This window comes from Papaver somniferum, unplaced genomic scaffold, assembly GCF_003573695.1.
Source record: "Papaver somniferum cultivar HN1 unplaced genomic scaffold, ASM357369v1 unplaced-scaffold_125, whole genome shotgun sequence".
Lineage (NCBI taxonomy): Eukaryota > Viridiplantae > Streptophyta > Magnoliopsida > Ranunculales > Papaveraceae > Papaver > Papaver somniferum.
This window is the reverse complement of record NW_020621603.1, coordinates 18,247,732-18,319,820: the sequence shown is the minus strand read 5'-3', so window position 1 is coordinate 18,319,820 and position 72,089 is coordinate 18,247,732. Positions and strand designations below refer to the sequence as shown.

Here is a 72,089-nt window from a genome sequence, read left to right as displayed (position 1 = left end):
AAGGCGTTATATTGAAAAAAAAAAAAAACAAATTAAATTTGAATGATTATTTTCTATTTTAATTTACAAATTATTAAGCTTCCACTTTTCATCCCCTCTTAAAGAGTGAGTTGAAGTGAGTTTGAAATTGAGTATATACAGATGGGAAAAATTATAGTCGTTGGATGAGGAACGACGATGAGACCAGCGAGCGATAGCTTGACTATCGTTGGCGCTTGAATGACCAATGAGCGATATTCTGATCATCTAGCGATGGACACTCTATCGCTCGCTAGAAAATCTGTCGTCTATGCCTATGGCAGGTATGTTTGGCATTTTGGCATACCCATAGTGGGTGTTAAAGTGACAAAATCAAATATTTGACACGTGCATAGGAATAGGCCTAAGAAGACATATCTTTTTGCCAACTACTAAAAATTGAAGATTTCCCAACCTCCACCGCCAATTTGTCAGCCAAAAAATTGCCAGTTCTCAAAAACGTTTACATACATCTAAAATTTTTATAGCATCATTTGTTATTGGACGACGACCAAAGGGAGGAGTCCTTAGTGATGAAAAAATGGTGAGTTTGTCCGTCACAATGTTTGTGCAAAGAAATTGAAATTGGCTTTTTTGGAAACGGTCCGCGAGTTATAACTACAGAGGTGTCACCATCCTTCCACATAGAGCCCATCAAAACAAAAGTAACACAAAAACCCCATCAAAACAAAATTAACACAAAAACCCCAAATTTAAATGTTGATTTCATCAAAAATTTTGTATCAATTTTTAAAAATTTGGGGTTTTTGTATCAATTTTGTTTACGATGGAGTTTTAATGGATCCCAATATTTGAGTGGGGTTTTTGTACTACAAGTTTGGTCACCTTGGATTTTTATGACTAATTTGTTTTTTAAAAAGAGATTTTGCATCTTCAAATCTTTTTAAAAAAATTAAAATAAAAAAGGAAATTTGAACGATTATTTTCTATTTTAATTTACAAATTATTAAGCTTTCACTTTTCATCCCTCCTCAAGTGTAACTGACACCGACAGGAACCAGCAGATGTTCACCTAGAAACCGACTCATTCATACTGCTACAGTAGAAAAACAACGACGAGCACAAAAAAGGCAACCAGTACAATCCTCGGATCCATGGACATCTCCTCCGTTTTGCCTCCTCTATTAACGAGCCCCTCTCCCAAAATACCAGTAGATCATTAAAAATGATAAGTGTCCCTTTCACGATCACGTGATTCAAGAGTAGTGGGGGAGTGAGTGGCCCATTCCTCTCTGCAAAAAAACAGTTTTACCATCCATAACTGATTCCAGTCCAGTCCTCCCCATCCACGGCTTCAATTCCCCAGTAATATCCTTAATTACTCCAGCAAACCATCTCCTTAATTAATTATCCCATTAATATAATATTAATATTCCCTCTGTAATTTTCTTACAGTAAGAAAATTCTCTTACTTGAAACTCTTCTCTGGAAAGTTACAATTTACCCTTATCCCTCATTTCTCTCGAATAAGTCCAAATTTCCCAGTCTATATAAAAACCATTCTTTCCCAGCAGTCTTTAACACTACAGATAACCGACAAAAACGAAAAACGTTACCGGAATTAATGGTGTAAGTACCTGAATCAGTATCAGTTACTGAATCTCTCTGCAACATTCAGGTGAGTATCAGTAAGCTAGAAGAATTCACCGATGTCGATACCAAGAAGATCTTCAGTAGGTTCATCAACGACGATGACACCATTACAGCAGGAGAAGATTCCAACAGTATCAGATTTGAAGCAACGTGTCATAACATGTCTAAACAAATTATCAGATAGAGATACACATGCAATTGCAACAAATGAATTAGAATCCATAGTCAAGAATCTGAACGCAGATTCATTTCCACCGTTCTTGAATTGTATCTATTACACTGATCCATCACAGAAATCACCAGTGAGGAAGCAATGTGTGAGATTATTAGGTTTTGTATCAGAGATTCATGGAGATTCCTTATCGCCTTATGTGTCTAAGATGATACACAATATTGTGAAGAGACTGAGGGATAAGGATTCGAATGTTCGTTCTGCTTGTGTTGATACTGTTACTGTAATGGCTTCACAGATCTGTAGACCTCCGTTTTCGGTGTTTATGAAGCCGTTGAGTGAAGCGATTTTCTGTGAGCAAGATTTGAATTCACAATCTGGTTCAGCTCTTTGTTTAGCTTCGGCGATTGAAGCGTCACCTGATCCAGATTTGCAGCAGTTGTTGAGGATTTTGCCGAGATTGGTGAAACTATTGAAGACTGATAGTTTTAAAGCGAAGCCTGCATTGTTGAATTTGATTACTAGTATTGTGAATGTTGGTGGGATTTCGAATCAGAGTTTATTGGTGATTTTGGTTCCTTGTTGTGTTGAGTTTTTGAGTCATGAAGATTGGGCGATTCGAAAAGCTTCTGCTGAGACTTTGTGGAGGTTGGCTGTTGTTGAGAGGGATTTGTTGTCTGAGTTTAAGTCTTCTTGTTTTCCGATTTTTGAGAATCGGAGATATGATAAGGTTAGATATGACGACCCTTTGGTTGTTTTCTTAAATTGACTGTTTGATAGATTGATTTTGGTGGTTTCTGATTTGATGATTTTGTAGGTGAAAGCGGTGAGGGATACTATGAATTCAATGATAGACGCTTGGAAAGATGTTCCTGATGTTTCCGATGAAGCGTCTCCACCGGCGGAATCTAAAAGTTCTACTCGAGGTAAATTTGTTACTGGTACTGGTAGTTTTTGGTGGTGTTGTGTGGATTTGGATGTGTGTCTAGTTAGTGTTTACTGATTCATGTTTTTGTATTTCAAGCCAGAGTGTTCGGGGATTCGTTCATGTTTTGAGATCACAAGTTTACAATGAATTTCGATTTTTCACCTACGGCTTTACTTGAGATTTCTCTGTATTTACATTTTGTTGCTTGATTTCGATTTACTTCTTCAGGAGCTGAAGGATCTTTTATTGTGATTATTTCCAGTTTCAGTTTTGGGTCACCTTTAACTTCAATCACTTGTTTTTTTTACTGTAATGTAATTACATTTCTTATGTTACGCAGAGAATGCAAGTGATGGGAGGTTCCCACCTGGCTCGAAAAATTCAGTTAATCGATCTTTTGAATCTCCAGAAGCTAGGAGAAAATCAATGCCTGGAAGCAGGGCAAGTCCACCTGATACTTCATCCATGACAACTGCCAGACAAAGGAGTCCTTTGAAGGGTAGTAGCTTGAAATCAAGCCCACCAATGTTTCGTAAGCTGGATCGGAAAAAACCCACCAACTGGAAAGTCGAGATTTCTGTACCTCATAATCCACCTTCAAATGAAATTTATGAAGATGATCTGAATGGGAATCATGGGGAAGTTTCAGGATATGGGGGTACTGGGAACGATAGGTTTCAAAAACAGGATGTAAGACGTGTTATTTTCAACAGAAATGGTGATGATAACGTGCACCAACTGGGTACGGTAAGGTCGGGATCTCGTGTAGTTCCATTAGTGCACCAAGAGAGTATAGGATCTACTGGTTTAGCAGGCAATCCTACTGGGCAACTCCAAGACATCATCAAAAACAATGAGGAAATGTCACTAATCCGCAATCAGCTTATTCAGATAGAGAAGCAACAGTCAAGTCTCTTAGATCTTTTACAGGTGAGTTCCTAGTTGACTATTTGTGTTTCATTCTTCTTTGTCTGTTGTATCTCACATGCTACAGCACTGTTAGATTATATTTTGTTTTGAGGATTCACTGCATAACCATAGCCAGTAGCTGCTGACGCAAAAAAGAAGAAGAAAAAGACGAGGAGAAAGCCTTATCTTAGTTCTTGGTTTTGACTGGACGCAAGTTTGCTCTTGAAATAAGTCATCTTGAGTTTTCTGCATTTTTTATGAATATCATCTGTTTCCTACTTGCGTCAGGTGACCAATTTTACGTGCGTGGATTATTCGTTATCCTGCTTAGTTGTGCATATGCTTTCTTAGATTGCTGAATGCAGTATCTTGAACATATCTAGATTGTGGTATCTTGTTTCTGTCATGAAATATTGGTTTCTAAAATGTGCCGGAAGATCATGCGGGATAATAAACATGAATTGTGTGATATAAACCTGCTCATATTATGTGTAGGGCTACATACTGTCATATCTCTGTACTGAGATTTCATATGTATTTTTTGCACCCTTCTGTTGCTTGTTTTCTTGGGTATTGATTGCGTTGGTGATGGAGGTAGTAGTGCATCTTAAAAACCTATACTGATTTCATTATATTGTACCTTTGCTGAGTTCAGAAATTCATGGGGAGCTCACAGAATGGGATGCAATCGCTAGAGACGCGTGTACAGGGCTTAGAGCTTGCGCTAGACGAGATCTCCTATGACTTGGCTATATCGACTGGAAGGATGTCAAACCCTGATACGGCAGGAAACACATGTTGCAGATTGCCTGGTGCAGAGTTCCTGAGCAACAGGTTTAGGAAGAAAACAGAAGTTCGTTACTCAACTTCAAGGCACTCGTCTTCAGTAGGCACGCCATTGATTGACTCAGTGCGCAGCATGGCAGATAGAGATCACAGTGCTGAACAATTGAACCAAGAGAATCGAAGGTTCCGGCTCCAGGGTGGTGGTGGTGGTGGGTTTGTTGTTAACCCATTGGCAAACATTCGTAGCGATTCTAGAAGCAATTCAGATGTTGGCATGAACAGAAGGCCCAACTTGTCCCGAACCCAAGTTGGCAACGGAAGCAGGCTTGATGTTGGTCCACCTATAACTGTTATATCATCCACCAACACACCCCAAAGGTAATTAAAGATTCTGCACATTTGTCTTTTTAGCGGTACAATATGCAACAAACCCATCTCCTCTATGCCATGGGTATCTTTGTGTTCTTCATTTCATTTTGTGTACACATGCTTGCAAATGGTATTGTGAAGATGGGCATGTCTTGGACACTCGTGCAACATTTGCAATTTTTGTGTATGTGGGTCTGGGTGACTGGTATACTGAACTTGAAGACGGTACACATAATCTGACTTTGTTTTAATAATCTTTATAACTTGGCAGATCAACGGCATAGTTTAGGAGTGATAGCGGATTGGAGTGTTTTTTATGCTCAGATTAGCTGTGAAGCAGACGCAGCACCATGATATTAGCCTGTGACAAAAGAATAGTGAAGCAGAGACGCCCTCCTCAGGGAATCAAGTGTTCTTGAACAAGCATGGCTTCACATTTCTTTCGTACTTTCTCTTAAAACGCTGTTGTGTCTATAAGAAAAAAGAAAATGACTAACTTGTCTAAGCCTACAATTTACGGGATTTCGATCAAATACTGGACAAGTATCATGCCGTAAAGCAACAGTGAGTTGGATACAGTACACAAGCCACTGAAAACACTAGTAGTATTTGATTACCTCTGCTTGACAATCTTGGGAGATCCCGTTGCCTTCCCATGATACATTTCTTTAGAACTTAAAGCCAGGATGAATCCTTTTTGTACTTCTAGGCTATTTAATCGGTAAGATCTGTAGAAAAATTCGAATATTTAGATATATGGTTGCATGATCTTTGCATATCAGGTGCAGTATGTTCGATTTACTAAATCCCTTATCCTTTTGTTTGTAAATGAAATGAAATTCTATTCTGCAGTTAATTAGATTATTGCTTCCCTTTTTGTTACAGAATCTTATTCTAGTTAGAGGCGAGTACTTCAAATTTTAGAGTCTTCTAATGTAGAGTATATTCATGAATACATTAGACATTTACCTGCTGAATTCGACTGTGGTTGTATAAACAGTAATCAAAAGGAGCGATGTTGCCAAAGACCTGGAAGTTAATGAGTGTTGTGATGATGCTACAATGTCTTTTGCCCACAAAGATAGTAATGAAGAAGTAGTTTTCATTTACAACCTCTTCTTCGCATTCATCACCCCGTTCATAACTTAGAGAACCCTATGTTTGATTGTGATTTAATCAATGTTCAGAAGGTCACAACTCTCGAATTAACTGAGGAGAAGTACTGAGATTGCTGAATACTTACAGTTGGGTTGTTGGCGGGAAGAGGCTCGGCTGGAAGAAATGCATCAAGTGTACAACTTGCTGGATTCATGAACAAACAACTCGCTGTAATTCCTTTTGTAGTTGATCGAACTGCTGAAGTCCAGTCTTTACTCCTTACGAGTCCCTCTCCAATCTGTCTTTCACGCCCAGTTTATAGTTCGGATCCCCAAAGTAGAGTATCCCACTGCACACACACACAAAAAAAGTAGTTAGATCATTTTGATTTTTGAACTGTCTTGCTTGTATCTGTGAGAGTTGATAATTTCTTACCAACTCATCGCCATCCTTCTCACCAGAAGCTAGATGAGCAGCGACGAAACAAAAGTTGCTAATTTCACATTTGATATGCAATGCTTTCTGATCAATTCATTTAAACACTCATAAAAACTCCCACCATTTTCTTGCGTGCAAGTAACTGATACTTGGGGGCCAACACTCAGTTCCTCCGTCGGACTTTTCTCGGTTGTATCCGCCTTCACCTAATTCCCTGTCTCTAGAAACTACAAACAACACAATAACCTGATAATTCACCAAGCTGAAATGACATTTATTGTTTCTCCGGCTAAACCATTTATGTTATCTCCTTGGATGAGCTAGTTCTTGTAAATTGTTCTTGTTTTGCAACCCATATGTGTAAGTATAGCTAGAACCATACCGCTGTGCCTGCTTCATTTTCTGAACTGATGCAGTTTTCATTGTTGGTTACTACCACACCACGCTGAAGTTATGTTTCATTGTTTAATCAATCTTAATACGGGGTAGGTAAGAAGTAAACGGACAAAGGAAACTAAGGTTAAACTAATCCTGAGTTTAAGCGAGAATCCCCCGATTTTGTGCTAAGCCAGCCATTTGATACCATGTTTGTCTTTTCCTGGTCAAGTTGTTTTCCTAGACGCCAATTCCTCCTCCCAATGTATTTCCAAGAGGCAGACACGGATTCTATTCTAGTAAGCCCAGTTGCAAATCAATATGGGCCGGTAAATTATCGTCGATGTTTAAGATTTTTAAAAAAATTTCAGCACGAAACCCTTGCTTGCTACGCACCAAGTAGTACACGATAAGTGTTTAAGGCATAAAAATAATGTGTCAATTTGTTTGTTGTGATGGACAATCTATTGGGCGAAGGGCTCGGCTGCCTCTCCAATGTCGCGTGAGCCAATCAAGACGCCATGCTTGTCAGCTCTCTAGAATCCAAATTTAAATGAGATCAGTTGAGCTCTTTCGTCACTTGTTGTGCGCGACCTAAATGAGTTTGGCTTATCGGTCTTGCAAGACTGACAGCTTCTGCACACGAGATAAAGCTTAGTTGTAGCGCAGCGGGTGTGCGGTAAGTTCAATGCTTGTGCAGGTCCCCGCCTATTCTTTTGAGTTTCGGTTCTATGACTACTCCCTAGGCAGTGTTTCATGCGTTTGCTTGGCTCATGATGTTGCAGCTTACGCTAGGCTATATAATGTCGAAACTTGACGGACATCTTCTCAAATCTCATGTTTTGTTATCCAGTAAGTTCACTCTTCTGACCTTGACTACATAAGTTGTCTTGCTATACCCAAATGTGAGTAGAATTTTGTCCCCAACCATAATAGTCTGCTAAGGGGTGTTTAATGTATATAAAATTATATAGTTACTCTTTTCTTAAGTAATAACTAAATGTACTCCCTTTACTTTGTCCTTCTGTGTATTCCATCATTTTCAAACTCGTCGATTAATTTGTTGAGAGAATAAAATAGTTATTGATGTCATAAACTCAATTTATCACTTTATTTTGTTATTCAAATGTATATTAGGCTAGAAAATTGATTTAAGTTAATATGGAGTGATTCGGTCGTTATGGTATTGTTTCACTTAACATGACGATTTAACTAGTCGTCATGCTCTTGAATAAATATATCATGACGACTTTTCATGTTTTTTTTCATAACCGAAAGAACAATTACCAGAGTCGTCATGGTCTTCATCCCTAAACCATGATGAGTAGTGATGTAGTATGAATAATCGTCATGATTGGTAATGCTAAACCATGACGACTAATAAATGCCAAAATTCAGGTTTTTCTGTGTCCAAATTTGTTATTAGTCGTCATGATTTCGTAAAAATAACATGACGATAAATAGATATTTGTCAGTGTGTTGCATTCTCGACCATGAAGATTATAAGTACCAAAAACCAATTTTTAACTCTAACCAGATTTGACTTTAGTCGTCAATGATTTGAAAAAATACCATGACAACCATTTTCGATAAAATAGAGAGTCGATTGTTTCCTTATCGATCATGACAACTAAAAACTGTCAAGAATAAATTTGTTTGTGTCCAATTTTGCTTTTAGTCGTCATGTTTTTTTTTAAAGATAATATTACGACTTTGTTTAAAAAATAGATAGTTGCTATTATTTTGCATTTTCGAGCACGACACTACTGTAATGGTTAGTCGGCATGATTTTAACAAATAAACCATGACAAAATTTGATGTCACTATCGGAAGTCGTCATTTTATTTTGCTACAATCTTGTCAACTAAGTTTGGTCGACACGTTTTCTTTTAATCGAGCATGATGACTTTTTATGGACTGAATTCTGAAAGTCTGAATTCCTTCTGTCATTTAAAGAATTGAACCGGCAATATCCTCTGTAATTCCATTTTGAGAAGTGTTTTTACGGGAGTAACGCATTTTCGCTAAAAAATTCTCAAAAACCAATCTTTTTTTTTGCATTTTTTTTTCCAAACAAGATCTGTAAATTAAATGTAACAAAAATAACAATCAAAAAATTTATTTAATTAATTTAATCTAACAATATTTACATAACTAATACAATATATTAATGTTAATTAACCAGGGCTGTTTTCTCCATTATGAAAGACGATATATGGCTAAGGGGTTTTGGAGTCTACTCCATAATATTTTTTTTATTAGCTATCCCAAATAATTTTGGTATACCTTTATCCGACAAGTTTTACTATATGCAGATTAATTAACTTTCAATTCGAACAAAATTTCAAGGGTTTTGCGATTCTACGTTGCCATCTTTCAAGTGGACAAGAAAACATGATATGTTGTTAAGATTTTCGATGTAAGAAGTTAAAAAAAATCATTGGAGATGATATATGAACTTACATCTACGCGATATTTGAATATCATTGACGATTCAAACGTAAATGCTCCAGTGAAGATGAATAATTATTTTATGATTCAATTCATAAAAATGACAAGATATGATATTGTACGGTTTAGTGATACATTCTAATATCTTACTTGGCTCTACACAAAAAATTCATTAGTGTTATCGAGGAGAAATAAGCACTCTAGAAAGCACACATTTCTCATTTGTGCCGAAATATTCGGTTTTGAGAGTTATATGGAGTTATTTACTATTAAAATTATTTTTTTTGATTGATTTTATCTCGAATCACAACAATCATACATTCATGATTTTTTCACTCTTCCTATTTCCCAAGGTGGGAGGTAAAATATGGAATTATTATTGAAATATAGGATAATTCATGATTTTGATTAGTATATACGATTTGTTTGCTTGGATTTTTCTTTCAAATTCTCGATTGTTTAGATGGCTAAATTATTAAAACATGGTTGTTTAATACCCTTATTATACAAAACATTACATAACCATGTTCGGTGACAATGAGAATTAGGCTCAGTTGTGTTGTGTCAAAAAGAAAAACTAAGATAACTTACCTTCTTTCTCTTACAAAATTGATATTGCTAAACATATGAAAAAAAAAATCATCTTCTTGCTGTAGCCTTAGCTTTTAGTCCGGGCTTTTCACGGGCGAAGAAATTCTTGAACTTCAACTGGTAAGAAGATGATGGTTTTTTTTCATACGAATATTCATTGTACTTACAAAATAAAGAGGTGTTACTGCACATTTAGAATCAAGCGGTATTATTATGCTTCCATCATAATTTGGTGTTACGGCACCTAAACAATGAGGAGTTGAGGTGCTATTATACTTACAAATAGAGGACGAGGTAATTCATTCAAAACATGAATGCATCAGACGTAGCCAACATATGAGAGGAAGAACATGATAACCCAAAATAACAATGGATCTTAAAAATCAAGCGCGTCTAGGATCAATTAGGAAACATTAACACTTGTCAGCCTCAGCAATAACATACTAACTAAGACCTAATTAACTTGCTAAAAGAGTAAAAATATGAGATTCACATAAAGCAATATATCCAGGGAGGTTAATTAGAAAGGCACCTGAATTATTCAACCTCTATAATAACCAAATTTAGTTGCCCGAAAGAAAGATTGCAGTTTGCATCGAAATACTGCTAAAGTGTGCTTTCAGTTGATTGATGAATGATGTACTTCTTATCTGATTGTTTAAAGGATAAGGATTTCGCAAAATGGTGTATAAAATCTATTACTTTTCCGAACACGAACTGATTCCATCTCTTTGAGTTTTATCTACTTGAAAACTTATTCCTTAAATTATAGTTCTATTTTCTTGACGGATTTCTAAGAAAACTTTGTCGGTTCCAGCAGCGCCATGAAAAAAAAGATTTATATTCTTATACCAATAAACATGTGATAGTCCTTGCCCTAGGTGTACAAGTATTTTCGTCATCTTTATATATCCATATCCTTGCAAAGTGATTACTGGTTCTACGCAATATAACGACACGATTTTGCATATCTAAGAAACAAACACATTCACCGTTGAAGAGAGATCATGATCTAACTGGATGATGAGATCAGGGAGTTCAATCCTTCTAAACTTTTCACTTCCAACATCAAATGCAAATAAAAATATAATATTAACTAAAAGAGTTTAGAAGATACCAATAAATAGAACATTCACATAGACCGAAGGTGCATCTGAACTGAAATGGCAATTTGGGTCTTGATCCATTTTTCTCCATGCATTGTGTCATAAGGTCAGTATCTCCCAAACATGATAAGTAGCAGTATCATATTCGTTTCTTTGAGACTTTATCACCCACTTACTTGTAAGCACTAGTAAAGCACTTGATGTTTCTTACTTGTAGGATCATATCCAAAACTATAAGCACTCGTATAACCTACTTTAAAATTTCTTTTATACTTTTGTGTTTCTTCAATAAATAATATATATTTAATCTACCGTGTTACTTTTCTCGTACCTATGTTAAATATACAAGCAGCATGCACAAAATCATCAATGGAACATACCACACCCGTTACACTTCCAAGAATTCGAGTAAAGGAAAATGAACTTGTGTTTGTAACGTGCTTAATAGTTGATGCTACCATCCCTCATCTTTTGTCAAAAAATACATCGGCTATCAAGAAAACCACTCGTTGCCCCTTAAAATCGATGTATGCGTTCAAGTCCACCCCACCCCCGAGTATTGTAACTCCGCCGTGGTACAACAAAAAAAAATATTTATGTGGTGGTGATTTCAATCGGTTAAGATGATATAAATCAACAAAATAAGGATGTTCGATTAAGGAATACCAATGTTTTGCAACACATTTGAGTCGCATCAGTGATTTTAACGGGATTCTAGATAGTATATTACTCACAATATTTTCATCGTCGATATTGTAGTTGCAGGAAATCCTACACTACATCCCTCATATGATTTCATTATTAATCAACTCATTTTTAGGTTTACACTCTTAATTTTATTGATCAATCTTTGAATGTTCTTACAATAAAAGATAAAGAAATCAAGAATGACCTCTGCTCTAGACTTTCTCTCTCCCATTTACTTGTTTCTTACTCAAAATAGCTATTTCCTTCTTTACAACTTGAACGACTATTTATAGGAAAATACATAGTGGATGACAGCTAATCTGTCCTTTATTTTCGGGTATGGTCTGCGACATTCTCGTAACCTTACAAATGTTAATTTCGCAAGTTCTCTAATTTTCGCAGGACTATCACATCTTTCTCGTGATCCTAGCTGGCGTCGTTTATCGTATCATTTCTGAAGACGCTGTTGTGTTGTGTTGTTGATAATTTCGCTAAGATATTATTGTTGCGAGATTCTGATCCTACATCTTGCCTCTTCTCATATCTTTTCTGCGAAGTAGAGAATGATGTGAGAAATGCCGCGGCTGTTCCTCTCTTCATATTCTGCATTTATCACACGTATTCTTTCTTCCATCTGTTTCTTGACACGTCTTTTGTAACCGTTGTTTTTTAACCGCTTATATCTTTCCGTATTAATCGTGTTTATTTTCTCGAGGAAAAAATTCCCTATATATAAATTCTTTCTCATTCTCTTTTCGTTCTTTTTATTTTCTCTGCAACTTCATCGTTCTTCTGCAAATTCTGTTATTGCAACTTTTCTTCTTTCTTCTTCAATCTTTTTAAGTTCTTCTTCATCTTCATACTATTTCTTCTGCAGATCTTCATCGTTCGTAATCTTCTTCGAAATAACCTTCCTGCTACTGTTTTCCATGGATTCATCAAGGTTAGTTTTGTTTTTTCTTCTTTACGGGTTTTGCTGAAATTGATCTTGTTTATTATCTTATTTGATGTTGTTTATGTGATTCCCATACTCTTGTTATTTCAGCAAAAGCGCCTCCAACACTAGGTTTACAGTTCAAAACCCTAATATTCTCAAACCGCAGCATAAGGTTGTTGCGCATAAAAGAAAGTCTGCGAATGAGAAGGTAGTAAGAAACACTATCCTTTTCTAATAACAATATTATTGCCTCTGTTTCTTATCTGGATTGTAATTCGCAGGGTGATAAAGATGTCAATAAACCTCTCCAGAAATCTCGCCACCTTAAAACTGTTCCAACTTCTGTTCCCTTCCACTTACTCATCTCTTCTAAATCTCCTGTGACATCTTCGTAAGATAAACCTTTATCTCAAATTCGCGAAAAAGCTGCCTCATACTTCATTTCTTCAGCTGACCTTTCAATGATTGAAACCCCCCTTGTTGATCCTTCTGTGAATGAAACCTCTTCTCTTCCTATTGAGAATGTTTCCCAACCTTCTATCACTACCAGTTCTCTACCTGAGTCTCTTCCTCTTTCGAAAGAAACCATGGAAGGAATAGATATTGCTTTCAAAGTTTTATCTGAAGTCCTTGATGATGGCAAGAAGTTTTCTATTGATCCTATCAAGTCTAATGTCTGCGAACTGAGCAAGCATTTAGGTTCTGACAGAGCTGCTTCGCAGACAGCTTTGGAAAAAGAGTGTAATGCTCTTCGTCTCGAAAATCAAAAGCTTCAGAATGTTTTGCTGGATCGTGACAATCTTCGCAAGAAGAATGATGAATTGAGAGGTATGATTTTCTTATCTGTGTCTTTAATTTGCCTTTTTAATGGTTTTATCCTTCCCATATTTAATTATCCTTGAAATCCCTCTTTCGCATGTTAAGCCTTAAACCAGAAACGAATAATGGAGAGATATCAGTTTGAATCTGTTTTTGAAGAAGCCCGTGTTGATAAAGAAATCTTTATGGATCAATATAACCAATTAGATAACCTCTATTCATATTCTCTTGATCATATAAATAATCTTACCAATGAAAATACCCAATTAGTTCAAAGACAAGATGTATTAAGTAATGAAGTATCTCTCCTTTCTTATTCTTTAACTAAAGATAATTTAGGGATGGAAACTTTATCAGATGAGAATAAAACGTTATCTCAAGAGAAGCGAACTTATTTAAACAAGATGGCGATATCTTCGCAACAACTTAGTATTCTTCAAAAAGTATGTGATGACCAAGAGCAATCTCTTCGTTCTTTGAGAAATGAACTTAAATAAGTAACAGAGTCATCTATCACTGAAAGAGATACACTCATTCAAGGTAGAATAACTGTAAGTGTAAAGGCGAATCAACTTAAAGAACAATATTCCAAATTAGAAGAATCTTATTCTTCTCTTGCGAAGAAAAATGCCTTTCTTATTTCTAAAGAGAAAAATCTTCAGTCTCGACTTAAAGGTTTAGTTGGAGATAAATTTGATGACGCAATGGACCGTTGGGAGAATAGTTGTTTGTCCTTGATTGAATACCTTATTTCGCAAAAGGAAGGTAGTCATAATAGTTTGACTGCCTTAATCATCTTTTCTTTGTCATATCTTTCTGAGTTTTTCATCTTAATGAGATTTTGTATTCTATCTTTCGCAGAGACTAAGAAGAATCTTCATTCTTCCATTTCTGTTTTGGAGGCTAAATATGCCAAAATTCGCAAAGAAAATGCATTGCTCGTCTCTGCCCTTACTGGTTCTCGCGATCGAGCAGAAAGAAGACTTGATTATCTTGCTTATTTTAAGGATATTCAAGATAGAAATCATCAGAGAGCACTTCTTCGTCAAGTTCATCTCCGGGCTGAAGTCCTTGTAAATGAAATTTTATTGTCCAAATCTCTTCCTCCTACATCAATTGAACCTTTAGAAGTAGATGATGATGAAGTTCCTCGTCCTGCTGATAGTGATTATGATTACGAAAGCGGTGCAGAGGATAATTTCTTGGAAGATGAAGAAGAAATTCCTTCTAAAGAAGCATCTGCTGGTGTTAATCAAAATGAGAAAGAAATTTCTCCTGAATAAATAATTGTTGGCGATAATCAAGATGCTAGTCAAGGCGAAGATCAGAACCGAAATGAAGGAGAGGCTTGCGATAATGAGAATATTGGCGAAGAATTTCTGTTATCTCCTGCTACTGAAATTAATACTGAAGCTTGAGCTTCTTATATAGCTTTGTCTTCTTGAACTGTCTTATTTTTATCACTTCTACAATTAACATTTTTCAACCAACTTTGGAATCAACTTTTTCTTTTAATATTTTGTTGATGAGAAAGATAATGCTTCTTGTGTATTGATTCCCATACTTGCCTCTCATTATCTTTCTTGCAAAAAATAATTTGTTACGAATACTTATAAATATTTTGTTTTATCATGTGGTCTTATTTTGCCTTCCTAATTAAAGGTCTTATTATGCCACCTCTTGTCATTGCGACAAAATCGCAGGACGTCCTTGCACTTTCATGCAAAAACCCATTGATCTTGCCTTAACTTTTTCTTTTGTATTATGGCCTCTTCAGTAACGTTGCGACAATATGACAGGCCTAAATATTCTTGCGAAAATAAAGCCACATGACATTGCCGTCTTGCGACGAAATCGCAGGACGTCTTCGCACTTTCATGCGAAAACCCATTGATCTCGTCTTATCTTTTTCTTTTGTATTATTGCCTCTTCAGGATTGTTGCACAAATATGACAAGCCTTAATATTCTTGCGAATACAAAGCCTCATGACATTTACGTCTTAAGACACTTATCAGCTCCCTAATGGAGGGTGCCGCCCTTATCTTCCCCCTAGTTTCCCCTTCAAGGAGGCACACTTCTACCATACAAGGTTAGCTTCTCCCATCCAGTATTAACAACAACCAGTTGTTTTCGCAGTCTCTTATCCTTTTTACCTATAGGGTTTATGGTTACCAGACTGCACCCTAAGTGGGGTTTTCTTCGGGCCGAGTGCAGTATAAGCCAAGACTTGTCAAGAATGGCAAGGTACGCTTCAAACGTCCCTGGCACTCTTGACTCAACCTTGTACCTCGGCGCCTTGATCAGATCTGCACTCCTTGGGAGAGTTCTTATTACCTTAGTCGCCCAACTCAAGTCATATGCTTAAACTGAGAATCCAAGGTGCCTCTCCCGGATGGGCTTTATTGACCCCAAATCTCCATGACTCAGGTTCCGGTGGCGGTGTAGCCTTTTCCTGATCCATGCAACAGGTACCCCCTAATATGACGTACTTTAGGTCTTACATTTGCCTCTTACGAAATTTTATTCGCGAACTTGGGTGTACGCCATAAAGGTTCGCCCCTTTCTTTTATGTCATTATTCTGTGATTATTCTGCGAAAATTTCGCACATCATGATCTTGTTTTGATATGAGTAGTCTTGCAATTATTCTTTCAGAATCCATAACTTCTGAATTTTTTTTACAGATAATATCTTTTTAAGTACAACATGTTCCATGGTCTGTCTAGTCTGTGACCAACATCTCTACCTTCTGGATCCATTAATCTATAAGCTCCTGTTCCAACTATCTCCTTAATGATGTAAGGTCCATCCAATTTTTTCGCTAATTTTTCATCATTTTCTCGCTGATATATTGGTGTCTCTCGCAGAACTAAATCTCCTGGTTGAAATTCGCGTATTTTGACTCGTTTATTATATTCTCGGGCTAATCTTCGCTGATAATTCTCCATATGTTGTAAAGATTTTCCTCTTTTTTCTTCTAATTCATCAAGTTTATTTAAGATCAAACCCGCACTAAGATTTTTCTCCCAAGCTTCTCTTTTTGTTGTCGGAATAACAACTTATGTTGGTAACACCGCTTCAAATCCGTATGTTAAATAAAAAGGTGACATTCCAGTAGCTTCTCTTCTAGTTGTATTATAAGCCCATACTGCATTATGTACTTGTTCGCACCATGCTCTGTGATGTCCTTCCAATTTCTTCTTTAATATATCTGCAATTGTTTTGTTTGTTACTTCTACCTTCCCATTAGCTTGTGGATACAAAGGAGTAGACTTTCCACATTTTATCTTGAATGCATTAAGTAGCATTTCTATATTCTTTCCTTCAAATTGTTTCCCATTGTCAGATACCAACTGCGCAGGAATTCTGAATCTGCAAATGATATTTTCGAATATGAATGTAAAGATATCTTTGTCGCGAATATGTTGTACTGCCTTCACTTCTGTCCATTTTGTGAAATAATCTGTTGCGACTATTAAATATCTTCTTTGTCCAGAACCTGGTAAAAATGGTCCCACAATATCTAAGCCCTATTTTCCAAAAGGCCACACACTGGTTGAAGATGATAGTGGTGCTCCAGGTGCATGTATTTTCTTTCCATGCCGCTGACAATCTTCGCAACGTCTTGATATTTGTTTTGCATCTTCGTGCATGTATGGCCAGTAATAACCTTGCATTTTTGCTCTATGTGCCAAAGATCTTCCCCCGCTATGATTGCCAGCATCCCCACTATGTAACATTTTTAGTACTTTTTCTCCTTCATCTCGTGTCAAACATCTGAGTGATGGTCCATTAAAGGATTTTCGGTATATCAACCCATCTCTTAATTCATAATTAGTTGCACGGCTTTTTAACTTGTGTGTTTCCAATCTATTTCTTGGTGTTTCTCCTTTCGCCAAATATGCATGAAGTTCCATTCTCCAGTCTGCGATATTGTTCGTTTGTTCTTCTTCTTCGTTGTCTATTATCATCACATCCACGTCTTCTTCTTCTTCATTGATTGATGGTGACAGAAGTGTTTTTATTTTTATGCATCTCGCAGTTGGATCTGTCATCATGCTTGAAATTAAAGCAAAAGCGTCTGCGAGTCTGTTATCCTTTCTTGAAATGTGCCTCCATTTTATTTTTGAGATTTTCGCTGTCAATTCTTCAACCAGCTTCTTGTATTTCTTCAAGGATGGTTCATTTGTATTATATTGTCCCTTTATTTGGCGAATAACTAGCTTCGAATCACTAGTGATCCTGGCATTTTCTAGTTTCATTTCTATTGCGAATTTTAAGGCATGTATCAAAGCTTCATATTCTGTTTCATTATTAGTGGATGCAAATTCCAGTCTGAATGAAAAATCCATCTTTATTCCTTATGGCGAAATTAAAACAATTCCAACTCCATTTCCTTCTACATTTGATGATCCATCTACCAATATCTCCCATCTATTTGGTTCTGTTAATAAATCTTTTGGATCTCCGTATTCTTCTTCTACATCCATCATTTCTTCTACTGCTTCATCTTCTTCTAAAGGAAATTCTGCCAAGAAATCTGAAATAACTTGTGATTTTGGTGAAGATAAAATTTCATATTTAATACCAAAGTGGCCTACTTGTGCATTCCATCTCTCCAGTCTTCCTGATCTTTTAGAATTCTTCATCACTGATTCAATTGGTACTTTTGTTAATACCTTTATTTTGTGCGCTTGAAAATATATGCGGAGCTTAAATGATGCATAAAATAATGCTAAGATTAGCTTCTCAATATTTGAGTAATTCTTCTCGGCAGTATTAAAAGTTTTTCTAATGTAATAAATGGGTTTCTCCACTCCTGCGTCTACTCGCAATAATACAACACTTAATGCATGCGACGTCGTCGCAAGATAGATCAATAATTCTTCTCATGATTCTGATTTTTGTAAAATAGTTGTATTCATAAGATGTTCTCTGATCCCTTGAAAAGATTTTTCACATTCATCAATCCATTTAATTTTCGCACCCTTCTTGAGTATATCGAAAAAATATTTGCATTTGTCTGATGATCGCGAAATGAATCTCCCCAGCGAAGCTAGAAGCCCATTCAACTTCTGTACATCTTTTATTGTTGCTGGTTTTGGCATGTCACGAATTTCTTGCACTTTTTCTGGATCAACCTGTATTCCTTTCTTTGATATAATGTAGCCTAAAAATTTTCCCGATGCAACTCCAATAGTACACTTCTCAGGATTCAATTTAATATTATACTGCCGCATTTGTTCAAAAATCTCCCTCAGGTCTTGTGCATGGTCTTTAGCTTCTTTACTCTTTACTAACATGTCATCCACGTATGCTTCTAATGTTTTGTGTATCCATTTTGCGAACACCTTTTCTACCATTCTTTGGTATGTCGCTCCCGCATTTCGCAAACCAAATGGCATTTTCGTGTAACAATATAAACTTCTAGGGGCAAAGAAAGCAGTATGTTCTTGATCTTCTTCAGCGAGAGGGATTTAGTTATACCCTTTGTACCCATCTAAAGATGATACTCTAACGTTTCCCGCTTCGGATTCCACCATTTGAGGAATATCTGGTAACGGAAAACTATCCTTGGGGCAATCTTTGTTCAAATCAGTGAAATCTATGCAAATCCTGATTCCTTTGTTTTTCTTTGGGACAATGACCATATTCTCTATCCATTCTGGGTATTTAGCTTCTCTTATGATTCCCGCATCAAGAATTTTCTGTAGTTCTTCTTCTATTTGGGAATGGTAAGTTTTTGCAATTTTTCTTATTCTCTGTTTAAATGGTCTCACATTTTTGTTAATCTCCAACTTGTGGCATGCAATTGATGTATCTATTCCGGTATCTCATCCATGCTTCCTGCGAAAACATCTTTATATTCTCGCAACAAGTTAACAGTTCTTTCTTCTTCTTCCACATCCATTTTGGTTCCAATACTCAATATTAGAGGTTCCTCTATAGTCCCAACGTTTATTTCTTTTTTTGGTTCTGCGGCAGTGTAACTGGGTTTAGGTTCTCCCATTGGTGTTGGTTCTTTTATTGTTTTCATAGGTCCTTCTCCTTCTTCCGAAATTTCGCTGGGTATTCCTTTTCCTTCTTTTTCCCTTATCATATATACTCTAAATTCTTCTTCTTTCTTTGCTTCCTTTGCCAACTTTTTGCGAAATTGTTTCTGTTTTGCTTGTCCTTCATAATGCTTTACTTCAATTTGATGACATAATTTCGCATTGTCAACATCTCCTCTAATTTCACCTATTCCATTTGGTGTGGGGAATTTATTACATTGATGCAACGTTGATACCACAGCTTTTATCACATGTATCCATGGTCTTCCTAATAAAATATTATATGGTGATTCCATATCCACCACACACAGCGTTACATGTGTTTCAATTTCTCCAAGTGGAATTCGTACCACTATCTCTCCTTTAGGTTTTGTTGTGGATTTTCCAAAGCCGTGAAAAAAATATGTTGAACTGGACATTTCTTCATCTTTAAATCCCATTCCCCGGAATGCGTGATAAAATATTATATCCACTGAACTTCCTGTATCGATTAAAGTTCTGTTCAATATCCATTCTCCTATGGATTTTGTCGTTGTCTCCTTCTCTTTTCGCGTAATAGGCACTGTGATAACCAATGTAGATGTGTGGTTCAAATTTTCTTTTGGTATTTCTGCCGCCATGAATGTAATTTTTTGCTTTTCCCAATCTTTCAAGGGTGATGTCTTTTCTACCGCCATAACCTTCCTTCCTTCAAAATTTCGTTTATGTATTCTTCCTTTGATGTTTTCATGGAATTCATTAACCATCGTTTTTGTTATCATATTACACTCCAATCTTTTATCATCTTCATTAACTCTAATCATCTTTCTTTTGACTGGTTCACTAATTTATTTAATCACTTTCTTGATTTGAATATTCTCAACAACAATCTTCAACTTTCGATCTTCAAGGTCCCTGTTTCTAGCGCCATTATGTAACTGCAGGAAATCCTACACTACACCCCTCATATGATTTCATTATTAATTAACTCATTTTTAGGTTTACACTCTTAATTTTATCGATCAATCTCCTATTTACTCTAGACTTTCTCTCTCTTATTTAATTAACTCATTATTAATTAACTCATCTGCTCTAGACTTTCTCTCTCCTATTTACTTGTTTCTTACTCAAAATAGCTCTCTCCTTCTTTACAACTTGAACGACTATTTATAGGAAAATACATAGTGGATGACAGCTAATCTGTCCTTTATTTTCGGGTATGGTCTGCGACATTCTCGCAACCTTAAAAATGTTAATTTCGCAAGTTCTCTAATTTTCGCAGGACTATCACATCTTTCTCGTGATCCTAGCTGGCGTCGTTTATCGTATCATTTCTGAAATTGTTCTGCGACGCTGTTGTGTTGTGTTGTTGATAATTTCACTAAGATAATATTGTTGCGAGATTCTGATCCTACAGATATTATTATTACCAGCTTTTATAACATCATCAATGTCATTACTTATGCTTGCCGGCTTCATCATGACCTTTCTTCCCATAGATCGTGTCAGCATATTGAATAAACAAACCAGTAACTTTTTTCTTAGTGGTATTATATCAAACAGATTTGAAAATGATTTCAAAAAATGCATCAAAAATGGGTTTGATGAGACTTATAAAAGATATTCGGTATTCTTGATTCTTAAATTCAAAAATGAAAAGAAAAGTTGGAATTCAAGATAAGACAGACGTCGGAGAATAATATTTCACAGCTAAAGAAATTTTCCAAAGCCTTTTTCAGCTAAAGATCAAGGCCAGTAATGAGAATATTGTGGAAAATTATCAATGGCGATTTTAACAGAAGAAAGTCGAGTTTGAAATTAGAGTTCTTTTCAATCCAACTATATTCAGGATTTGATCAGATCCATACCCAAAAGAAAAGTCCAACTCATAGGACCAGCTCTTACTGCTACTAAACGTTTTATGAGATATCGTGGTCAGAATTGTTTATTTTATATAGATTACTAGGTCTTAAGACGTTCCGGCATCACATATTGTTATTGGAATTTGTAAAGATACGGTTCTATTACATTTATTTCAAGGAAACCCAGGACTACAAAACCTCACCAAACATACATACGTAATGTCTTGTGTAAAAATGGTATTAAACAACCATGGTTTAATAATTTAGCCATCTAAACAATCAAGAATTCGAATAAGAACTAAATACATTGGTACAACAAAATGTATTAGTTGCAATGTCCACCACCCAAAAACTAGCTGAACCAATTAAAGAATATTCTTGTTAAAATATTATGTACACTCCAAACACAAAATTATTAAAATACTTATCTTGTGACAAGCTTTTGTAAGAAAAATTCTATTAAAAAAAGGGGGACATTAGACCAAAAACCTCCATTAAAGATATTCCTTTTATATTTTAACTTTTTAATAAAAAAAATATCTAAATATATATGAGTGACGTCGCCTATAATGGGTAAACACATTTTGACCTTCAACGATTTTGATTCGTACTACGTATACTCGAAATATAAACCTAAAAATAGGTCATCTAACAAATACTATAAAAACCAATCTAATAAATAAGATAATAAAGAGAGATGTTGAAATCGTTGTAAATTGTGTGTGGTAATATAGAAGCTTAAAATTGAACTATGCTTTTGTATTGAGGTGATCCAAATATATTTAAACCCCATATTAGATCAAATATAAATACAATATCATAACGAGAAAAATCAAACAAAACTGTAACCTCCGCAATCTTGTTCTTTTTTGATCACTAGAAATAAAAAACAACAGTTTTATAAGTTCCGCAACTAGGATACTAAAGCACACAAGACTGGGAATGCATGGTTTTGAACTACTCTTGAAAACATAGAAAAATAAAAAACACATTTGCAACTAAAATTAAATTTGTCTGTGATGCAAAGTAAACTTGGTCATGAAAATAAAGAGAACCACTTCATCATCCCTCCTGTCATCATTAACTTCCATACGTCTTGAATCCTATGCAATCTAAGGAACTATTCAACCCTAACAGCCTTCAACGACGCTGTGAGGCGAGCCGCCTCTTCAAGTACCTCGAGTCTGAGAAATTCTTTATTTTGTGCAAGCAAATCACAAAACTTGGAAAAGTACTCACTCGAAATTTCATTAAATTTGGCATATATTTCTGACAGGGCGAACTTGTTCGAACCAGAGTCGACAGCCTTCTCGGCTACAGTCAAGAAATTTGCAGCGTGAACTGCCACATCAAGCATTAGATCATATGCTTGTGCAAATTCATTGCACATAATCATAAACTCTTCAATCAGAGCATAGGAATGCTCATTGCATGTCTCAAGACCGGACATGTAACTCCCAACTGCCTCGTATTGAAGACTGCAATTTCCCAGACAAACCTTAACAATTAACATCGGCAACAATAGCTGCTTTCATTCTAGTAGCACTTGGGTAAGTCCCTGAATGTGTTTAAACCGCTTGTCTTGAAAAATATTGCCGAGATGGAACAACTTCAGTGAAAATGGGAGAGAGATATAAGATTTGCTCCGCCATAACTTCCACAATCGACCAAATTATATATATATATATTACTCAAAAATACTCCATTAAATAGCCAAAATTTCAAAATCCAAATGAACAAAATATGAATTGAAAACTTTAAAAAGTGCCAAAATACAGAAGAGAGTAGCATAGAGACGACTCATACGAACCTTGAAACATGGCAATTTCATGAGAGCTAAGTTCATTACAACAAAAAAAATAAAACTAATTTATGCAAATAATGCATGATCACTTTCATTTTATTGAGGAAAAATGTCATACATGGATTTATCTTTTGCAAGCACAAATCTGTATTGCCACTTAAATAAGTTAACTTAGCCAGTACCATAACAATACGGGCTCGATAATAAATATGTATTATTCATTTTTTTGTTACTACGTAACGCGATAGTCTTGATACTTATTAAAAATAAAATAAAATTTTTGAACACCCACCAACATTATAAGAACCACATACCGCTACTTCTTCTTGTACCACCACCGCCCACCACCACCCACAAATACCTCACAACCACCATTACTATTTTAAGCAAATTTATTATTTATTAATGGAGAGATTTATTAGGATCTATAAATAATGAGATATATATTTATTATAGGAAGTTAATAAAACACTAATCATGAAAACACTAATCATGAAAAACTAATGGGATATTAATGACTTGATAAGAAAATTAAGACTGTTAAATATAATTCTAACTTTCAATCTTAGACATATAAAAATAAACAACCACGACCGTAAATTTAGCTTTTGGGAGAACAAACCAGGATCGCTCTTTATCTTGCCTAACTTGTTCAAGCTTTGAAATAATAATTATTAACCTAGAGATACTCATACCTAGAGATCCTAAAAACTAACCTAGATAAATTCTTTCTCAAACATGCATAATAACATTAAGTTGAAGAGAAATGGGACAAACAAAAATCATGACAAAATATGTGAGTGAAGAGAGATATAAGAAAGCGAATCGATTATAATAAAATTGCATGTAGCCTTGTATTTAGTTTGTAAATCACAGTCATTCATTTATCTTCTTCCAGAAAAATCTAGCCTTCAAAAATTATTTTAATTTAAAAAAATAAATAATCAAAGTTATATTTTATCAGCACACTACCACTACTTCTTCCACCACCACCATTAGCGTCATCCCCCCACCATCATTGTTTCCACCGCCTCCACAGCGCCACCCACCATCACAACCACCATTAATTGTTGATATAGTCCAGTGCTTCCTTTTTGCTCCTATGCATTGTCCTGCAAAATTTCTTATAATCAGTCCAGTGGTTCCTTTTTTAGTGATTGATATATAAGAACCATCAGTATTGATTTTAACAAAACCATTATCTGGTGGTATCCATTCCTTCACCTGCAAGTTAACGTAATTGTTATCTAGAGAAGATATATGGTTATAATAATAGTTCCTTGCTGATTAGGTTTATTGTTTTGAAAAATGAGAGGACATCTATCTTTCCATATGTACCATGCAGTACACATGAACCTGTATAGTATTTTCTCATATCTATGACTTATAAGAGGGAAATTCTGATCATCAAAGTAAAACCAACTTATAACCCAGCTGCTAAAGTCAAGATGCTGATCTGAAACACTGAAAATATTGATATTCATACCAAGTCATATGGATCTGGCATAGCTGCAATAAAAAAAATAAGTGGTTAAGAGTTTCAACATTACTATTACAGAAGCAACAATATGTCTCTATCTCAGGTTTGTATATGGCAAGAAGAAACCTAATAGGAACAATTGTTTTAATGCATTTCCAAATGAATAATTGCACGTTATGAGGAACTCTAGCTTTCCATAATTTTTTACATACATCCTTGAGTACTTAATCATTCACAATAAATTTATTGACAATATCAGTACATATGGTATTGTAAGCATTTTTAACAGAAAATTTTCCTTTTCTGTCTAGCTTCCATATAAGACAATCTTCACATGTTGAAGGAATACTCATCTTAAGAATTAAAATAGCATAATCCTCAAAAAAATAGAGATTCAATCATAATAACATTCCAACCTCTAATTCCAGGCAAAAACAAATCACAAACAAGATCATAATTCTCATAGCTAGATGCTCCAGTAACTGGAACAGGTGGGCTATCTAATCCTATAACCCAACAATCTAACTATTTAATAACCTTTGTGCCACATCTAACATCCCACATAGAATATTTTTGAACAACCTCAAGACCAGAATAAAATCCTCTCCATATCTAGGAGCAGTCATCTTTGAGTTTATTCTAATGAAGAAAGCTACCATTTCTTGAGTACTTAGCTTTTCAAGAATTCTAAAACAAATAGTATCCTCACCTTTATAAGTTTTGCAAGCCTGTTTAGCTAACAAGGCCGTATCAAAGTTTTCAAGATTCATAAATCCTAGCCTTCCTAGAGATTTTGGAATACTGAGTTCATCCCATCATATAGGGTTCAAACCTCTATTGTTTGTATGGAGTTCAACTGAGATATAGTATCTTTAGGGATTCTAAAACTTCCCATTTAATGAGTAAGAAAGGCATTAAGAACATGTTTAACCATAGTGGACCTAGATGACTGATTCATAGTTTTCCCTTTCTAATTTTTCAATTTGAACCAAAATAATGCATGATTGGTCTGAAACCTTTATTCTTATCCCTGCCTAACAACAAAGTAACTCCAAAATAAGCATCTGAATCTTTCATTTCAGACATATTCAAAGCTCTATCAAGATCATTTTTAGCACTAGGACTTGTATTCCTACTAAAATAAACACTAGATTTGTTTGAGTTTAGCATTTGTCCTGAGTACTTCCTAATGACTTTCAAAATACCTATTATATTATGCATGTCAGCCTTGGAAAATATCAGAATATCATCTGCAAAGCAAAGGGGGTAATGACAAGTGCATTTTTTACTGCTTTCACACCAAAAATAAGATGATTATTAGTAGCTACAAGAAGTAATCTAGAAAGATATTCCATAGCTATTATAAAGAGATAGGGGGATAGAGGATCCCCTTGTCTAATACCTCTAGTAGGACTATACTCTTCCGTAGGACTGTCATTCAAAAGGATAGAAATCCTAGAAGTTGATATACATTGGTCAATATACCTGCAAAATTTCTCATTAAAACCTAATTTCTTTAAAATACCCAAATGAGTTGGCAATACAAGTCTATCAAAGGCCTTTGAAAGATCCAATTTCAAGGTCATTGTACCATTGTATCTCTCTTTATGTTTCATAGTATGTATCTCATGAGTTATTACTATATTATCATAGATAGCTATACCTGGAACAAAAGCAGATTGAAAAGGTGAAACAATATGTTTTAAATAAGGTTTCATTCTGATTGCTAATATCTTTGAGGCGATTTTATAAATTGTATTACACAATCCTATTGGCCTAAAATCAATAGGATGCTTAGCTACATCAGTTTTGGGTATTAAAGATAAATAAATTTGTTTGTACCCAAAATTACTTTTAGGCACGAAACAAGATTGAATTGATGATTTGATGTGTTGTTAGGGTTAGGAAACAAATTGAAGAACAATAAAAGAAACATAGATTTAACGTGGTTCGGCAAGTTTTTCCTACATCCACGGACGAATCCCCTCGGGGAGTGATGTTTTTATTGATATCTGAATTAAAATGAATTTTTTCTGTCCTAGGCAGCCCCTTTTCCAAGATTATAATTCCCTTTATTTATACAATTCTGAAATTGGAGTCTTACCCTCATTATGAGATAAACATAAATTGCATTAAGTTCCCCTGCATGTCTCCTGGCCATAAATTGTATTTATTTTCCTTGCATGCCTCTATACCATAAATTATATTAAATTTTCCTGCATGCCTCCTTCCATAAATCATATTAAATTTTCCTGCATGCCTCCTGCCATAAATCATATTAAATTTCCCTGCATGACTCTCTGGCATAAATGGCATTGACTGGTTGACAGGCATAGGACTTTGACTAGAGGGCTTCCTGTCAAATTTATTGACGGTACAAACATCGCCCCCTCTTAACCTCCAAGTTGTTGGTGGTTAAGAATTTTATTTTTCCTTCTGTGTCGATCGTTGATGATGAAACCCGCCCCCAAGCCTGAGTAGAGACATTACAAAGACGCCCCCAACTGTAATTACCTGCAAAAAATTTGCTCACGTGCTAGGCGAGAATTTTTGCCACGTGGTGGACTTGTGATGCTCGAGAGCTAGCCGAGACTTGAAAGGGATGTAGTGTGTTTGCAGCTGGGGCAAGGCTTTTTGCTCGCAACATAACAAGGCTGTAGCGCTTGCTGCTCGGGCAGGCTGGTTGTTTTGCTTGTGTTGAGTACGAGTCTTTGGTCCAATATCGGTCATTGGGCTCGTGGTTGAGACGAGACTTCATGCTTGCCAAGGTGAAAGTATTTCATACTCGTGTGCAAGACGAGATTTTACGCTTGTGATAAGAGCAAGACTTATGTGCTCACATGCAAGGTGAGGCTTTAGGTGCTTGCGATGTGATGCAAGGCTAAATATTGAAGGGTCTACGCAATCCTCATCTCCACGAACCTCGAACTCCATCATGTCGTTATCCACGAACCTCGAACTCGATCATGTTGCTGCTCCAAGTGCACATAAAAGTTTATCGAACACATAAATTTTTGCTTTCATGTTCTTCGCTGATTTTTGCATGGAAATTCGTGCAGATTTCTTCCGCACCTCTCTCAATGATAAAACACGATTCTGTCACTCGAATCCCCTTAGCGGGAGCCAATGTTTGTATGGTAAAATTATTTCTACCCCAAACACGAATTTGATGATGATTTTGCTGATAATAGAAACGCTGCTTCAAACTCCAATTAGATTGAGTAATGGGGGGGGGGGGGGGGGGGGGGGGGGGGGGGGGGTACCTGCAAAAAACCCTCTGATGCTAAAGTCAATATAAGTATTTTTCACATGAATTTTAGTGGGTAAGATTGCATACCTTCTTTGGGTTGTAAATCGTCCAATTATATGTTTATAAATTTCCGTTTTAGATGCAAGCATGAATTGCAATTACTAGCCCTGCATGCCTCCTATAGTAACTGGCCCTTGCATGCTTCCTGCAGTAACTGTCCCTTGCATGCCTCCTGTAGTAATTGGCATTGACTGGCTCTGTATATTTCCAGAATCTTCCTCATGGGTTAAACCAAAAAGGTGTAAAGGGTTGGCCCAAATTATGTGTACATGTGCCCAAGAAGAATATTTCTCTAAAGCCCACAGTGGGGTGCAGAAATCCGTCAGGCAAACTGAATGGGGCTGAATTATCCAAGGGCTACGGATTTAAACAACATCATGCTACACCGAATACGGAACCACAACATTAAGTTGTAACCTGCTACGCTAAATCAGTACTACAATATTAAGTTGCATCGTGCTACATAGAGTCGGGACTATGGGATTAACTTGCTTCGTGATACACGGAAGAATTGTTGTTGCAGCCAAACGAAAATCAGTCCAGCCGTCGGACACCAGCGCTGCTGTCAACGCCACCGCCGCCGACCGCCGCCAACCACTGCCGGGAGCCGCCGTCGTCAACTGAGGACGCCGGCAGTTTGCAACTCCACTATTATCAGAGAAGACATCGTCGCCGGCACGCCGCCGGCAACCTGCTGTTGCAACGGTGCCGGAGAAGATGAAGACGCCGGCTGCTGACGATGATGACGTCATCTTGACGTCATACTCTAACGCCGTTAAAGAAAACAGAATATTCCTGGCATATGCTGACGGTGTTAGTAACTGTAACGAAATATTCTTTGTATCAGTGCCTGTTGACGTCAGCGTCCAGTCAGCTGTTGAATGTGTTTTCGCTGATGACGTGTCGGTCTCTGATAGGTCAACGTTGCTGACGTAGCGGTCACTGCTGCCGTGACAGTTAACGTGTCGCTTTAGCTGCTGATGTGGCAGCTGACGTGACGCTTTGTCTGCTGATGTGGCACGCTAATGCTGACGTGGCACGTTGTTGTGGTGTCTCCTTGCTGACGTGTCACCTCTCGTTGACGTGGCAGTGGTGATTTGGTCCCTCCTTTCCTTGACTTGGATCATTGCACATGGGCTTCTATGTGCAAACCTCATGAGGCCTAGCTAGCTATTTTGTTTACTTTGTTGCACATACGCTTGCACATAGAGTGCTTTTAGGCCCCAATGAACCATACTTAGCTAATAGGAGGAGCTATGTAGGCCTAAGTTAACCCATTTTTGGTGTAGAATATTTAGGGTACAAACAAAGTTTTATTTAATTCGGTAGTCATATAAGCAGTGTCAAAAAAAATTTGAACAACACCCATTATATCATTACCCACACCCATTATATCATTACCCACAATATCCCAATTAACTTGATAAAAATCATCTTGGAAACCATCAGGACCTAGAGAACTCCAAGAGGCCACCTATTTTATGGATTTCCTCTGCTGAAGGAATTATAGTCAACATGTTGTTGTCGTCTTCTTTGAAAAGACGAGGGTACAAGTGAAATTAACTATTAGGATCAATCTCAAGTAATTCAGATTAACGTACAAGTGTAATTTACTTTACATTATAATAAACAAATTATAATTATGGAATAATAAAGTAAATGACACAACAAGATTTTGTTAATGAGGAAACCGAAAATGCATAAAAACCCCGGATCATATGCCAATTTTGAATACTCTCAGAATTAAGACGATATACAAAATCTTATACCAACTTCGTGTAGTTGAGACTAAGTAGACTACCCCTAGCTACTTAGTTTCCTCAGTATCCCTGTGCTTTCGACTTCGAGAGTCACGCACGTGAATAGATACTCCTTTGCATCGTATTCCAAACAACAAAGAAATATGTTTTGAGTTGTTGACAAAGGCTCTTCCCTCTAAACTAATAAACTCCTTTGTATGGTTAGATCAATCCAAAACTTGATTACCGAAATAACCAATTTCCGGATTCCCAATCAATTAATTCAAATAGTAACTGTAAAGTGATGCCGATCTTACACAACTTGACAATCAAGTCTATCAAAGACAAACACGATTCTATTTGAAACCTAGCCGATCAAGGTTTGTGCACAAAATTTACAAGATACGAAAACTAATAAGAGAACTTCTTCATCCTCAAATCTTCAATTTCCTTAAATAACCTGCAGAACACAACTTGAATCCTCTTGTCATTAATCACAGACAGAACGTAGTCTGTTAACAATGGATTATTACAAGATGTCTTTAGATCAACAAATGGTTCTAAAGATCTCGTCGATATTTTGATCTAGTTTGAGTGACCCTCATGTCAGAAGAGAAGGTTCTCAAGAATAATCAAACTAGGTGCAATCACAGTTTCAACAACTGTTAGTCAATCAAATCAATAATCGAAATCTAAAATAACAATGCAATTATCTAGTTTCCCACCAACGGTACTCGTAGAGCTTCTTGATCCCACATAAGTCTTTAAAGAGCAATCTTAAGAGATTTCACTTAATTAAGATACTTTCCTCTCCGGATAGACGGCTCCACCAAAAACAACACGAATGAAGTTTGCCTGGCTCTTAGGATAGTTTGCAAGAATTGCAAACTCAAGTATTTATAGACCAAGGTTGTTTGGACAACAAGTAAATTCCAATACCGAAAATATTCTCAAGATATTCATTAAAGTCCCTAATTTCGGTTTTACTATTCCCAATTAAATGTCAAACCATATTTCCAAAATCTCTCTTAGAAAACTTCTATTATTAGCTTTGCACATTAACTATTAACATGTTCCAGATTATATGCTTTAATTGTTGATATTTAAAACATATATATCTGAAAATCATAATTAAACGCTTTTCAATATTTCGGTTTGGGATCACCTTGAGCATCAAGGAATATCTTTGAACAATTAATGATAGAGTTATGTACATGTTGTGATAATCAAACTATGGTCACTCAAACTAGATCTAGGGTCACTTAAACGAGATCAAAGTATCGACGGGATCTTTAGAATTGTTGTTAGATCTAAAGACATATTGTGATAATCCATTGTTAAAAGACTCCGTTCTGTGTGTGATTGCAAGAGGATTCAAGTTTTTGTGTGCATGTACTTTAAAGATAATCGAAGATTTGAAGACGAAAAAGATTTATATGATTTTCGTATCTTGTGAATTTGATCTAAGATACTGACTCGGATTGATCTTACCTGATAAAGGAGTTTATTACATTAGACATAAGATCCTTTCTCAACTCAACATATCTTTTACCAAAGATTGAATAAAGTGGTTACCAAACAGATTTGTTCCTTAACTGTTTGGAATACGATCAAAAGGAGTTGAGTACATAAGACTTTACTTTGTAAAGCAACTCAAGATAGTGATTATTTTCTTGAGATTCACGTACATGACCAAAAGGTCGAAGACGCGGGGATACTGATGGAACTAAGTAACTAGGGGTAGTTTACTTGGTCTCAAATATATGAAGTTGGCTTTTGTTCTTTGTATATCGGCTTAATACTGAGAGTATTCTGGACTAAGTCACAGGGTTTTTCTGCATTTGCGGTTTACTCATTAACAAAATCTTGTTTGTGTTATTTACTTTACTTCCGTATTATAATTGTTTAGTTATAATAAAGTAAATACACTTGTATGTTAATCCATATTACTTGACATTGATCATATAGTTCATCGGTTAAGTACCATAACTATTGTCAAGTATATATCATGTTGTCGTATTGTCTCGACTTTGTCCATATACGATCACACAAGATATAGGACTTATAAATTGATACGAAACAATTGTGGTGTATTTGGTAACCTCATCATTTCACTATCTTAGTTTGATTACAAGTTTTGGGACTAAATGCAAGTCCATACTTAACAAAGTTAATTTCTTGGCTTGAGGCTTTATTAAAACCATCAATAATAGTGTTAAGATTTCTTAACTCATTAGTGTTTACTTTGGTGAATATCAAACAACCATCTTCAAAGAAAAGATGACGCGCAAAATGACAATTTTTTTAAAACTTTGATACCTTTGATCAAACAGCTCTCACTTGGGTAACAATAGTAAGGAGATAACGAGTAGGTGCACTTGGTTTCATTCCTCCATTATCCACGTCCACCATATTCATATCCCCATCACCACCTGTTGTGGAATATTCTTTTTGGTAGTTATTCATGCCTTATTCCTGATCGATGTCGTAACACGTTAAAAATAATTACACTTTCTTGCTACTCAAAATATATTATGAAGCAAGGAAAAGAAAGTATCGCTCTCACAGAGAGGACTAGGATTTTTATATGTTTCAATTTCCTACAAAGAACAATGACGGTTTTTATAAACTAAAATGAAAACAAAAATCTAATAAAGAAATAAAGTACGCAAATCAATAAAGTGGAAATATTGGATAAAGGTTTCATATACAATTGTAAACAAGTATGTGAATGAATGATTAGATTTCAAATTTAATCTCTAATTATCAAAAGCCCTTGCAAGAATACTCCATTAATTTCTTGAAATCCTCACACTTACAAGTAAAACGATGCAAGTATAAATTCTACCTAGAGAATAATCTAACGCCTTGCGCTAATCAAGTTTAATTCCCATGGAGCATTAAGATTGGTGAAATAGACTAATCAATGCAATTTAAATACATTGCGCCAACAATTCGAACAAAGATAGGTTTAAGGTTATCTTTTACGCTGAAATTTATTCCAAGTTTAGATTGATACTATTGGTCGACTCGGATATCTTTTCTGATATGACTTGCTGAATAATAAGACTTTAGTTCAGGAAATTTTGAAATTCCTAAGATTCTGCCACGAAAGGTTTTAACATTACAAAATTACCCTTAACTTCTTGAGACTTGAGTTTACTCAGGATGGATCTGTGAAGGTGAGATTGATCAAGATCGAGGTTTTGATGAATCAAAAGATTTTGAAAGGTATTGAACACCACTATTTCTACAGCTACTTGAATTGATAAAGTTAACAACAACATAACTGCTAAAAATTTCCACAGTTGCTAGTGATTTGTAACCTCTCCATCCGTTGTAAAGGATTAAACACCACCATTTGCATGAGATTAGAAACCAAATGCACCATTATTCCCACTCGATACCAGCGGTTTACTACTGGCATTACAAAGGTTTCTGCAAATCGGATAAGGATTAGTTATCCATTAAAATATTTTTAGATCAAGAAATTTGGAAACAAATGAGAAGAATAAGCTAAAATAAATATATTTACGAGCAAGGTATTGAAAGCGTGAAGCAGAGCGTGGATCATTTTCTGTTTTTGAGCGTGGGTTGAATCGTGAAGTGGTGATTCATGGTTGGCGGTGAATCGTAAAATATAAGATTTGATATGTTATAAACAGGTACGTAAACATTTATAAATATAAACTATAATCCAATGATATCGCAAATAACCATGTAGAACAATGGTTGAGCAGTTACATATTACGCACGAGGTGGTATGTTTGAATCCCACTATCCTTTTTTAATTTTCAGAAGCATTGTTTCTTGACGTTTGACCACTTTTTGCTTCTGACTTTGGTCAAAGCCATTGACTACACACTTCTTATTCCAAGTGCTTCACAGGTATGAATCAGAGCGTTTCTTAAGAAAAAATTGAAACGAAGCGTAAAGCTTACTCTTTTAAAAACCATGGTTACGGTTCATAAATCAAAATCATACTTCCTCCGCTTCAGAAAGATAAGTTGATTTCATGTATAATTTGTACGGAGAGGATACTAAAAAAAAGAATGAAAATAGGAAATCTGAAGTTGTATATATTAAGCGTCTTAAAAATAAGTTGGCGGACAGACTTGCGCGTAGGACTAGGAAGTTTAATTTGAAAAACATATGGGATTCTTCTCCTCTTTTCTTGGATGGTATTTGAGGGAAGTATCCCTAAATGAAGTTTTTAATGGTCTTTTCAGTTAATGAAATAGTGTCTTTCTCAGAAAAAAAGAAAATAGGAAATCTTAAAAAATTTAAAACTCATTTGCTACGGTTTTTAACTTATTTTATTCGTGAAATTATGATAACACATAACTCTACTAGAATGGCCAATATGAAAATGCAACATTTTTCCATTCGAAGATTGTTACCACATTCTCGAAGAGTTGAAAAGATTCAACTTTTTTGGCAGGAAGTTGTTCCCGCACCTGCATCTCAATAAAGCTCTACCGGAATTAGGTGTGATTGCTAGTTTTGAATAAATATAAATGCCTAGAAGTAAAATGAAAACATGAAAATTCTCGTCATGTTTATCGTGTAATATCAAAATATTGTTCGAGGAAAAATTTGCTTCATATGTTATCATGGAAGAAGTAGGAGGGATTACGAAGACGCTGCACCAATTTCCTCATTGTGTTCCTAAATCTTAAGACCATTCATAGGATCAATAATTCTCTAGCTTTTCAGATTAGTGCTGGCATGTAAAGTTGTAACTCTAATCGCAGACCATCTAGATGCTATTGAAATTCTGTTGATGCCGTCTCGAGCACTATAAGAACTCAAAAAAAAATGTATCGGGTGGAACTCAAATCGTAGGTATTCAGTGTTGGAGAAAATGAGTTTATTGTTTTGGTTTTATGGTCTTGGTGGGAATTGAACTTAGGATCTTTGCGTCTCTTAAAACACTTACTCATTTTCTTATGAGTGAATGAAATAGAACCTTTAGTCTCACTTTGGGTATATCTAAAGAGGAGTTCCACTATATAGCTATTTCTTTATGGATAGTTAGTAAAACAATGTGGGTGGAACGAGTGGGTCGAAATATTTTTTCTTTCACTTAGTCTTAGGGCTGGGGCTCGTGCCTACGCCATGGACATGGATCAACCAAGATTTATCACTTTGACAAAATGATTTTAAATTATTTCCTTAAATATTTTACAATCAAATTAAAATTCTGTCTTAAACGTGGGGGCGTGTGACCTAGGTGAATTTATTTTCTAACCAAAAATAATTTTCTTATCGACTTTATGTGCATGGATGTCGACATTTTTCTTACCATTTTTTGACTGTTTTGTGACAAAATTATGTCGACACCATGCAGCATTATTTCGCATGCAGTATTGATTCGCACATTAATGTGCATTGATTTCACCCTCTCCGTTTGCCTATAAAAAGAATTCGACTTCTACATTTCAATTTGTGTCCAGAAGAGCTATTATCCTCTTCTTTTCGTCTTTCTCCCTCTGTGTGGTTTCTATTCTTTGTACCATTGATGTTGAGTTCGTATGAGTGGGCAAGTATTATAGTGCTAACAATATTTGCAACGGGCAGTTTTATCCTGGATACGACTTGACCACAGGGTATAGGCATCACTCATTCTTGAGGCGTACCGGTCAACTATCGTGTTAAGGACAACGTGTTAAACACGTGACTCTATCCTCTGTTTGTTGATTCCTTTGAGTGTTTATATAAGCGTTTCAGAAATTTATTTCTAACATCTTCTTTGAGTATTTTATTGTTACAGTTGAAACAACTTAACACGATAGTCTTTTCTATCTGTAACAATGGGTAAGAACGATGTTGATGGGTCTGCAAAATTTTCTGGGAGCTCATCTGGTTTTTCAATCCGATCAATTCCATTATAAAGGAGATAAGTATCAATAAATTTTGTTTCTTTGATCGTTCCTTGTATTTAATTACAGCACCCAACAATCATGGATGTTATTTGTGGAGTGAATAAAACAAAAAATGAATTTTGGGTCAGCTGTAGAGTTTCGAGTTTATCTCTTAACCTAGAAAGAATTTTGATAAACCCTTTTGGCATAATGTAGTAGACATCTTGATAGTTACCCACGTAAAATTTCAGGAACATGATTTTTTTTAAATAAACAAAACTAATATTGTTCCTGAAAAATTCTGACGAGCAGAAATTTGTCGTTGACAATATTAGTTTTTATGGGGTAACCATGAGTTTGTTTTTGAAGTGGTGGTTCAAACGAAGTTTGTAAATCTATATGTTATCTTCAAAATTCATATTGTACTTTCTGATTCGGAATTGTGTTTTGTGAATAAAGGTGTCATCTACAAGGGACATGGCTAATAGGAGCATGTGGCTGAAAATAAATCTTCCAAAGATGGCAAAGGTGAGAACGTCAAATGCAACACTATGCATAGCTCTTGTAAGAAAGGTATGTTTCATAGATCTAAATCTAGCATTACTTTAATTAAGGGTGATTGTTTTGTTTGTAAAATTCCTGGTCAAATGGCAGTAATTGTAGACAATGTAAAACCTTAATTAGTAGAAAATTAAAGCTAATTTAGTTGAAAACAAACTAGTACGAGTTCAGTGGCATGATGTCGGAAGTTATTTTAATAACCAATGTGAGATATGATGGGTGGACTTTGGAGCCACTAAGCATGTTTGTTGAAACAGAGACTTGTTCACCTCCTATTAGAGGATAGGGGATGTCGAGAAACTCTATATGAGTAACTCATATGCGACAGAGGTTGCATAAAGGGAAAGGTCGAGCAGAAGCTCATATCTGTAATATTCTCAAATTGAATAAAGTTTTCATGTTCCGGGCATATGCAAGAATCTTGTATCTTGTTCTGTTGTAGATGGTAAAAGGTTGAAGATCTTAATTAAATTTGGAAAATTTGTTATAACTAAGGGAAATGATTTTTCAGGCATTGGTTATATAACTTAGGGTTTATATAAGCTTAAAGGAAAATTGATGAAGTGAACATTTTTAATTTTTTGTGTGTTTTTGAATGTTTTGCATGGTAGACTTAGAATAAATTATAAGTCAATGCATAAACTAGCTAATGTAGTCTGCATACCCAAATTGAGTTTGGAAAAAGAACACAAATGTGAAATTTGCATAGAATCAAAATATGCTAGAAAAACCTTTTTAGCAAAAATATTCATAGAAATTCTAAACCCTTAGAATTAATTCACTCGGACCTAATTGACTTGAAATTCGTTCAAACTAGAGGTGGTAAGAAATGGTTTGTTACTTTTATAGACGATTGTACGAGGTATTGTCATATATATTTGCTTAGAGGTAAGGATGATGCTTTAGAAGCCTTTAAGAGATATAAACTAGAAGTTGAAAACCAAATGAATACTACCATTAAAACCATTAGGTCTGGCCATGGTGGTGAGTACATAGTTCCGATAGGAATTTTCTATGTAGAACATGACATGATACACGAGGTTACCCCTTCTTATTCACCTCAGTCGAATGGTGTAGCTGAACGTAAGAACCGTACCCTTAAGGAGATGTTGAATGCCATGTTAATTAGTTCAGGATTACCTTCGAACTTGTTGGGGGAAGCTGTCCTATCAGCCTGCTATATCCTGAATAGAGTACCCTTTAAAGGATCAGATAAAACTCCATATGAATTGTGGAAAGGTAGACAACCTTATTTTGCATACTTCAAAGTGTGGGGGTGTTTGTCTAAGGTTCAGATCCCTAAACCTAAAGCAACCAAGATAGGACCCAAAACTGTTGACTGTGTCTTCATAAGGTATCCTGAGCATACTCCTGCATATAGATTTATGGTTGTGAGTTCTGATATTTCAGACATTGGTATGAATACTATTATGGAGTCTAGGGATGCAGTGTTTTTTGAAAATATTTTTCCATTAAAATTCGACTCTCGTAAGAGAGGTTTTGATCCCCTAGACGTCCCTTCAACCAGTCAGACTTTACCTTTAGAGGAAGATGAAGTAGAAACTGATCCTATGAGAAGTAAAAGGGCTAGAACCAAAACCTCCTTTGGACCTGACTTAGTAACACTAGCCGAGACAACTCCTCAAACTCGTAAAGAAGCCATAATATTTACTGAAACCCCATTCTGGTAAGAAGCCTCATTTAGTGAAATGGACTCAGTCCGTCTGAACCAGACTTGTGATCTTTCTAGTTTACCTCCAGGAAGTAAGACCATAGGATGTAAATGAGTCTTTAAGAGAAAATGTAAGGTAGATGGAACTGTGGAAAAAAAAAAAAGGCTACGTTGGTATCTAAAGGCTATAAACTGAAAGAATGTGTAAATTTCCTTGGTTCTTATTCACATGTGACGAGAATTACTTCCGTTGAGATGCTAATTGCTATTGCTGTCATAAACAACTTAGAGATACATCAGATGGATGTTAAGAAAACTTTTCTAGAAACGTGAATTAGATAAAGAAATTTACATAGATCAACCTGAGGACTTTGTAGTGAAAGGTTATGACGACAAAGTTTGTAAGTTGAACAAATTTTTGTATGTTTTTTAAAACAGTGATATGAAAAATTTGATCATATGATGATGAGTAGTGGATGCAATAAGTATATTTACAAGTAACTTTTTGAGGATGCCTGCGTGATTGTATGCTTGTATGTTGTTGATATGCTTATACTTGATACAAACATAGATGTGATTAATTTCACTAAAACATCCGCTGAATGAGAACGTTGACTTGAAAGACTTAGGCATGTTGATGTAATCTTAGGGATGAGGATTACAAGATAATCTATTATTTATAGTCTTAGTCGTTCTCATTATGTTGAATTTGTGGTTAAGAGATTCAATAAGTATGATTGTATCCTGCTTGTACTCCGTACGATTCTTCTTATAGACTCAAGACAAATAAGGGTAAGGAGTATCTTAACTTGAATACTCAAGAGTTATAGGATGCCTGATGAATTTAATGAACTGTAAGAGTCCAGACATTGCGTATATTGTGAGTAAGTTAAGTAGATATAACTTGCAATACAGAGCATTGGGATACACTTAGTAGAGTAATATGGTACCTAAAATACTCTATTACCTTTTGTTTGGTTGATGAAAGGTATCTTGTTGTCCTTGAGGGATTTTGTGATGATAACTAGATAGTTGACTCAGAGGAGTCTAATCTACGAGTGGATATATTTTCACTCTAGTTTGAGGGTCTGTTTTTTGGAAGATTTCCAAACAGACATGCTTTTCTCAAATTCACTATGGAATTTGAGAGTATTACGTTAGATAAAGCACGAGAGGGGTCCGAGTGACTAAGATTCTTTTTAGAAGACATTCCTCTTTGGCATAGGCCTGTGCCAGCTATATCTATAATTTTTGTTAGCCAAGCTGTAATAGCTAAAGCTAAGAATAACTGATCTCAATTGCGTTATTTCCATTGATTGGATTATTTCCAAGGATAATATTGCAGACCCTTTGACGAAAGGTTTGTCCAAAGAGATAGTTAGTAATGCATCGAGGGGGATGGGGCTTAGGCTCATTAAATAAACTTTCCATGAAGGATACTCAACCTTACTGACTGGAGATCCCAAGATCAAGGTTTTGAATGAGACAACTAATTTGTGGCGAGTCAAGGTAAACACTATCAGAGAATTTCATTCTCTGCCCCTTCCCTATGGTGTAGACGTGATAGTGCGACTGCATGTGAAGGATGACTTTTAACTAAGTCTTAATGAGTTCTATAGTTTCAATTTAAGATTGAAGTGGAGTGTAGCAGCAAACACTCTTGATGGAACTCACTTATCTGAATGTGGAAGTGGGTCGCTTCCTATGAGAATAGCGCTGATTCTCTAGAGCATTCTGAGAAACGGGATTTGCCTAGGACACAACGGCACGAACTTGACAGCACCTAGAGAGATATCACGTGTGGTTATTATCGCGGATTACATCAAACGATGGCAGTTCAAGACATCGCGTTCACTGTCCATCAAGTAGTCTCGGCAATTTCTCACCAAGCAAAGGTTCAAGACCTCATGGACACCTCTTGCCTAAGTGGTATTTCTCGTTTTCCGTTTTCTGATTTTTATCGGTATTTCATTCATGTGGGGGATTGTTGGAGAAAATGAGTTTATTGTTTTGGTTTTATGGTCTTGATGGGAATTGAACTTAGGACCTTTGGGTCTCTAAGAGCACTTACTCATTTTCTTATGAGTGAATGAAATAGAACCTTTAGTCCCACTTTGGGTATATCTAAAGAGGAGTTCCACTATATAGCTATTCCTTTATGGATAGTTAGAAAAACAATGTGGGTGGAACAAGTGGGGCGAAATATTTTTTCTTTCACTTAGTCTTAGGGCAGGGGCTCGTGCCTACGCCATGGACATGGATCAACCAAGACTTATCACTTTGACAAAATGATTTTAAATTATTTCCTTAAATATTTTACAATCAAATTAAAATTCTGTCTTAAACGTGGGGGCGTGTGACCTAGGTGAATTTATTTTCTAACCAAAAATAATTTAACTGCTTTATGTGCATGGATGTCGACATTTTTCTTACCATTTTTTGACTGTTTTATGACAAAATTATGTCGATACCATGCAGTATTATTTCGCATGCAGTATTGATTCGCACATTAATGTGCATTGATTTCACCCTCTCCGTTTGCCTATAAAAAGAATTCGACTTCTACATTTCAATTTGTGTCCAGAAGAGCTACTATCCTCTTATTTTCGTCTTTTTTCCTATGTGTGGTTTTTATTCTTTGTGCCATTGATGTTGAGTTCGTATGAGTGGGCAAGTATTGTAGTGCTAACAATATTTGCAACGGGCAGTTTTATCCTGGATACGACTTGACCACAGGGTATAGGCATCACTCATTCTTGAGGCGTACCGGTCAACTATCGTGTTAAGGACAACGTGTTAAACACGTGACTCTATCCTCTGTTTGTTGATTCCTTTGAGTGTTTATTTAAGCGTTTCAGAAATTTATGCCTAACATCTTCTTTGAGTATTTTATTGTTACAGTTGCAACATTCAATTCTTGGATAATCCTTTTTCTCATGAATTGAATTTCATTCACCCATCCATCCGTGGATGCAATGAAAAGGAGAGTTTTAAGGGAATTTGATTCCCGCATAAGGCAATTCCGAAATTTTAGCGTCTGTTCAGATAAGCGAATTGAGTATATTTACCTAGAATCCAAATTCTGGGCTCCCAAAAACCTGAGCCGGACGCGTTGTCAAGGTAGTTTATACTAAAATCATCTAGTGGTAGGCATTTTGGGTCTGTGAACCCCCTTCTCCGTCTCCTTCAAATTTATGAATAACCTAAGACCATCCAGTACAGAACCATTGTTTCCTCCCTACGCTGCACATGCCATAGCTAAGTCAAGCAAGAAAAAGGGAAAAAACAGAATGTCCAAATTCTTGTTGGACACGATTTTACAACGAGTGCGAATTCGTGCACACTCCTCAACGAGTGTATATTTCACATTTCAATCTCTACCCTTAATTTAATTTAGGGAGTTAGGTAATGAGGGCCGTGATTCTAAACATGGAGAATAATGGGACCATCAGTTAAATAATTGACAAATCAGAAGAATATGTGAAATATACATTCGTTAGAGGAGTGGGAACAGATTTGGACTCCTTTACAACTCATGAGAAGAGAAAAAGAGAAGAACAAATGTAAAGGTGGACCAACATAAACAGCCCACATTACCAATATAAATCCATCTCACCAATGAATCATTTTTATGTGTTAATTTGTGTACATTGTCTTCTACTTTAAGGGAATAATTATACATAAAATCTAATGTATAATCCACTCTAATAATACTAAACTCAAAAATAAAATCCTCAAGATAGCTTTCATTATTGTGCTCTAAAAAATGACCAATAATTCTCTCATGATTCGGTACCAAAAAGGGTGTATATACAGTTCACCTTGTGACAAGTCCTCCACACCAAAAGTGTACAAGTTCTATGATGCACCGTTTTTGTTATTTTGTAGGGAGCAGCCATTCATTTTAGACCATACAAATGAAAAATGAAAAAGAAAAGTCAACTAGATTATTCAGTTTTGATTATCATATGATCATGTTAATGTTTGACTGGCTGGCTGGCTATCTGTCAGTGCATTGAATCTTCCTTCCCTTAACAAGGTGGTGAGGAAGCTAAGCCATGTCAAGTAATGATGAGGAAGCTGAGCTATGTCAAATACCGTAATTAGAGGTGGAGGCGACCATCAGTGACTGAGTCAGAATTCTTCTATTATTCGTATGGGATCCGGTTTTTATAATTTTAAATAAATATTAAAGCTAAAAAGATTCATTAAGAGGTTGAACTTCTATGCTTAAGAATCATTTTATTTTCCCCAAACAACCGAACATCTATCTCTTGAAGAAAACCGTCAATCATTCACTCGCTTCCGTGAATGTATGGGAATGGACCTCCAGACTACCCATAGTGGTGCCAAATTTGATCGCACTCAATCGTATTGAATGAAACCATTGCTCAAGAGGGGAGGTATTTCATGGTTCGTTTCTACGGCTAGCAACTTAGAATTTTGTTCTTCCAACCAAGTGGAACCCGCCAACCAAATAAAAGCCATTACTACCGACAACAAAATGTTCCTCTCCAGAGAGCCACTCCGATATCGACGTGGTCCCACTTAACAAACCTACCGGCCTACCACGCCGACTATGGTCCCACCTTTTTTAAGTGTTAACCCCCCAGTACCGTAATCAGTACCATCCACATACATGATTTGCAGCACATGTAAATACCGAGCCCGTGTATCTGTGATTCTGTATCTCTCTACTTCATGTGCATTTCCGATTCTGTATCCGGCGATATGATTGCATCAGTGTTGTATCGACTCCCACTCACATCGCACGGACACAACCTTACAGCTTTGTCAGCGGAACGTATGTGAATGTGAACTGTGAAGACAAACATTTAAATCCACGTAAGATAGCCATTGATTTTTATAAAATTCTTTCCAACTCTAATTGTCCTAGTAAGCTTAATTTTTGTTAGACATTTTAGACATTCATCTTTACAATGTCTAATTGTCCTAATAAGTTTTTGCTTACCTAAAATTAATTCTAATATATTAAAAAATAAACATTTTTAACTCTAATAAAATCTTAAAATTACTAAAAGTAAAATTTACATTTAATAAAAATAAATGACCACAAAAAACACCATTGGAGGTGAATTACTTTTTCACCTAAACTTAAGAAAAAATTGGAATGAGGATGTCTCGTTTGTGTTGCCACCTAATAAATACATACAACAAGCATTGGAGAAGCTCTAATAGTCTCTTTAGATGATTTATTCCCTCTGTATGCTTTTAAAGCAGTATTTTATAGTCTAAAAGGAGTTTCATCCGTTTGTTGCAATCTGTGTCAAATCCATTATTGGGGACAATTCACTTCAGCACGACATGATTTTCTATTCTCTTGAAAATACGTGGTTGTCGGTGGTGATCGTTATGACGATGTTCTCTGCATATTATTCTCTATTGTTATACCTTAATTTTAATGAAGAAGAAGATAAACCAAAATGACGTGATCTTAATCTAGAAGCCCATTTTTCAAATATCATCCGATTTATTTTTGAAATTCATGTAAGAAGAGGAATCAATTTCTCGTCTTTTGTTCAACTGTCCATGGGAAAATTAAAACTATTTGTAACAATGCGCCAATGAAATTTGATATAAGGTCGAATGTTGAAGATGTCAGGGAAATATTCATTTCATGGAGCATTCACTCCCTAGTTATGAAGATTAAAGATATCAGAGTCAGTTTTGAAGAAGTTGGATTTGTCTAGCCGTTAAAAATGTAAATTTTATTGCTCATGATTTATGTCAGTTTTCTTTTCATGAGAATGTTTCAGGATGGTGGGATTCATTGTCACCTATTGTTTGTATTTATTCAAACCTCAAGTTTAATGAGATATTCTAACATAATGGTTCTCAGGGGCTCTCTGTATCCCATTTTCCCTTCAAAAAAACATCTTTTTTCCGCACCCATATGTTTCTCTCTATCTTTCACATGGCTTGTCAAATTCGACTATCATACACTGATTTTAATCGATTATCACATGAGATTTGTTTAATAAGTCACATTTCTATGAAATTAGACTTGTCATTTGTGACTTCTCATGCATGCAACTCACAGATAACCGACATGGATAGCCTAACATAATGACTGGTCAGAAGTATTTTGTTTTCATATGGCCTCACACATATGTCTTTCTATATATACTTGACTGCTTCTGTATTCAAATATATTCTTCTCCACTCTTTCATGATCCCTCATCACCTCTCGTTGATATCATGAAAAGTTGTGCTTGACTTACTCAACAACCCCATTCGACTTCACTTGTTCAGCCAAGCATGTCAACACTAGTTGACACAGATGAACCGTAATCAATCTTGTCAGACTCATCAAGAATCAATTATGCCTAGACAGACATGATAAGTCACCAGTCATCCTAACTATGTAAGTCACATTTGAATTCATATTAAGTTAGTATTTTCTATTAAAATCACATGAGACATCAACAATGTCACAAATAAGTGGATATTTACTAGGGTATTGGTCTGCTGGTCTACGTCGTGCGGTGTTATAATACACCCATTATGAGAAATGTCTGGAATGTGCGAGCGTTTAGTATAATAGATGAGTATAGTGGGTGTGTAACTATCTAGTCTTCCCTAACAATCTGGACACGATTTTCAACATGTTCTTCACAACCTGCACTTCACCACTACTTCACAACCTCCACTCCTACGACATCATGATGTGTAGTTACGACTCTATGGAATAGCTTCTTCAATCTATTCAAACCAGAACAAGTCAAACAAACAAAATACACAACATAAAATATAGTAACAAAGTTTTGCATTCTGACACTTCCTCTGATCTCAACACTTCCTCTGCTTCCCTTTCTGAGACCAGCCCTTCTCCTTCCTTTATGACCGAAGCAAGAATGGAACGACTATTTCTTGGTTTATGCCAGAATTGTATAGATTGATCTCTCGAATTTGAAAAATACTTCTTCACAATACATTTGCTTAGGATTCAGACTCATATCTTCTCAACCTAACCTATTTTTACTCTTTTCATCGGAATCAGTTTTCACCCATAAACACTAACCTAAAACCTTGGTTTATGCCCTTGTTGAGCTCTTTTCCTGGCCTTTAATCTTATGGTTTAAAATGAAACGTCAAATCTCTTGAAGCCCTGACGCTTTGGAGTTCATTGTTATTATGACCATGTTAGATGGCATGAAATAATTTAGAACTTGGAAAATCTCTCCAGTAAAACTCTCTGAAACCTCCAAAATAAGACTCTTTGAAACTTGCTAATTCCCAACTGGCTTGATTAAAATTATACTCCCTCCGTTTCTGAAAAAGTGTTACTTTCATTTTTTCAATTCGGCCTATTTTCAGATTAAATGAAAAATAATGAAAGTATCACTTTTCCAAAAACGAAGGCAGTATAAGAATTTATTTGTGAGCGAACTCCATTTGTCTGTAGTATGTATAGGTTAGCAACTTGAATAGAATTGTTTATAAGGTGGAACCCACCGGCCAAATAAAAGCCACTACTACCGACAACAAGTTGCTCCACTCCGATATCAAACATGGTCCCACTTAACGAACCTACCAGTCTACCATGCCCAGTATGGTCCCACTGTTTCCACCCCAGTCCCGGCGGAAACACTTCCATTTATATCGTGGGTTTGCGGTGTCAATACGGCACCGTATCTGTCGTATCGTATACACATACGGCTGTAATGACAATCATTAGGGCGTCGATAAAGGAGATAATGCTCCACAGTCCACACTCCACCATTATTCTCCCCCATTAAAACATTCCATTACCATACAGATAATCATGATTAAGAAAGAAAAAAAAACGTTTTTTTAATCAACCACCTCTGTTTCTTAAATAAAACATCTTAATTTTTAGTAATTTATACAACAACCAATAGTCTTCTTAAAACTACAGTCCAATTTTTCGTAAGAAATTCCAAAAAAGATTACATTTTTTTTTCTTTTGGACACCCCTCTGTTTCTCTCCCTGTCTTTCACTTTCTCTATAGACTCTCTGTTTTTTCTCTCTCTCTCTCTTTTTTTTTTCCTATTCTATGGTACCCCATTAACAGAGTATGTTCTGTAATAACTAAACTTGCAGAGACGAACCCCAAAAATCAAACTTAATTGCTGTACTTGTGCCCTTTTCTTCTTCTTTTTCTGGGTTCGTTTCAGTGATTTTTTTCAGATCCTCCCCCTAGTTTGCTTATCATCACAACTTCTTCTACTGTTCGTATATTCATAAGTGAGGAGATAGAAAGAAGAGTTAGATCTATCTATCTATTTATAAAGTTACCATATTTGGAAAAAATGGATATCGAAAAGCGGCGGAAACGAAAACTATTAGTAATTTCAACTTCATCACCACCATCTTCATCTTCGTTTCTTCCATCTCAATTCAGTTTCTGTGTTTCATTAAGATGGTGGTCGCTTTTAATTTTCTCATTCTTTGCTTTTCTCTTCTTATTAGATGGTACTCCATTTAGATCCCAGTATGTATTGTTTCATCCACATCCTGGTCGTTCTTTATCATCAACAGCAGCAGCAGCAAATTCTAATTCTGGGTTTGATTTTTTTAAGTTCAATATTGAAGATCGAGTTGTTTTTCCAGACCATGTTTTATTGCTGTTCACTAAGAGAAGAAGCAACCATATGTTTATGAATGGAGGAGGATTGGATTGTTTCTATAATGAAGAATTTGATAAAACCCAAGTTGTAGTTTTGCCAGCTCAATCAGTTGTTGATGATTTCGATGGGTTTAGGTCGATTGCTCGATGTCCGTTGCCGCCGGCTAATTACTCGACTGCGGTGAATTTGCAGAGACAAGGGGGTTTTATTGAAGAGGATGGGAATTCAGAGGTGAAGAAGCATAGATTGGTATCTTCCTGGGAGAGTGTTGTTTATGAAGCTGTTTTGGATGGGGAGACAGCAGTTGTGTTTGTTAAAGGATTGGGGCTTCGACCAGGGCGAACATCGGATGCTAATCAGTTTGTTTGTAACTTCAATTGGGGGAATTCAGAGGTAAGTGATAAGTATAGTGTGAGAACAAGAGCTATTACAGCAGGGCAGGAAGTTATCAGGTGTGCATTGCCATTCAAGCTGCATCAATCTCCTGCCAAGGCTAATGGAGTTCGAGTTTCAATTGGGGTTATCTCGCATCTGCATTCTAGAGCTTCATTTAGAGGTGAGAGTAATCATGTTCATTTTCTTCCTTCGGTTGCAAGAATTTCGCAGTCGAAAACCGCAGAGAAGAAAGAAGAAGAGAAGTATGAGCTTTGCGTGTGTACAATGGTGCGCAACCAGGCCTCTAGTATGCGCGAATGGATTAAGTATCACTCGTGGCTTGGCGTAGAACGTTGGTTTATTTATGATAATAACAGTGATGATGGAATTGAGGAGCTGATTGATGAGCTTAATCAAGAGAACCATAATGTGAGAAGGCAAGTTTGGCCGTGGATTAAAACCCAAGAAGCAGGATTTTCGCATTGTGCTTTGCAGGCACAGAAAGAATGCAAATGGGTGTCATTCATGGATGTCGATGAATTCTTCTACTTCCCTCTTCCGTCTGCTCGTCAACCAAGTGATTTAGGGCTCCCAGGTCGTAATTCACTGAGAAATCTGGTGGCGAATTTTTCATCTTCGTCGGCTATAGGGGAAATTAGAACAGCTTGTCATAGTTTTGGTCCATCTGGTTTGACAGAAATTCCTAAACAAGGAGTGACCGCTGGGTACACTTGCAGGCTGCAAAGTCCTGAACGACACAAGTCCATTGTTCGCCCAGAAGTTCTCGATGATTCACTGATAAATGTTGTTCATCATTTCCATTTAAAGCCAGGTTACAGATACCTCAATCTACCAATGAGCACAGCCATGATTAACCATTACAAATACCAAGTGTGGGAGTCTTTTAGGGCCAAATTTTCTCGAAGAGTCGCCACTTATGTCGCTGACTGGCAAGATAGCCAGAATGAAGGGTCGAGGGATAGAGCACCTGGGCTTGGTACAGAGGCAATTGAGCCGCCAAACTGGCCACAGCAGTTCTGCCAAGTTTGGGATACAGGTCTTCGGGACTTTGTCGTGGCTAACTTGGCTGATCCCGACTCTGGGATTTTGCCATGGGAGAGGTCTCTCCCTCTCTAACAAAATTCTTTTGGCGGCTGCAAATCTTCTTCCTGTGTACAAGAAATCATTTACATACAACATGCTATTCATTCTTTTTTTACATTTTTTCGACTTTCTATTCATATTGGGGTTTCAGTGAGGGTATAGCTAAATAGACAGAAGTACACTTTGATAGAAATGTAAATCTCTAAAGATTCATTGCTTGTGCTTATTGAATAAAACTAATTTATTAATTTTCAATTTCTTGTCTATTTATAGCAAAATAAGAATTCTACAATTTGATATTTAACATGCTAGTAATGCTTAAATCATACTAATAGCAATAAACAACACACCAAAAAAGCTGGACATGAATCAGAAAGTAATCAGAGATTCATAATGATATGTATCATGTTTGGAAGCAGAAGGTGGTGGTTGCCATCTCGTACACTCGAGTACATTTCAAAAACCAGCTATCTGGTTGTATCACGATGTTACCCCACTGGGAAGTGGCAAAACAATTATTTGGGGCAAAAAGAACTAAAGGTTTTATATTTTGAAGAGAAATAAACACCCGAGATGGAAGGCCACATCACCAGAAACTCCGTTCACTTGGTTCGATCTTGAGATTCTTCTGTCCCTTCAGCGACATCTGATGAAGGATTATTTTGAGATTCTTCCTCGCCTAGTTTCTGCCAAAAATGAAAAATATAAGACAATCTCAGACAGAGATCTTGCAAGCAAATGGTAACACAGAAGCAATTTGAGGGCCAAGTAGCAACGAAGACGTGACATGATACTTATAACAAAGCAAGATCAAATTTCTGATATTTAGAAGGCGGGACCAGTTTAATATCATCAACATGTATAAGAGACAGTTTTACAGCAAAATATTGTCAGAGTCCTTTAAGATGGAACCAAGAACCTCAAAGGGTGATTTTGTTCACATTCTTACTACTATGCAAGGTGTTAATTTTTGGCTGTTGTTTTCTTGGTTTTCCCTTCCATTAAACATAATACAGAATACGTTTTGAAGGAAACAAACCAAAAATAAAAAGAAATATAAAGTGTCACTTCATTACATTATCTATAAATGATTGATCGAGGGAGAACAAAATACAAACAGCATGAACCACAAATAATTAATTTATTCTGTGGATAGATATATAGATGCACAGAGGACAGAAACAAAAGAAACACTGTTCATGGCCCTCGATGAAGTATACTACCTCGCGGGTAAAGTATATCCTGGCATCATTAACCAATCTAAACTCAAATGCATACATATCTAAATAGACGTCGTTATGATAATGGTCCAGAATTACCTAATGTTTTATATCATATGCTGCACCATTACTTAAGAAGATTCAACAACAAAAACTAGATTTGCGACGAAGTTCACAACAAAAATTCATGATATAGTTACAGATATACTTGCTGTACTGATGCAGTATTATTTACATCGAGTAGTAATACATAATTATCATCTATCAACAGGCATCAATCGAAGAAAAAAAATGCCATCAATTGTTTCTGACAAGGGATTATCTTGATAGATGACATCGTTCAGTTGAACAAGTCGATATGTCATGTTTCAAATGTACCTTATTACTTTGGATCCCATTATCTAGGGAATACTTGTACCTTATTATGTGAAGAAATGCACGTTAGTGACACTAAGAGGTTATCGTTTTGGTTTCACAGACCTAAGGTCTAAGGTCCTTCGTCACCTAAAAGATCATTCCCTCCTTTGTCTCTTCCTCTCCTCCGTCACCTAAAAGATCATTCTCTCCTTCGATTCACAGAGATACATGACAATGCAAGCTGGTACAAAAGTCCTAGAACTTCGAATCTTTAGCATCGCACCATATACATGATGAATACAAAAATTCCTAGAATAAAAATTGACTTCTCAGTTCGAAATCAATTTGTCCTGTTGAGTGCCAAGGAGACATGTACACAACTATCTGGTTTAACTGATTGTCTAATTTGCTTAAGAAAATTACGAAGAGCAACAAAGAAAAGTAACGAACAACTCAACTTGGGAGTTTTTAAGGAATCCAAAACTCTAATGAACAAAATGTTCAGAAGAGGTGAAAGCTATGATGATGGAACTAGAAACCTCTTCTCCCAAAAGATCGATTTCAACTGAAATCTACCTTTTGGGTAAAGAAGTTGTTGAGGCTTCTCAACAAGATAATGAAACTTGCAGCTTTATACAAGCTCGTAAATTGGTTATCTAAGTGCCTGATAACCTTCATCATAATAAGGGGTCATTCTAGCAAGATTTGTACACTTAACCAAAAGCACTTCATCAGAACTCAAAAGGATTAAACAGAAATCCGTAAGGGAAATACTAAGCTGCGCGGTAGTATTTCGACTGCGATAGGCAAATGCCCAGATCTTAGCATTTCCCATCCGGTTTGCGAATTTGGCCATCCCATAGTGGCATCATAATTTCCAAATTTCTGTTTCTAAGAACTCCATTCGACTTGCCCTAATAGAATTAAAGACAAAATTTGGGGAAGAAACCAAAAGACCTGGAGACTTACTTCACAAGTGAGGAAACAGATGTTTATTAATGCAAACATTCGAGCTTTCTATCAAACTACTTGGAGTGAATCAGTGAAAAACAAAAGAATTTGTAAATACACAAAGATTATGTAAAACTATATATAGCTTATGCCATGTTTAGGGATTACAATTTTCCACCTGTACAAGAACATCTTCTACCACTCCTCTAAGAATTTTATTTGACCTATCTGCCAATTGGTAACACTAGTGGGTTTCAAGTCACCAGGTCTTCGTTGCTCATACACAGAATATGGCAAAAGATTCAAACATGCCCCTAAATCTTGTGTTCTCCTATAGTACAAGCAATAGTAGGACAACCAGGATCTCTGTATATATGTGGTGTTTTCTGAGTAATAATGGAGCTCAGTTGTTCAGCAAGAAAAGCTCTCTTCCATACATTCATATTTTTTGTTTCACAGTGCACACATCTTTTAGAAACTTGTCATAAGAAGGAATCTTCTTAATGACATTAAGATAGGAATGTTAATCTTAACCTGTTTGAACACTTATAAAATGTCATTAAGGATGGTTCCTTTCTTACAGGGTAGTAATCTTTGAGGAATGGAGCGCGAGGAACATAAGTAGTTTCAAGTTCACCTTTTTCAGTTTCATTGGTTTCTTTTTTGTGTTGAAGGAGTAACCTGCGTGATAGCGGGTGGGTTTCTATCCTGCTCTTCCTCCTTAGGATCACTAACATGGTCATCAATGATCCCAACGCTTTTCAAGGCGGTAACGGCCTGGACATGATCGGACGACTTAGCACTAAAGGTGCTTACCTCAAAAGAACCCTTGGGGTTAGGCCGTGTGACTTGGGAACTGTCCCTTGTCTCTTTCACTTATTTGCTAGCAAGCTGACCAACTTGTCATTCTAAGTTTGTTACGGATTTTTAGGTAGCCTGCATAACCAAATTTATACTTTCTTCCAAGCTAGGTATTCTTTGGTCAGAAGACTCACTAGGAACGGAAGATACCACAAATACAGAATACGTAGGGGCAATTACTAAGTCGTGTGGTAGTATTGCGACCGCGATAGGCAATTACTAATGCCGAATCTTAGCATTTGCCAAATTCCCAACCAGTTTGCCGATATGGCCATCCCATAATGGTATCATAAAACCAGAAGGAATTGTTCACATTCTTACTACTATGCAAGGTGTTCATTTTTTGGGTGTTGTTTTCTTGGTTTTCCCTTCCCTTACAGGAAACATAATACAGAATATGTTTTGAAAGAAACAAACCAAATATACAAAAAAAATATACAGCCTCACTTCATTACACTATTTATTTTTACTATAAACTAAATAACTGATTGAGCAGAACAAAATGCAAACAGCATGAACCACAAATAATTTATGACAGACATGTAGATGCACAGAGGACAAGAAACAAAAGAAATGCTGTTCATGGCCCAAAATGAAGTATACTACCGCGTGGGTAGTGAAGTACTAAAGTAATATAACTTCGAATTCTAGACAAGCTGAGGACGTTCCCGTGAATATCCTGAGGTGGAAATCAAGGGCAGTTAAACAACGACTCTAGCATTGGGATTGGGAATGTGCAAAGTGAGTCTCACTCTCTCTCTCAGATGGATATGTTTTGGGATTTTCTCTCGATAAACATATCATTTTCGGTCTACCGTGGGAAGATCCCGCTGTTAATCCAATGCAAGGAGGGGTGGGATCCACTTTTTCAAATCATGCCCATTCCTAATCCAAATGCTAGAATCGCTACCCTACCAAACCCTTGATTTTCTCCATGGGAATTTGGACTGGATTTACCACAGTCAACGTAGAATCACTCTTTCGTAACTTCGAATCGTGAGCAACAACTTGGGAGTCTTTAGGGAATCCAACGCGAAAACTGCACATAAGTAAATCCTCGGAAGAGGTGAAAAATATGATGGCGGAATTAACAACCTCTTTTTACCCAAAAGGTAGATTTAACCAAATTAACAATAACAAGGAAGCCTGTTACTGCTGACTAGTTAAAATCTACGTTTGGGTAAAGAAGTTGTTGAGCTTCTCAACAAGATAATGAAACTTGCAGCTTTATATAAGCTCGTAAGTTTGTTATCTGAGTGCCTGATAACCTTCATCACAATAAGGGGTCACTCTGGCAAGATTTGTTGCTCAGTAAAAGTTTACACACTGAATCAAAAGCACTTATCAGAACTCTAAAGGATTAAACAGAAATCCATAAGAGCGTTTAGTAAGTCGGGCAGTAGTATACCGACCGCTTAGCATTTGGCTGCCAGTTTGCCAACTTGACCAGCCCATAGTAGCACCATGATTGCCAAATTTCTGTTACTGAGAACCCCATTTGACCCTAATAGAATTGAAGAGAAATTTTGCGGGGAAAACCAAAAGAAATTGGGGATTTATTTCACGAGTGAGGAAATAGGATGTTTATTTATGCTAACATTTGACCATTCAACCAAACTACTTTCAGTGAACTAACATCATACATGCAGACCAAATATGAAGTGAAAAACAAAAGAATTATTATATACATAACGATTATGTCGAGAACTCTAGTTTACTCCATGTTTAGGGTTCAGGGTTCTAAATTTTCCACCTGTACAAGAAAATCTTCTACCACTCCTCTAGGAATTTTAATTGACCTATCTGCCAATTGGAGGGTAGCACTAGTTTCAAGTCACCAAGTCTTAGATGCTCATACACAAAATATGGCAAAAGATTCAAACTGGCCCCTAAATTTTGTGTTCTCCTGCAGTGCAAGCAATTGTAGGACAACCAGGATCGTTGTTTTCAGGTGGTGTTTTATGAGTAATAATAGAGCTCATGCTTTCAGCAAGAAGAGCTTTCTTATGTACATTAAAATTTTGTTTCACAGTGCACATATCTTTTAGAAATTTTGGCATAAGAAGGAATCTGCTTAATGGCATCTAAGATGGGAATGTCAATCTTAACCTGTTTGAACACTTCTAAGATGTCACTAAGGCCGGTTCCTTTCTTACGGGGTAATAATCTTTGAGGAAATGTTGAAGTTCACCTTTTTCGGTTTCATTGGTTTCTTTTTGTGTTGAAGGAGTAACCTGTGTGATAGCGGGTGGGTTCCTATCCTGCTCTTTCTCCTCAGGATCCCTAACATGGTTATCAATGATCCGGCCTCTTGCCAAGACAGTAACGGCCTAGACATGATCAGAGGACTTAGCACTAGATGTGCTTACCTCAAAAGAACCCTTGAGGTTTGGCTGCCTGTGTTTGACTTGGATACTGTCCTTTGTCTCTTTCACTTATTTGCTAGCAAGCTGACCTACTTGTCATCTTAAGTTTGTTATGGATCTTGCTGTAGTTTGTTCCTTGGTAGCCAGCAACGGGAACGAGGTCGGGAGCGGGAGTGGGAGCGAGGACGGAAGCGGGGATCGTATAATTTTCAAAAAATGAGATATCAGAAGCGAGTTGGGAGCGTAAATTACGTTTTTTTCAGAAATTTAGTTATATTACCAATTTTCCGATTTTGTAATCAAGAAATAAGACAAGTACATAAATTATTTAGAAATTCTTACTTAAGTGCAGGAATATATCTCATTCATTGACCTTTTTTGCTTCTTGTGTTTGTTACGAGCACTCTGAACTCGCATTTGTGCTAGCGTATACTCAGGTTTGTAAGACAGTCCAAAGTGGCACAACCACTACTTTCTTTCGAGTCCTACGAGTCTTTTCCAAAGACTCCTTGATTTGTTCATCAAACGTTATTCACTAAACTTATTGGATAACCAACCACCGGTAATTAGCCTGTATGTATATGGAGAGATAACAACACAAGGGCTCTTTCACTACAGAAATGTAAGGACTACATCATGTGTTATATGCTGAACCCCTTGACGATCATTGGATTACCCACCTTACCGTAGCTCTCAAAACAAAAACCCCTTGTTAGAAAAAACATAAAAAAGAAAAACTAACTAAAAACAAATCCGTTGTCATAAAAGCCAAAGAGAACCAACCCTTCCATTTCTCTCTTACTACTAGTACTATTAGTACTCAGCCTGCAATCCAACAACAACCTTCTACTTCTTGTTCTTCAACTTAGACTTTAGGAATGTAAAACTACCTACCTTTTCTGATGAAAACTCAACAGGATACGTCAATGGAGTCTGAAAAACCCTTAAGTAACAAACACAAGAAGCAAAGAAGGATAAAGATTTATCACATCTCTTTAGTTTCTAGGTCTAAAGTTGGAAATAGGTGAGATTTAAGTTTCACACGGTTCTGAATGTTGGGAACGCGTTTTTTGCATGCTAGGAGCGCGCTCTTAACACGGAACTCACTTGGGAACGCGGAACCGCGGATCTCATGGAGATACCAGTTAGCCTTTGACGTTCCTGGCTACTAAGGTTTGTTCTATGTTGGTTACGGATTTTTGGGTAGCCTGGATAAACAAACTTATATTTCTTCCAAACTAGGTATTCTTTAGTTAGAAGAATCACTAGGAATGCGACATACCACAAATACAAAAATCCGTAATTACTAAGTCATTTGGGCAAATGCCCAAATCTTAGCATTTTCCCAACCAGTTTGCCAATTTCGCCATCCCATAGTGGCACCATAATTGCCAAATTTCTGTTTCTGAAAAATCCATTCGACTTGCCCTAATATAATTGAAGCGAAAAATTGGGGAAAAAACCAAAAGAAATTGTGGATTTACTTCAAAAATGAGGAAGATGTTTATCCATGCTAACATTTGACCTTTCAATCAAACTACTTTCAGTGAACTAACATCATACATACAAATTATTGAGTGGAAAAACAACAGAATTCATATCACATAACGATTATGTCGAGAACTCTAGTTTATGCCATGTTTAGGGTTTAGGGTTCAAAAATTTTCACCTACTACCACCAGATAGACCTAACAGATAGATAATCAGAGGTAAATGAATGGAAAAATAGAGGGATTGAAATGGAAGTAAGTACCTGTTGTGCTTTATGCCAAGCGAGACCAGTGTACACATTTGCAGAGAAAGTGGCGGTGAGATAAATGGTAGCAACACCAAGACCAGCTGTGAATGCCTTAAATGCTAAATCTCCAGCCTTGCTAACTACTCTTCCTATTCCTCCTCCACTCATCTTTCCTTCTTCTTCTTCTCTCGGAACTGTCAAGACCTAAAAAATGGAAAACTCAATTTCTTCCCTTTTTTCTTCTTCACTCTATTTTAGTAGTAGTACTAGGAGGAGAGATGAATGTGGGGGCTACGGGAGTAGGACAGGGACTAATTTGCTGACTCGTTCTGAGTCGAAGAAAAATGTCTCTAGTGTTCGAAATTTTTACCTTGAGCCTTGAACTATGAATTTTTTTGAAAAAGAAATTTTAAAGAATTAAATAAAAATAAAATAAGGACATTTTACCCATTATTATAAATACATACAGGTTTTCCACTTTCATTCATAATAAATAACCTAGTAAAATTCTACGAATAGTCCCTTCAAATTTTGAATGGTGACAAATGAGCATCTTAAACCAATAGTCCTTTCAAAAACCTATTCTCTGCCCAGAAAATTTCATAATTGTTAACCAACTATTAACACCTATGGAGAATGGGACACCAGCATCTTAAACCAATGGTTCACACCTGATATCTAAAATCTTATTCTTCAAACACCCCACTTCCAAAATGAGCAGGATGAGATCAGATGGTCTCTCACCTCTAACAACAAGTTCTCTGTCAAGTCTCTCTATGATAAACAGATACAAGACAAATATGCTAAGGATACTCAAATAGCCCCTTGGAATCAAATCTTGGGACTTGATACTAATCTTGCTATACATCATTCATCTGGAAATGTGCCCATGGCATTCTCCAAACTAATGTTAAGACAACCAGCATCCTGAGTTACATTGATCCAATTTGCACTTATTGCAAGAATGGAGATGAAGATATAACACATGTCCTATTATCCTTCCCTGCTGCTTCTGAAGTTTGGAGGCATCTTTTTGGAGCTCATCATAATCTCTTCTACTCCTTCAACTCCTTTCATAAGTGGCTCAACAACTGGTTCCGGGCTAATAATGTTAATGCCAGCTGGAATGAAACTTATGCCACTATCTGCTGGTTCATCTGGAAAGCCAGATGTGACTGGGTCTTTAGGAAAATCTCTCATATTGCCTCTGTTACTGCTAAAGAAATAACTCAGCGCTTATGGAGTCACTCAAGAATTCATCATAAGCCAGGGCATATTATCAATAATCTTTACTATCAGTCTAACATCTCTAATTCTCCTCCTAAGAACTACAGCCAACAAATACACACAACTGATAAATTTGGAATCACTATTAGCATGCACATTAATCCAGCTGATCTGTACCAGGCTACTAGTGATGCTCAACCTTATACTAACTACTCCCTTGTTGTTGTGTCCTTAACAGATCAATGCTTGGGAACCAGAAACTTCAAGGACTTTACCACTGGAACCAGCAGAGCAGACAGATCAAGTCGAGGAGCTAAACTAGTACTGACCTGGGGAAAAACCATGCAACAATCTAACATCAACTTTGTTGTTGAGTCTGAAGACACTCTCCAAGTCATAAAAACAAATTACCAAGGGGAAGTTCAACAAAGGTTCAAAGGAAGGAGTAATCAACAACAAGGCAACAACAACAACAATGATCCAGTCGATTTTGTACTAGGAAATCTCTCCAAAGTTACTACACAACAAAACTATGCGGCCATAAACCTAGCCATACTGGCCAGACAGTCTTCTCTCTTTAATGATTCTACTTGGAGAGGAACGAACTTACACACTATCATGTATGCTTTGCAAAATCCCATAAACACTTATGATGAGGATTACTGTAATAATGTTAACTTTATTTTGAGGGATAACCCTGTTGCTAGAGCTAGCATAGGCAATACCCTGGATGTAACCACGAGTGGGCTGTCTTTCTAGACGCTCCGACTCCTTTTCTTATAAAAAAAAAAAGAATGGTGACACAAAAAAAATTTTGTTCATTTGAAGGGATCGAGCCTCTGGGCGGGGATAGCATCTCATACCATATTTTTACGTATATGTTGAAGGCACAAAGTAAAAATTGGCTAGGTTGACTACACGATTTTCTTAGGTTGTGTTTGGTAAAAATTTTATTTTTTTTCAAAAAAAATATATGGTAATAAATCTTGATATTTGTGTTTCGTAAAAAAAAAATGTTTAAGTGTTTTTTATCCAAAGCACTTCAAAATTACTCAACTTTTAAGAGTTCTCTCAATAAATACTGCCAGTCACGAAAAATATTTTTCTTCTTTATCTCCTTCACGCGGATGTTGGTATCGACATACTCCAAACACGTTGAGTTCACGTTCCAGAAGAAAAACTCTCTGCAGCCTCAAGCAACTCTCAAATATGACTCAAAAAAATCCCGAGAATAACTCCAACCTTGTTTTCTTCAAATCGGTGAGTATATTCTTTCTTTCTTTCTGAAATTAAAACACTTAACAAACCTGTTCTGACGTAACATGCTGGTACTAATCTAAAGGAGCGATTAAATCTCTCAAACTCCTACCCAAAATCGATCATGAATATCTCGCAGAAACTGAATTTTCAAACTGGTTTTTTCCCGCCAAAATTCTGTAGAGGAAACTGAAGTGCCTGGCCCTATCCATAGTAAGGGTTCCTTTAGCGGTTGCCCTCGGGGTTCCTTTAACAATTTTTAGGTGTCTTTAGTAATTTTTCGGGTGCCTTGAACACTTATTCGAGTTGATTTTTACGAAAATGTTTATTTCCCAAAAACACCTACACCCAAATAAAAAACCATAATATACAAAAATGAGCACTAACGATATATAGAATGGAGATAACTCAGACACAAAAAAAGTGTATATATCATTAGGCTATAAAGGACGTCGGATAAGGGAATCATTTACATAGATCCTTGCTAGGTTCAAGAGACATAAAGAGCACGGCTGCAGCTGAATTGCTTGGAGGGTGAATTTATTCTCAACTACATTCTAATCCGAAGTGTGATAGTATGCCAGTACCTATAGCGGCTTAACATAGTTCAGTGTTCAAATCCAAATTCATCGACTCAAGCGCTAATATATATCAACATATATTTACAATCTCGTTCAAGAAGGTGTGTTAGAGTAAATGCCCGTTTGAACACACATACCTTGGTATATCGAGTATGTTGTCAAGTATGGATGTCAAACTATTTTTTGATTTATCCTACTAAAGTCAGCTTCAGTTTAGAACATGTAATAGAGTCTTAGGATTTTCCAAGTTAGTAATGAAAGACTGAAGATCACATGAAAACTTCAATTTGAAGAAACTTCATCGAGGTAAGAAACCAAGAAGGGTCTTTCCTTTCTGACTCTTTTCTATTCTATCTATCTATCTATCTATCTATCTCTATATATATATGTATATACTTATTGCAGAAAAAGTTGAGGACTTTAGTAAATGTCCATATTCAAAGAAGATCATATCACAAATTAGTTATTGTTAAATCTAGTGATGTACCAACTTCCCAAGCTCTTTTTTGTCGAGAACTTGAAACTAAGCTTGAGAGGAGCACAAGTGTTTAATGTAAATATCAAGACTTTCAAATTCATTCTTGGGTTTGTAAAGTTTTGTTTTTGGTAATTTACTACTAATAATCTTGAGTTCACGAACTCAAAATTTTGAGTTTTTGAATCTGTTACTTGTAGAACTCAAAAACTAAAATCAATAAGTTAATTTTGTTCGCAAACCTAAATTGGTAAGTTCTCGAACCTATTGTACAAATTTCTTCTGAGACCTTTTTGACATTTGAGTTTGCGAACCTAGTGAAAAAGAGTTAATGACATTTAAGTTTGTGAACCTAAAAGGGTGAGTTCGCGAACCTAGTACAAGAAAATTCTCCTTCGACTTTTTGAGAATTTGAGTTCGCAAACCTAACCATTTGAGTTCGCGAACCTAAAGAGGCTTGAATGTTTCCTATAAATTCATTTGTGTTTGAGTTCTCGAACCTATAAAGATTCCGAATTCTATTTTTTGTCTTATGAGTTCACGAAGTCATCACCTGAGTTCATAAACTTAAAAGATAAAAAGGTTAACCTAATAAATTATTGGATTTGGATTTGGACTCATTCAATCTTCTTTAATTTTCAAGGAAAACTTTTCACACGCTTAAGAATTGTTTTTTCTTAACTAATTCCTTTTTATGGATAATTTTAAGTTCTTTCTAAGAATTTATCTAGATTGAGATTCAATATTTTAGATCTTCTTCTAGACAACTGCCTCTTTGTATACATTGTATATTCTTAGTAGTTTGAAGTTATCTTTGGCAGTAATTCTTACTTGAGCTAACAATAATGTACAACTTCGAACTATGGAAATAACCTCATGCAAGTCTAACTCTTACCAAAGAAATAAATTTTTTTATCTAAGGAAACTATATGAATCACTTCTCCAGTATATATATGTATACACAATTTCAATATTTTGAGGGTAACGCCAAACAGTACACCAATCTAAAACAAAGAAATTTTATGAATCCTAAATATTTTAACTGAGTTACCAAACACACGAGGGATTTGCATGAATCCCGGAATTTTAATCCCACTGGATTATAATTTCCTCAGAATTGTAATTTTGCAACCAACCCACCATAATCATTTTTTATGGTTACCATAACTGTAAGATTTTAGTTAAGATTTATTTTTCTTCATTATAAAATCACCTATTATTCAAACCCTAATCATAATAATTATTCTGTGAGTGTACCAGGAAGATCGAGGCAAAACCTTTAGATGGATCAAAACAAAAATCTAGGTCAAACCCCATTTGGTGAAGTATGGTAAAGTTCAGAGAACTTATTATCTTCTGGTACTGAAGTTATTGGACAAGGTTAATTGTAATGTCCCTCAAGATCTTCAACGCTATTAGACCAGTCAAGAGATGACCAAGAGACGTTTTAGCCGCTAATAACTCGATCTAGTTTAACACGAACGTTAATTAATAGAAATTAATCTAACAATGATCTAGATATGAAGCAAGTATCACTAGATAGATCTCGAAAAGTTACGCAAAATAGACTACTTGAACGTGTCATTCGGATACCGTACGAAGAAGATATCATCAGGTTAGTATGATAGGAAAATTAGTCATTTTTCTTTAAACCGCCTGACAACCCTTATCGTTTGGATGAGTGCCTTTAGCGTTTTTTGGTCGGCCTTATCAAGAACAAGTCGAGAATATTTTCTTCTTATATTTTCTTCTTTCTTCTTTCTTCTTCTTCTCTCCCTCTCTCTTATGTTTTTGCCTCTCAATAGAATTTGTGAAACAAATTCGAGTCTTTTGAGTTCGTTATAAGAGGGGAAATATCAAGGATTGATAGAGAGTGTTGGTGTTGATACAATTCTCGAATTCAAAGTTCTTAGAAAAGGTAATCAGTGTTTGAATTCAGAGTTTCTATTTTGATTGATTCTTCTTTATGAATTTGGTATGTAATTCGGTAGTCTTTAGATGGGTTTGTCTTAATTTAGTTGAAGATGGTTAATTAGGGTTTAAATTTAGTTTCTTAGTAACCAAATTAGAAATTAGGGTTTATGAGATTTGTTGAAGACATGATTAGTGATGATTAAGGAGAAACTAAAGGATGGGTATTGGAGGTTATGATGTGAACATGAAATATATGGTATCAATTTGAATATTTGACTCAAATAAGAACACTAATTGAGAAACATGAAGTTAGGGTTTGGGAAGTAAATGAATTGGAGTTTCATAAGAGTTTCAAAGAAGAATTGCAAGACGAAGATTGATTGGGTTGTTGTGGTTGTTGATGAAGTTGAGAATTGAAATGGGTATGAGATAGATATGTGGTTGAGATTATGGCATGAGTTACAATGATACAGGGAATGGTTGAAGTCTTTTAGATGAATCTTGTTTAGGTTGTTAGCAAATCTGTGGTTGTGTCTTGGCTTGAAGCTGTAAAGGGGATTGGTTCTAGTTCAACTGATCAGGTGGTGCAGGTTGTGTTAGGCTGGTGAAACTATAGTCTGGTGATGATGACAGTTAGATGTATGTATAGGATTGGTGATTGTATTGAGTTGCAGTTGAAGTTATTGAACTGCCAAGTGCTCCTGTTGGTGGTGTTCTAATGGTGAATAATCCGCATTGAATTTGTTGTGTCAGTAGAAGTGTCGAAATGAGGAGTAGTTAGAATCAAATGCAAGAGGGAGACCAAGAGTTGTATCTGAAGTTGCAGGTGTAGTGAACTGATCAAATGGTGGAGTTTGAGTGTATGATTCTGTGTAAGAGATTGAAATGGAGAACAACTACAGGTATTTGTAATGCTTGATGAGTGATAGCTAAAGATGAATTTATGTTGATGGAACTGGAATTAGAGTCTAGCGATGAAGAATTTGGGTGAACTGGTTAAGTTATACAGATGTCGGTGAACTGCAGGGGATATCAATGGTTGGTGGAAGTGGAGAATGAAATGTTTGATGGTAGTATTGTAGTTGTTCTTGATTGTTATGGCACATGGAGGTTATTTTGAATACAAATGGAGATCAGGGAGGAAGACATTGGTTTTATTCACTGTGGTAGTGTTTTGGTGAAGCCGTCAGACTTTGTAAAAGAGGAAATGATGTTATAGTTGAGCCCTGATGTGTTTATGTAAAAATGTAAACGAAGAATGTGTTGAACTTGACCTGAGTTGCAGGTTGGAAGTTAGATTAGTAAGTTAGTGATTGTTGCATTTGTGTTTTGGATTGTGTCGTGTGCTTTTGATGCACCATGATGGTGCAAAAGACCCTTTTGGCCGAGCAAAGGATTTGGCCTATGCAATGGCCGTTAGTCAGCCCAGACGTCAGCTCAGCTGACTCAGTGTATCTGACTGAGTTGAATTGGTCAACTCAGAACAGACTCATGGACCGAGTTGAACCTGGACCAGTTGACCATTAATTTGACTTTGACTGGACTTAGACGTTGACCATCAGTTGACCTGTGACAGTCAGTTTGACCGTTAGTTGACTCAGATGAACTGAACCTTGGTTTAACACGTTGGTTTGTTGGGCTTGGACTTATGGCCAGATTTCCCATTAAACATGGTTTGTTGGGTTTGTTGTAGATATTCTTGAGACATATCTAATAGACAGTAGAACCAATCTAATTGAATTAGTAAACCTTTAGATATGCTAAATATATATAATGAAAAGGTGTAGTGTCATAAATGGGCCTCGTATGAGTCTTTTGGCTTATTCTTAGAATGCTTGTGTGATTAACTGTCAGTCTTCTTTAACAACGATCGATCTATAGGATGAATCGGTGGATTGAGTATCTCGAGGTAGGCATGGCTTGTCATCAATTCCGGTGGGAACTCTGTAACTTTCTTGTAATCATTGAGCTTTGTTTCTATCTGCGAGCATGATATGTTTTTAATATCAGTATGTACAATGTTTGCAATGAATGTAAATATGTGTGTAATATGAGTTGTGTGAATCCCCCGCAAGGAGTGACCGTGTTTCCCCACGGATTCTTGCTATGTTCTATGTAGGCCGGGGAAAGATGGTTGAATATTACACACTTTATAATTTTTAGTAGACCGGGGAAAGCCGGTTAAATATTACACACTTTACTTTTATATCTTAGTAGACCGGGGAAAGCCGGTTAAATATTACGCACTTTACTTTTTATATCTATAGTAGGTCGGGATAAGTCGGTTGAATATTACATAGTAGGTCGGGGTAAGCTAGTTGATTATTATATATATTATTTTATTTTAGGGAATCACTCATGTGCATATTATACTTGATTGTCCAGTCTTAGTAATATGACTAGGTTACTATGATCTTGACTTAGGAAGAAATTCTAGGTTCATAATTGGATATGGTTATTATTCGGTGACTTCGGTCTACGAATAATGATTGGACCTTTTGTGAACCTGTTGTGTGGGGTCAGATCATAGTAATCAAAATCTTATCATATTCTAGACTTAGATGGTGGCATTGGGTTTTATGAGGCGTACGCGTTCCACGATAATATCTTACGGTACCTGGATCCATGCTATCATTTGAGACTGGAGTTATTCCTAGCATCTTCTCCTCCATTGAGTGAGACGAGGTTGGGATAATATATGTTTAGGTTGTTTAATTCTCTTCTCGTAGATCCATCCGGAGGTGGATGTTTCACGGATATGACCACTATGGACGTAATATCTGGGGATTTGAATTGAAGCAATCTTCTGCTCTATGTTGCGTGTAAAAGATGTTTATCGTTTTTCTTTAGTAGAACTGTGATGCATGTTAGTTATTACTTGAATGTTATGGTGATAACCACTGAGCCCCCTTTTGGGATGATGTGCTCACTTGTTCCCACTTCAGTTTCAGTTTTCAGAAGAGATGGCGCGCATGAAGATAATCGTTTCGTACTTTGAAACTTTAGCAGATTAAGAACGTTTATGGATCTTTTATATATATGTATTCCTTATTTATTTGTAAAACAACACATTAATATAAACATATCATATGAGAGTTTTCATCTATTAAGTATCAGAGTGTTTTATTAGTTTTGTTTTATTTTATGCGATTATGTTCCTTAAGTTCGAAGATCAAGAATTATGTTATTTTAGGTTTAGGCTATATTATAATTAGCTAAGAAGGTTTAGTATTTGGGGCGTGTCAAGTTGGTATCAAACTTCACAATTAGATATTACATGGGAAACAATAGATGATAGTTAGTTACAGTTAGTGAATTAGATTAGTTAGAAATGGATTAGACTATGAGATAAATCTTAATCACTAAAAGCTATCAATAACTAAAAGATTATTGGGTGATTAATTTGTTTTTTTTCTTGTTGTGTGTACATTTTATGAAGTAAAAATTGTAGGTTGAACCAATTATATTATGCTTTAGAAGCTGACAGAGATTTAGAGAATGAGTAGTTTCTAGTTTTTTCTACACGTAGGCAATCCAAGACTGAAAAATTAGTGAGGTTAATTATTTTATTAGATCCCAAAATCACTTTGAAACTTATTGAGTAGCATTAAATATATCTAGAACCATTAATCTATTGTAGTAGAAAGTTGGTGGGAGGAACATAAATTTCTCTATTTTTTAATATTTCAATTAGTTGAACCTAAAGCCACAAATTTTAGTTGTAGAAAACCATATAGGTCTGTGTTTAATTTTTATTGCTTTGAACTCTTGAAATGAGTTATCTTTTTGCGCGTTCGTAAGTATGAGCAGTACTTACAATTAGTCGAGAGATAGTTTTTCTCTATAAGGTGGGGAGTTTTGAAGAGTAGAAGTATGGATTGATTTTTAAGGACGAAAATATATAAGGTGGGGAGAATGTAAGGACCCTCAAGATCGTCAACGCTATTTGACCAGTCAACAGATGATCAAGACGTTTTAGCCGCTAATAAATCGTTCTAGTTTAACACAAATGTTAATTAATAGAAATTAATCTAACAACGATCTAGATATGAAGCAAGTATCACTATATAGATCTCGAAAAATTATGCGAAATAGACTACTAGAACGTATCATTCGGATACCGGACGAATAAGATATCATCAGGTTAGTATGATGGGAAAATTAGTCATCTTTCTTTAAACCGCCTGCCAGCCCTTATCGTTTGGACGTGTGCCTTTAGCGTTTTTTGGTCGTCCTTATCAAGACCAAGTCGAGAATATTTTCTTCTTATCTTTTCTTCTTCTTTCTTTCTTCGTTTTTCTTCTTCTCTCCCTCTCTCTTCTGTTCTTGCCGATCATGAGAATTTGTGAAACAAATTCGAGTCTTTTGAGTTCGTTATAAGAGAGGAAATATCAAGGATTGATAGAGAGTGTTGGTGTTGATTCAATTCTTGAATTCAGAGTTCATAGAAAAGGTAACCAGTGTTTGAATTCAGAGTTTCTATTTTGATTGATTCTTCTGTATGAATTTGGTATGTAATTCGATAGTCCTTAGATGGGTTTGTCTTAATTTAGTTGAAGATGGTTAATTAGGGTTTAAATTTAGTTTCTTAGTAACCAAATTAGAAATTAGGGTTTCTGAGATTTGTTGAAGACATGATTAGTGATGATTAAGGAGAAACTAAAGGATGGGTATTGGAGGTTATGATGTGAACATGAAATATATGGTATCAATTTGAAGATTTGACTCAAATAAGAACACTAATTGAGAAACAGAAAGTTAGGGTTTGGGAAGTAAATGAACTGGAGTTTCATAAAAGTTTCAAAGAAGAATTGGAAGACGAAGATTGATTGGGTTGTTATGGTTGTTGATGAAGTTGAAAATTGAAATGGGTATGAGATAGATATGTGGTTGAGATTATGGCATGAGTTACAATGATATAGGGAATGGTTGAAGTCCTTTAGATGAATCTTGTTTAGGTTGTTAGCAAATCTGTGGTTGTGTCTTGGCTTGAAGCTGTAAAGGAGATCGGATCTAGTTCAGCTGATCAGGTGGTGCAGGTTGTGTTAGGATGGTGCAACTATAGTCTGGTGATGATGACAATTAGATGTATGCATAGGATTGGTGATTGTATTGAGTTGCAGTTGAAGTTATTGAACTTTCAGGAGCTCGTGTTGGTGGTGTTCTAATGGTGAATAATCCGAACTGAAGTTGTTGTGTCAGTAGAAGTGTCGAAATGAGAAGTAGTTAGAATCAAATGCAAGAGAGAGGCCAAGAATTATATCTGAAGTTGCAGGTGTAGTGAACTGATCAAATGGTGGACTTTGAGTGTATGATTCTGTGTAAGAGATTGAAATGGAGAACAACTACAGGTAGTTGTAATGCTTGATAAGTGGTAGCTAAAAATGAAGTTATGTTTATGGAACTGAAATTAGAGTCCGGCGATGAAGAATTGGGGTGAACTGGTTAAGTTATACAGATGCCGGCGAACTGCAGGGGATATTAATGGTTGGTGGAAGTGGAGAATGAAATGTTTGATGGTAGTATTGTAGTTGTTCTTGATTGTTATGGGACATGGAGGTTATTTTGAATACAAATGGAGATCAGGGAGGAAGACATTGGTTTTATTCATTGTGGTAGTTTTTTGGTGAAGCCGACAAACTTTGTAAAAGAGGAAATGATGTTATAGTTGAGCCCTGATGTGTTTATGTAAAAATGTAAACGAAGAATGTGTTGAACTTGACCTGAGTTGCAGGTTGGAAGTTAGATTAGTAAGTTAGTGATTATTGCATTTGTGTTTTGGATTGTGTCGTGTGCTGTTGTTGCACCATGATGGTGCAACAAACCCTTTTGGCCGAGCAAAGGCTTTGGCCTACGCAATGGCTGTTAGTCAGCCCAGACGTCAACTCAGCTTACTCAGTGTATCTGACTGAGTTGAATTGGTCAACTCAGAACAGACTCATGGACCGAGTTGGACCTGGACCAGTTGACCATCGATTTGACTTTGACTGGACTTAGACATTGACCATCAGTAGACCTGTGACCGTCAGTCTGACCGTTAGTTGACTCAGATGAACTGAACCTTGGTTTAACATGCCGGTTTGTTGGGATTGGACTTAGAGCCAGATTTCTCATTGAACATGAATTGGACCCTTATAGTCCGAATTGACCTTTGGTTCCTTCTACAAAGTCGTAGGTATTCTTGAGACATATCTAATGGACTGTAGAACCAATCTAAACGAATTAGTAAACCTTTAGATATGTTAAATATATATAATGAAAAGGTGTAGTGTCATAAATGGGCCTCGTATGAGTCTTTTGGCTAATTCTTAGAATGCTTATGTGATTAACAATCAGTCTTCTTTAACAACGACCGATCTATAGGATGAATCGGTGGATTGAGGATCTCGAGGTAGGCATGGCTTGTCATCAATTCAGGTGGGAACTCTGTAACTTTCTTGTAATCATTGAGCTTTATTTCTATCTGCGAGCATGATGTGTTTTTAATATCAGTATGTACAATGTTTGCAATGAATGTAAATATGTGTGTAATATGTGTTGTGTGAATCCCCCGCAAGGAGTGACCGTGTTTCCCCATGGCTTCTTGCTATGTTCGATGTATGTATGGGAAAGCCGGTTGAATATTACGCACTTTACATTTTTTAGTAGACCGGGGGAAGCCGGTTAAATATTACGCACTTTACTTTTATATCTTAGTAGACTGGGGAAAGCCGGTTAAATATTACGCACTTTACTTTTTATATCTATAGTAGGTCGGGGTAAGCCGGTTGAATATTACATAGTAGGTCGGGGTAAGCCGGTTGATTATTATATATATTATTTTATTTTGGGGAATTCACTCATGTGCATATTATACTTGATTGTGCAGTCTTAGTAGTATGACTGGGTTACTATGATCTTGACTTAGGAAGAAATTCTAGGTTCATAATTGGATATGGTTATTATTCGGTGACTTCGGTCTACGAATAATGATTGGGCCTTTCGTGAACCTGTTGTGCGGGGTCAGATCATAGTAATCAAAATCTTATTATATTATAGACTTAGATGGTGGCATTGGGTTTTATGAGGTGTACGCATTCCACGATAATATCTTACGGTACCTGGATCCATGCTATCATTTAAAACTGGAGTTATTCCTAGCATCTTCTCTTCCATTTAGTGAGACGAGGTTGGGATAATATATGTTTAGGTTGTTTAATTCTCTTCTCGTAGATCCATTCGGAGGTGGATCTTTCACGAATATTACCACTATGGACGTAATATCTGGGGATTTGAATTGAAGCAATCTTCTGCTCAATGTTGCGTGTAAAAGATGTGTATCGTTTTTCTTTAGTAGAACTGTGATGCATGTTAGTGATTACTTGAATGTTATGGTGATAACTAGTGAGCCCCCTTTTGAGATGATGTGCTCACTTGTTCCAACTTCAGTTTCAGTTTTCAGAAGAGATGGTGCGCATGAAGATAATCGTTTCGTACTTTGAAACTTTAGCAGATTAAGAACGTTTATGGATCTTTTATATATATGTATTCCTTATTTATTTGTAAAGCAACACATTAATATAAACATATCATATGAGAGTTTTCATCTATTAAGTATCAGAGTGTTTTATTAGTTTTGTTTTATTTTATGCGATTATGTTCCTTAAGTTCGAAGATCAAGAATTATGTTACTTCAGGTTTAGGCTATATTATAATTTGCTAAGAAGGTTTAGTATTTGGGGCGTGTCAAGTTAGTATCAGAGCTCACAATTAGATATTACATGGGAAAAATAGATGATAGCTAGTAACAGTTAGTGAGTTAGATTAGTTTAGAAATGGATTAGACTGTGAGATAAATCTTAATCACTAAAAGCTATCAAGAACTAAAAGATTATTGGGTGATTGATTTGTTTTTTTTCTTGTTGTGTGTATATTTTATGAAGTAAAAATTGTAGGTTGAACCAATTATATTATGCTTTAGAAGCTGACAGAGATTTAGAGAATGAGTAGTTTCTAGTTTTTTTCTACACGTAGTCAATCCAAGACTGGAAAATTAGTGAGGTTAATTATTCTATTAGATCAAAATCACTTTGAAACTTATTGAGTAGCTTTAAATATATCTAGAACCATTAAGCTATTGTAGTAGAAAGTTGGTGGGAGTAACATAAATTTCTCTATTTGTTAACATTTCAATTAGTTTAACCTAAAGCCACAAATTATAGTTGTAGAAAACCATATAGGTTTGTGTTTCATTTATTATTGCTTCGAACTCTTGAAATGAGTTATCTTTTCGCGCTATCGTAAGTATGAGCAGTACTTACAATTAGTCGAGTGATAGTTTTTCTCTATAAGGTGGGGAGTTTTGAAGACTAGAAGTATGGATTGATTTTCAAGGACAAAATATATAAGGTGGGGAGAATGTAAGGACCCTCAAGCTCGTCAACGCTATTTGACCAGTCAAGAGATCATCAAGAGACGTTTTAGCCGCTAATAACTCGATCTAGTTTAACACGAACGTTAATTAATAGAAATTAATCTAAAAATGATGTATATCTGAAGCAAGTATCAATATATAGATCTCGAAAAGTTATGCGAAATAGACTACTCGAACGTGTCATACGGATACCGTACGAATAAGATATCATCAGGTTAGTATGATGGGAAAATTAGTCATCTTTCTTTAAACCGTATGACAGCCCTTATCGTTTGGACAGGTGCCTTTAGCATTTTCTGGTCGGCCTTATGAAGACCAAGTCGAGAAGATTTTCTTCTTATCTTTTCTTCTTCTTTCTTTCTTTTTTTTTCTTCTTCTCTCCTTCTCTCTTCTGTTCTTGCCGCTGATGAGAATTTGTGAAACAAAATTCGAGTCTTTTGAGTTCATTATAAGAGGGGAAATATCAAGGATTGATAGAGAGTGTTGGTGTTGATTCAGTTCTTGCATTCCGAGTTCTTAGAAAAGGTAACCAGTGTTTGAATTCAGAGTTTCTATTTTGATTGATTCTTCTTTATGAATTTGGTATGTAATTCGATAGTCCTTAGATGGGTTTGTCTTAATTTAGTTGAAGATGGTTAATTAGGGTTTAAATTTAGTTTCTTAGTAACCAAATTATAAATTAGGGTTTCTGAGATTTGTTGAAGACATGATTAGTGATGATTAAGGAGAAACTAAAGGATGGGTATTGGAGGTTATGATGTGAACATGAAAAATATGGTATCAATTTGAAGATTTGACTCAAATAAGAACACTAGTTGAGAAACAGAAAGTTAGGGTTTGGGAAGTAAATGAACTGGAGTTTCATAAGAGTTTCAAAGAAGAATTGGAAGACGAAGATTGATTGGGTTGTTATGGTTGTTGATGAAGTTGAAAATTGAAATGGGTATGAAATAGATATGTGGTTGAGATTATTGCATGAGTTACAATGATATAGGGAATGGTTGAAGTCCTTTAGATGAATCTTGTTTAGGTTGTTAGCAAATCTGTGGTTGTGTCTTGGCTTGAAGCTGTAAAGGGGATTGGATCTAGTTCAGCTGATCAGGTGGTGCAGGTTGTGTTAGGCTGGTGCAACTATAGTCTGGTGATGATGACAATTAGATGTATGCATAGGATTGGTGATTGTATTGAGTTGCAGTTGAAGTTATTGAACTTTCAGGAGCTCGTGTTGGTGGTGTTCTAATGGTGAATAATCCGAACTGAAGTTGTTGTGTCAATAGAAGTGTCGAAATGAGGAGTAGTTAGAATCAAATGCAAGAGGGAGACCAAGAGTTATATCTGAAGTTGCAGGTGTAGTGAACTGATCAAATGGTGGAGTTTGAGTATATGATTCTGTGTAAGAGATTGAAATGGAGAACAACTACAGGTAGTTGTAATGCTTGATGAGTGGTAGCTAAAGATGAAGTTATGTTGATGAAACTGGAATTAGAGTCTGGCGATGAAGAATTGGGGTGAACTGGTTAAGTTATACAGATGCCGATGAACTGCAGGGGATATCAATGGTTGGTGGAAGTGGAGAATGAAATATTTGATGGTAGTATTGTAGCTGTTCTTGATTGTTACGGGACATGGAGGTTATTTTGAATACAAATAGAGATCAGGGAGGAAGACATTGGTTTTATTCACGGTGGTAGCGTTTTGGTGAAGCCGACAGACTTTGTAAAAGAGGAAATGATGTTATAGTTGAGCCCTGATGTGTTTATGTAAAAATGTAAACGAAGAATGTGTTGAACTTGACCTGAGTTGCAGGTTGGAAGTTAGATTAGTAAGTTAGTGATTGTTGCATTTGTGTTTTGGATTGTGTCGTGTGTTGTTGTTGCACCATGATGGTGCAACAGACCCTTTGGCCGACCAAAGGCTTTGGCCTATGCAATGGCCGTTAGTCAGCCCAGACGTCAGCTCAGCTGACTCAGTGTATCTGACTGAGTTGAATTGGTCAACTCAGAACAGACTCATGGACCTGGACCAATTGACCATTGATTTGAATTTGACTGGACTTAGACGTTGACCATCAGTTGACCCGTGACCGTCAGTTTGACCGTTAGTTGACTCAGATGAACTGAACCTTGGTTTAACATGCCGGTTTGTTGGGCTTGGACTTAGAGCCATATTTTCCGTTGAACATGAATTGGACCCTTATGGTCCAAATTGACCTTTGTTTCCTTCTACAAGGTTGTATATATTCTTGAGACATATCTAATGGACTATAGATCCAATCTAATGGAATTAGTAAACCTTTAGATATGGTAAATATATATAATGGAAAGGTGTAGTGTCATAAATGGGCCTCGTATGAGTCTTTTGGCTAATTCTTAGAATGCTTGTGTGATTAACAGTCAGTCTTCTTTAACAACGATGGATCTACAGGATGAATCGGTGAATTGAGGATCTCGAGGTAGGCATGGCTTGTCATCAATTTAGGTGGGAACTCTATAACCTTCTTGTAATCATTAAGATTTGTTTCTATATGCGAGCATGATGTGTTTTTAATATCAGTATGTACAATGTTTGCAATGAATGTAAATATGTGTGTAATATGTGTTGTGTGAATCCCCCGTAAGGAGTGACCGTGTTTCCCCACGGCTTCTTGTTATGTTCTATGTAGGCCGGGGAAAGCCGGTTGAATATTACACACTTTACATTTTTTAGTAGACCGGGGGAAGCCGGTTTAATATTACGCACTTTACTTTTATATCTTAGTAGACCGAGGAAAGCCGGTTAAATATTACGCACTTTACTTTTTATATCTATAATAGGTCGGGATAATCCGGTTGAATATTACATAGTAGGTCGGGGTAAGCCGGTTGATTATTATATATATTATTTTATTTTGGGGAATTCACTCATGTGCATATTATACTTGATTGTGCATTCTTAGTAGTATGACTGGGTTACTATGATCTTGAATTAGGAAGAAATTCTAGGTTCATGATTTGATATGGTTATTATTCGGTGACT

At 36.1% G+C, this 72,089-nt stretch overlaps 3 protein-coding genes across 3 annotated transcripts; 2 read left to right on the top strand and 1 right to left on the bottom strand.

Moving 5' to 3' along the window:
* The first annotated feature begins 1,541 nt into the window (after positions 1-1,541).
* Positions 1,542-5,655, top strand: LOC113331438 (TORTIFOLIA1-like protein 3). The gene is made up of 5 exons (XM_026578143.1): positions 1,542-2,534; positions 2,622-2,730; positions 3,073-3,662; positions 4,297-4,805; positions 5,068-5,655. Exons 1-5 carry the CDS (start codon positions 1,689-1,691, stop codon positions 5,078-5,080), a joined length of 2,067 nt encoding a protein of 688 aa, XP_026433928.1. The 5' UTR covers positions 1,542-1,688; the 3' UTR covers positions 5,081-5,655.
* A 39,718-nt stretch (positions 5,656-45,373) lies between these two features.
* Positions 45,374-47,969, top strand: LOC113331425 (glycosyltransferase family 92 protein RCOM_0530710-like). The gene has a single exon (XM_026578131.1). The coding sequence runs from the start codon at positions 45,918-45,920 to the stop codon at positions 47,745-47,747; it is 1,830 nt and encodes a 609-aa protein (XP_026433916.1). The 5' UTR covers positions 45,374-45,917; the 3' UTR covers positions 47,748-47,969.
* LOC113331426 lies at positions 47,959-55,455 on the bottom strand. The gene is made up of 2 exons (XM_026578132.1): positions 55,223-55,455; positions 47,959-48,400 (listed from the first exon to the last, which is right to left on the bottom strand). Exons 1-2 carry the CDS (start codon positions 55,373-55,375, stop codon positions 48,317-48,319), a joined length of 237 nt encoding a protein of 78 aa, XP_026433917.1. The 5' UTR covers positions 55,376-55,455; the 3' UTR covers positions 47,959-48,316.
* Between the last annotated feature and the right edge of the window lie 16,634 nt (positions 55,456-72,089).

Excerpts from the sequence above, each read along its gene's own strand:
- LOC113331438 (XM_026578143.1), top strand. The coding sequence starts at position 1,689 with ATGTCGATACCAAGAAGATCTTCAGTAGGTTCATCAACGACGATGACA. Across the intron at positions 2,731-3,072 it reads ATCTAAAAGTTCTACTCGAG|AGAATGCAAGTGATGGGAGG; the intron begins GTAAATTTGTTA and ends TATGTTACGCAG. Across the intron at positions 3,663-4,296 it reads GTCTCTTAGATCTTTTACAG|AAATTCATGGGGAGCTCACA; the intron begins GTGAGTTCCTAG and ends TGCTGAGTTCAG.
- LOC113331425 (XM_026578131.1), top strand. The coding sequence starts at position 45,918 with ATGGATATCGAAAAGCGGCGGAAACGAAAACTATTAGTAATTTCAACT.
- LOC113331426 (XM_026578132.1), bottom strand. The coding sequence starts at position 55,375 with ATGAGTGGAGGAGGAATAGGAAGAGTAGTTAGCAAGGCTGGAGATTTA. Across the intron at positions 48,401-55,222 it reads CTTGGCATAAAGCACAACAG|AAACTAGGCGAGGAAGAATC; the intron begins GTACTTACTTCC and ends CATTTTTGGCAG.